Genomic DNA, 60,948 nt, shown 5'->3' with positions numbered 1-60,948 from the left:
CCAAAGGAGGATTTACAATTCTATTTCAAAGAAATTATCTTTCTCTCTTTAATTTAACATATCTGTTAGAAGCAAAGTTGAGGAAAGAGCCAGGTGTATATTTTTCCTTTAAACACTGTACAGAACACAACAAAGAAAACATACAGTATATCCAATATAAACTTTATTTCATTTTAAACACATTAATACAATGCTGAAGTTTGTACCTAGCTAGACAGTGCATTATGGGCCTGATTTAGAAATGTACAGAAACCTGATAGTTTCCATACATACCCGATGTTTGTGGGTCTGTGCGTGCACAGGACCCATTCTGCGCTTGTTAGCACAGAGTTCCCCAAAGCTGCAGCCATTTGGGGGCAGGAAGGGGACAGTGCCAGGATGCGGTGATCGAAATAGGGGGCGTGTAGCCCCCCTATTTCATGGGAGTGCCGAGGACATGGTCTGCATCATAGGACGCAGATTTCTTGATCTCGCGAGTGGCCAGCAGCCGATGGTCGTGATGGTGATCTGAGGCAGCGTCTACAGACACTGCTCTCGGATTGCAGATGCATGTAGGACCCATCTAGGTCCTACAGACACCTCCTGTTACAGTACATTTGCATTTTAGTTGGAAGCGATTGCACAGCCACTTCCTTGTGCTGTGCTGCGCAATGCTGTCCAACGCTGAATCAGGCCCAGTAAATAAAAAATACATGTAAATATCTTAAATAATTTACTCTGCATGATGAGCACATTTAGTAAATACAAGATTGCACAGAATGTTATTAGTAATTCTTAGAGCACACCTGAATTTAGGGGCTCAGAGTAGAACCTTTTGTGTCCCAGTTCAAACCAAGTCCTAGTTCGCATACCTCCCAACTGTCCCGCATCAATCGGGACAGTCCCGTTTTTTCTGGGATAGTCCCGCTGTCCCAATCGCGGGTCGCAGTGTCCTGCAGAGGGGGAGTTGGAGGGAGCACAAACCGCTGCTCTGCTATGCAGAGCAGCGGGTGTGCAGGAGGAGAACAGATGCCGTGTTCACCAGTATATGGAGAGCCTGGGGGCTGCCCAGCATCTCGAAGAGTGCTGGGCACGCCCCTATAGTGACGTAAACGGGGGAAGCAGTGAGGCTCTGCCCATTTTCCCGAGGCTCCTCCCACTTTTCCTGAAGCCCCCTACGGCGCGCAAACTGTCCCTCTTTGGGGGGACCAAAAAGTTGGGAGGTATGCCAGTTCGGATCTGTTGCTGGTTTGGAACTCGGATTTAATATCATGTATTGCACATAGCAGATAAAAGGCATCGGTCTCCACTTTAACCTTAGAACTACAATTTGTACAATATTAGACAATGATTTGGTTGCATATATTCTGCGCTAAAGATATTTTCTATGTTATATAACATGTCAGAATTCTGACCAGTTCCTCAGCTTTTATACTCACTGATGATACAGTATTAATCATCTAGGGTCAAATCACCTGAAAATGCCTTCATAATACATTTATTCAAGTTATCCAACATCTGAATACTGACTTTCTATCAACCTGACGTACTGTATCAATGACACATATTGAAAAATAAATGCCAAACTTGACTTCAATACTAGCGGAAGACAACATGGTCCCTAAAGAGCAGCTAATGTACTTTTCAGAATTGCAAACAACAAGCAAAAACAATTCAAAAGCCTCTCAGATATAAAATAACACATAAGTGGTCGAATTCAGTAGAACAATGGCTGAAATTAACAATGGTTGCTCAATTTATACTAGTCCCACTGGACCACAGGTTGTTTTCATTCAACCACATTAGACCATGATTTAGTGCAAATTTATGTAAGAACATAAATGTCTGGAATGTACTTTAAAAGTAAACAATCAAAATAAGAATTACATTTCCTGTTGTGGACTTTGATGTAATTTGATTTGCCATGCCTAATATATACTCATTTACATTTCAAAATGACCCATTTTCTAAACATTACCCATTCGAGTCTCCACTTCATTAATCTGTTTAGCAGAGCTCTTCGCAGGTGGATGCTCTTGGTGACTTTCATTTCTGATCCAGAACCCCCAACATACAGATTCATCAGTGCAGCCTGTGTAGCACATTGCAGAGTATAGTTCTGGAGTGCTTGGCAGTGAATCACACAGCAATACCCATTAAGGATATATCTAGTATGATGGCTCAATAAACCTCTACAGTTACAAGGAGTGGAAAACAACGTACAGGCAGAGCCCTATGGTATACTGGAGTTTTATTTTGGCCCAAGTGTCGTTTCTAGCTATTACTGCACTACTGATAATGATTTAATTTCTGGTGAGATAAATTAATGACGTTGGAATACCAGCTTGCTGCAATTGTTTGTCCAAAAATAAATTCCTCCCTGATAAATTCTAAAGACAGGAGCGAGCGACATCACAGCACCCCAGGTGATGTGCTGTATTATTTGTGGTTGTATTGCCGTCTGAACAAAATAACTCTCAGTAGTAAGTGCTGAAGTGTTTTGTGTAAAACTAAATTTGTTTTACATATTTTCTTATTTCTGGTCTGTGAGTAAATTAACAAACCTATTTCTAAAAATACAGACCAATTTCTTCATTACTTGTTATTCTAAATGGATGCAGTCAGGAAGCCGACAATGACAATGTCAACACCAGAAGTTCAACATTCATGATGTCGACATGATTAAAATGTCAACATCATAAATGTCGACACCTGGAAAGTGTTGACATTGGCAGAATGTCAACATATGAAATGCAGACTGTTGCATTAGCGTAAGCATTAGGCTTAGCATTAGGGTTACCTATAAGGTCAGAGTCAGTGTTAGGCTTAGCATTAGGGTTACTTGTAGGGTTGGAGTTAGTGTTATGCTTAGCATTAGGGTTACCTATAGGGTTATCATTAGAGTTACCTGTAGGATTAGAGTTAGTGTTAGGTAGTGTCATATTATTTCAGTGTCGAAATGTTGAATGTGGACGTGGTAATTGTCGACGTATCAACCATGTTCTAATTCTCATGTTGACATTATGATTGTCGACATGATGAATGGACATATACAGCAATATGCCAAACCCATTCTATAAACTGTAAGTGGGAAAGTGTTAAGGGGCCTATCCATTAGCAGATAAAATGAACGATATATCGTTCAATCGTTCATTATATCTGCTAATGGATAGGCCCTGAACGATGACAGATGCACACTCCCGCGGCCGATAAATCGCATCTATCATCTCTCCAACATGTTGGTCAATTATCGCATATAGCTGTACGATATTAGCAATATCGTGCAGTTTATATGTGGCAAACGACGAGTGACGAAAGATATTAGCAGCAGCTACAGAGCGCTGCAGAGAGAAAAATCCACTCCCTGAATGATGTCATGCGATATCATTCATCGTGCGTCGTTTACCAAAATCTGTCATGTACATGACAGATATCGTTCAGCACAGCCACCGGAATTTTCAAGGGATATCGTTTGTCTTTCATCGCTCAGAAATACATCTGCTAATGGATAGGTCCCTTTAGGCTGGGTACACACTAGATGATGTCTACCCAGCCCAACCTTGGCAGTGATAGGACCCGGTGGGGGAGCCGGCATCGGCAAGTGCATGCACATTTGCCAATGCAGGCAGCAGCGGAGTGACCGTGGGGGCATGTAGGGGTGACGGAGGATGTTGCTGATGACCCACGGGAGCACACATCGTCAGCGACATAGTGGGTACACACTACACAATGTGCCTGATATGCCGGTTTGATTGGCCGGATCGAATGACATATCGTCTAGTGTGTACCCAGCATTAAGGACACAAAATCAGTCAACCCCAGCAGATTATTTTTATCCCTATACTATTGTCAGTCCTTGAACACTTTACAAATGAAATGCTTATAATTTATAAATTGAGCAACAATGAAATCAGGGGCAATCCTGCTTTTTCAATTGCTTACTATAGAGATTGTTCAAACCATCGCTGTACCTCTTGCTTGATGGCTGTTAACATATCTATATAAATTTAGGGGAAGATTCAGTTCTCCACAATGTGTTGTAGCAAAACATGGCTCCACACATCATGGTACAATCCGATAAACTAACATCATTAATTTTCATTCTCTCTAGTGATGTTATTGTGCTTTGCCCGACCATTCCAAAGGCACTCTGCCGTCAGCTCTTAAAATTCAAGCTTATTCTTAAAATTATATATATATACTCAGTAAGTATATGTTTTGCTCATTTTGATACTGAAAGTGTTGTTGTTGAATGACATGACTCTAACAACAAATTACATTTGAAAGGTCACAGTCACCAAAATAAATCATCGATATATCAATCCTATTAAAAAAAGAGTTTATATTGCCGCTCTCACCTCTGCCAGTTCTTGCGTTTTTTTTCCTTATTGAGGTATTTATTCCACATAAAAGGCACTTCTCATATTAATATGTAAACATAATGTACATTAATATATACAACATGATAAACGTTTGTGTGGCTCTGCAACCTCTAACTCTCCGGGTGTTACAAAACTGTATTTGTTTGCATTGGTCACCTGAGAATCATGGATGTTTTACTTTGGTAGTTCAAGCTAGCTCTTGGGCTAAAAGAAATCATTAAACATTTAGAAATAACAAAATCACTTACAAAAGCTATACTAATGTTTAAATTACATAATAAAAAGTGGAATCTATATTGATGAATATGTACAATATTTCACAATGGTCATCTGAATACGGGAACATCAGCAGTGGTAGTGCAGCCATGTGCATTGGTACCTGCTTTTAAAGCTTTTGCAGTAACAAAACAGTGTTTCTTTATTTGTACTGTGTCTAACTTATACTGTACTGCAGAAAACAGAACTGTCTGGATAAACCAGGATGGATGCATTCAAACTGTCCAAGCATGGCCTTAAAAAAAAAAAAAAACTTGAATATTATTGCAATTCACTATGTATTCCAGAAGATGTGTATGTTAAAATGACATCTTCTGTATATTTTTCAAAGGGCAGTTTATGGTGTTGTCCTTATTTAAATAACAAAATCCTGTAGTGGTCCAATTGTGCACATAGCACTTGATTCTGGTTGTTAGGTGTGGCATTTCATTTTGTTTATTAGGAAAATGCCTTGTTGTCGTGGCCTGACAAGCCTCCTTCAATCGTGGGGATTTCCAGACCATTTGTAACTTTTTGGATATTACTGAAGTTTTCATAAATTCCAGTGCGATGTTTCTCCAGAGCAGGACCCCAGTCTGAGGTTGGACGGCAAAGCTTCCGAAAACGCTGTAGGAAAATTATAGTTGCTTATTGCTATACTGTTTTTATAAGAAGATTTTAACATTATTGGCAAACACAGACATAGAAAATCCAGAGACATGGAAACATAAAAATGTGAAATGTGATGTCAGATTAGAACTACACTTCCCAGTCTGTCCATTTTTATTTGCAAAAACTGCAGACTCGATCTCATTCTTACTGTAGCTTTTTATCTGGTTTATTATATCCTTATCTCTATCCCAAGTATCTTTAAATTCCCATACTGCAGTGGTTCCCCAACTATGTGCTGTGGCACCCTGGGGTGCCTCAGGGTACTTGCAGGGGTGCCTCAGGATACTTGCAGGGGTGCCTCGGTTTGGTGGTCCAGTACCAAATAAAATGATTTTTAGTCAGTGTGATAGACAAAACCAGTGCTAGTGGCTGCTAATCAATATGTGTACAAAAAGAAGCGCAGCCCTGTCAACCATCGCATAACTAAACCTAAGGGTGACATATAGGCACAATTTACTTAATTTCATTTTTACTAAATATCTCAATGAGAAACTTTTGGCCTAGGGGTGCTATGAAAAAAATGCTGATACTCTAGGGCGCCATGTTTTAAAAAAGTTTGGGACCCACTGCCCACCTGTATTAGTCACTGCCACTTCCGCTACAAGGCTATTCCATACATTTTGGCAAAGCAACTCTTCATAAATGTCCCCTAATAGCTGCTACAATCCAGTTTTAGTGTATAACTTGAACTTTGCCAATTTCTCATAAAATCTGGTTATTTAAAGCTTAACTAACGTTGCGACTGCCCTTGATGGTGCTATGGCACTAGTGGTGAGTGAAGGCAAGGTGATGAGTGGTTGGGATCAATCTATTAATCGATTATTTTTTAAATCTTTAAATAAATAAAGTGTGTTTTGAATCTATATTTGTTTATTTCTTTCAAGTCTGTGCTATCAATATAATTGTGTATACACTAGTCAGCAAGCTGGTTCATAGACTGGTATGGTCAAGCAGTAGGTTGATCTCTTCAACCTCCAAGCCATTGTCACCAGCAATATTATTTATCCTGTAATTAGTCTGAGATCCACACTCTCTTGTATTTCTTTTACTCCTTAAACCTGCTACCTCGAACTTGTTGCCTTCAAGCTCCTCTGCTTCCTCTACCCCAATACCTGTCTGTATCTCGCTCACCACTTAAACCTTTCTTTTCTCCATCAGTTTCTTCTCCTGTGCCTTCAAACATGCTCTTATGTCACCATCTCTCAAAAAAACATATCTTCATCTGTCTCTGTTTAACTACCACCCCATTTCCTTGCTCCCTTTTGCTTCCAAATTTCTTGAGTGGCTTGCTGTTGATAAACTAACCCAACTTTTCTCCACCAACTTCTTTACCCTCTGTAGTCAGGAAGTTGGCAAGGCACAACTTAAAAGGTCACGCATACTTGATGGTACTTCCACAGTCACCATGACACACAATATATGGATACTGACACTGCTGTTTTAAAGGACCTACTGTCTGGAATGGAAAGTACGGTACCACTAGGCCCAACTGTGTAGTGTGCTGTACCATCTCATTACTTAAAGTAGTGACCAATGACCTACTCTTAGATAAGCCGAACAGCCACTTGTCCCTTCTCATACATCTTGACTTCTCTGCCACTTACAACACTGTTGATCACTCTTATCTCTCCGGTCACTCCTTCAGTGTTTCTACCTCTGACTTGCTCTCCTCCTCTTTTTCTCTCTATCTTGGTCAATCAAGGCACTGTTCTCTGCTCTTCTCTCTCTACACCTACTCTCTGGGTAAACTCATACACTCCTTTAGTTTCCACTAGCACCTCTATATGACACTTTTCCTCCTCTGACATTTCTCCTTCTTTGTGTTGCACTCCAACTGCCTCTCTGCAATCTTCACATGTATGACTCAATACCACCTGAAACTTAACATGTCCAAATATAATCTTTCTGACTACTAATGTCACTAATCCTCCCAACATCTACCCCATGGTTGACAACATCATGTTCCCTGTTCTTCATGCCAGCCGTCTTAATGTCATTCACTCCTCAAATTTTTTTCCTCCCTCAGTCCTGTTGTCTTCTCTTATATAACATTGCTGAAATAATCCCACTCCTCACTCATGCAGTAACGTAAAACCCTAGTCCATTCGCTCATTATCTCCCTTCTTGACTACTGTAACTTCCTATGCACTGGCCCTCCTCTCACCTAACTTTACCCTCTACAATCCATCCTGAATGCTACATCTAGACATCTTCCTCTCCTGTCTTTTACCATCTGTTGCATCAATCTGATAATTGCTTCACGGATCCCCCCCCCCCATACTCTCCAGAACTCAATTAAACTGTTCACCCTCACATACAATGCCCTCACCAACAGTTCCCCACCATAAATATCTGACCTCATCACAAGATACACCTGCTCGACCCCTCTGGTGAATCTCTGACATTTGCTTCTCCTGACCTCTTAAGATCTTTTCTCATATTTATCTATCTACAAGACTTCTCCTGCACTGCTCCCCACCTATGGAATTCATTGCCTTGCTCTACCTAACTCATCCTCATCCAAAATCCTTAAAACCTACTTCTGAATACTAGGCTACCCATCCTAGACCCTTTGTTCCACTCCCTCTACCCACAGTGTTTATTTGCATCCTCTTTGACCCTAGTGACTCTCATTACCTCCTTATTATAGAATATAAGCTTTTACAAGCAAGACCCTTTCTTACCTATGTCTAATATCTGTGCTGTCTACCTAGTATGTGATTATCATGACTTACTCTGTTTTTTTGTGTGAGTGCTATGCTGCTTGTAAAATGTATATGCATGTCTGTTTTTATGCTTAATTAGATTTATGGTTTTGTTATTCTACTTATCTGTATTCATGTATTTGTTTTTATGCTTATTTGTATTCTTGTATTTGTTTTTATGCTTATTTGTATTCTTGTATTTGTATGCCAAATGTTAGGTTCTGTGGAATTTAGGGGGCCTTATAAAAAAAACATTGGTGAGAACAATTTGTTACATTTCTTGTTGTTAAACTTAAATAGTCACACTTATTGCAGGGATTAAGGTTGTCATGATAAATAAACTCCTTAGGTATCTTGCCAAACCAAAAAAACAATATTTTTTTAAAGGATTTCCTTATTCTGATGTAATGAGCTTGGCCAGTAATGAACCAAATATTCACACATAGGGAAAACCTTAAAAAAATACCTGTTGAGACATTCAAATAGAAATTGTGAAACTATGCTCTTGGAAAGTTAGTAGGGTCAGTGATCTGTGAATTATTAGCAGAAAGAGTAAGTGAGGAAGTTAAGAATGTACATATTTATATGTTACTGCTTTAAATTTCACATATAAAAGAAACCTACTTGAATTTCTGAATTTTCCTATGAATAATTAACTTTGAGTTCTACATACTTAGGAATATCTGGAAGCACGCAGTGCTGAACTCATTTATTGGCAAGGCACAACTTCAAAGGTAACGTGTACTTAATGGTACTTCCACAGTCACCATGACACACAATATATGGATACTGACACTGCTGTTTTAAAGGACCTACTGTCTGGAATGGAAAGTGCGGTACCACTAGGCCCAATTATGTAGTGTGCTATACTATACCTCATTCTTTGCATGATGTTTGCCTGTCTAAATCATTTATTGACCTATTTTCTATTAAGCAGAAATAACAAAAACTTCTGTCACTGCATATCGCAACAATAGAAAATCAGTTTTCTCTGCAATTTACTTTGAAAGATACTTGGCTGATTGGCGATACTGGCTGGCAGCGGTAAATCGAGTCTTACTGCTTTGCCAGTCAGTCTTGATGTGTCTTGGGCTTCCAGTCCCACTTGTAAGGAAAAAAGTTAAAAAATATAAAACAAATAATGAAAAATAGTAACTATTTTAACCAAATTCTAAAATAAAACAAATGCTTTATTTAAATTAATAAAGCTTTTTTTCCCATTAGTTATTTCCTGTTACCACCATCTTGAGATTGAATCTCCACAATCTTTGTTAAATAGGCTTCTCTGTGTGTAACATGTGGAAAGCTATTGCCGGACATGGCTAGCATACCCTTCCCCAGCGGGTGATACTGCCAGCGCTAGCACGGTGGTTTTCCTTGAATGGGAGAAGCCCTAGTGTGGATGTATTAAAAAGCAGAGATGTACTCATGGTGTTCTATTTCTGATCAAATACAAAGCTCGCAAATTACTTGGATTTACCAAGGAAAGTTCAGAGCACAACAGGAACCCATCGCCCTTAGAAGCACCTAAAGGTTGACATATCTGTACGATTTTTGAAATATTAGCGACAATCATTATAGATAGATTTGCACAATATGGAGGAAATGGGTAATATGGGTGTGCTATTGAGTGGGGTAGGGTCTCTGTGGTCCAAAAATAAGGGCAAGGTACAGTATTTACAATACTTGGGGCCAGGCAGTTTGTGGGCTATACATTAAGGTCTGCTATACAGGAGGGAGGGTGTCTGTGTCATTGGGCCCTCATCCGAGCATTTTGAGTGCACAGTATAGTTACATGAAGGGCACTACAAGAGAACACCCATGAAATACTATTCTGTCTGGCAGCAGTCAGGAACCTGTTAGTCTTAATCTAGCTCTAAAACAGCTAAACAGTTATGGGGCTAAAATATAGTGCTGTGTTGCTAATATTATCAGTCTTTTATATGTGGCAGAAGCCTGTTTACTGAGGGAAAATGAACAATATTAGTATTAAATCCTTATCTTCAGCCAGTGTCACTAGACCAGGAATTACTGTATACTGGACTAGAAAAGTTCTATTTTCGAAATACCTAGAGCAATCATTGCCACTTTCCGATCCCCGCCTCTGTTTAATCATGTCATGATTACTGTGCCTCACACTGTACTTATAGCCACAATCAGGGACTATGTTGATTGTTACATAAGACTACTTACCTCCCAAAGACTTCCTTCATCTTTACATATTTTTATAACAGCTAATATAGGAATCCAAATGATGCAGAAAATGATCATTAACCAGCCCAAGATAACTCCCCATTCTGGATACTCCACATTGCCGTGCTTTGGGGAAGCAAATGTGGCCAGAGACCAAATCAGTATAGCCTGTGGATTAAGACAGAAAATAATAAGTTTTGTGTCCTTAATTACAATTTCTATATATAAATAGAATACCCATGTTGTCATTAAACACAGCTACAAAATAAAAGTACAGAGTATGAAAGGAGTGATAGAGAAAAGAGGTAGGATAAGATACAGTGTTTTCCGAACGTGGCACCACACAGTGCAATATGGGAGACCATATAGACAATTGGCCTGATCTTGCAGATTGTGTGGCTACAAAATAAGTAAATAAGGACAATGCATGATAATAATACAACTGTGTAGGATTGTATATGTATTGAACATGTGTTGTAAATGCTGTTGGAAGACGGACAATATTGAATTTTAAGTGTAATCATTTACAACCAATCTAGCAGGCGCCAAGGTGTTCCAGAATAGATCTGCACTCCGCCCATGTACCTAACAGTCTGGCTCTCATGTGTGGCCCAATTGTACACTATGTAGATAAAAGTGATTGGACACCCCTGCATTTCAGCTGGTTTGGCATGGATCCACTAGTTGTAATGCATGGTCACATTAATTCTGAGAAGATGTTCTCGATAACTCTGTGCTCCCTACATTGTGGCAGTCCTATGGAAACAACAAATGCTTTTATCAGGACGACAAATGCCACCTGTCATGTTAGCAGGACAAGGCTGGACTGGTATACAGAAAATTTGGTAATCCGGATGGACTGGCCAGCTCAGAGTCCAGAAACCTACTGTTGTCCAGGAACTTCTGGACAGTTTGCCTAGAAGGGTGTCTGCAGTGATCATTGCACGTGGTGGACCTACACAGTACTGACGTCAAAAACATCTTGTTGATCTATTTGCTGTCAGTGTCCAATCACTTTTGTCTACATAGTGTATTGTTATCCTGTCAGGCCCAGTGGGAGCATTGGCCTTGGTGTGGCTTGATTTACATTCTCTAAGCCTTACAACTCTATATAGAATGTTGGTGATAGAGTCACACACAAGAAATTATTATTTTAGGAATTAATCCAACTGATTTACAAAATAGATTCTTAGCAATCTATCATCTATATATCGCTAGTGGGCACCAAGGACTCTTAGTAAAGGAGTAAAAATCAAACGATCTCCAAAACATGTAAATCTAAAATTCTTTAATTTATTAACAAAGCATTTGGGATCTTTTTTACTCCAGGTTAGTAACCGTACAGCATTATTACTATCACATTGTTTATCAATGTGATTGAAAAACAAGGCTCTGCCTCCAGGCCTATTCCATAGTTTATTACGTATAAATAAATAAATAAATATAAATATATATACTGTAAATATATATAATATATATATATATATATATACTGTACATATAATACTTGTGCTTATGATTTAGTGTCTAGCAAAGATCTCAGTGTGACACTAATGCCTTTAAAATTAAATACATATATTCTTTACAATAATAGAAAGCAGGTTTGGAGACCAGACTTACGGTGAGCAGAAGAGGAGTTATAAAGAACCAGCACAGTCTCCACCACAGCCAGAATAACCAGCCCTTCTTTCCAATCATCATCTCAATATCTGCAATGAAGCGGTTTCCCCCTATACAAGGTAAAGAAAACATATATGTACATGATGCTGTGTCACATTCACCACACAATGAGCTGTTTATATCTATGTATATCATTTAGGCAATGATGTGTAAGGGAAACATAAAATACATGTCTCCTTCTGTGTGCTTCCTTGTATGACATGCTTGATCATATGACCCATTAATGTTACCGAACCTAAATCATGAGCATTAAGCCGCCATGCAAAGCAAACACATCGGCGTCACTACTGCACAGATGTGGCCTGACTTTCTTTGCACAATTAATAAAACATCAAGTAACTATAATAAATATAACTGTGTTATGCACTTGGTGAATTTGTAAAGCTCTTTATAAAGAAACATAGTAACAAGTGGAAAAATCAATCTTGTGTTTTGTTTCTCCGAACATTTTAACACAGCAATCGCTGGTGATGACTTCTCAAGACTTTGTTGAAGCCTATTTATTAAATATCACATCAGAGCTTGTACTGCTGTAATTCCAGTTCTGTTTTAGCACATTAATGTAATTTGGAATAAAGCTTATTTTTTAATGTCTAAGATTTTATATATACAGTATACTGTGTATATATATATATATATATATATATATATATATATATATATATACTGTATATATGTAGTTTCTACCCCAAATTAACACAAATGAGAACACTTACCATAAATCCAGCAGATCCCAACCAACTCAAGGATTGCAACAATAAGTATTCCCCATCCAGCACAAAAATAATCAATTAGATCCACCCAGTATATTCCTGCCTGCGAAAATGATGGAGAAATGTGAGTTACTACATAGTGAAAAGTATATGATTTACATATTATTCTGCGTGGTTTGTAGGTAAACATAAACACACCACTGGAACATTATAAAGTGCTAACACATGTCTTCTCAAACTCCATTTTCCCCCCAGTTCCGAAAACAGGTGAATTGGTTCCAAACAATATATTAACCATAGTGTGTGCGTGTACATGTGGTAGGAAATACAGATTGTAAGCTCCACTGGGGCAAGCACTGATGTAAATGGCTGAATATTCTCTGTAAAGCACTGTAGAATATGTGCGCTATATAAATAACCGGTAATAAAAAGAAAATAAATACGAATTTGAGAACGTAACACTGCTACATTCCTTTATAAATTGGCCACTAGGGGGCACTCTTCAGCAATCTATGTAAGATGAACATGATAAATAAAGAAACACATTAATGGTAGCGCTGTCCACAGACCTGTGCAGAGTATAGGCAATCTGTCCACAAGCTACTAAGTATGATCCTACATTGATTTTATGTGATATTCTGACAGTCACCTGCTGGTTCTATGCTACTGAGATTGTAGATTTGGTGAATCTGTCTGTGATATTTGAGACTATTGTGCAAATGTAATAGCCTGCGGCTTGCAGGCATAAGCGAGGTTCCGGTGAGTCTGCCTGATGTTTTGAACTGGCCAATCATTTAAAAAGCAAAACCACCGGTTGTTTATACATGCTGGTATATAGATAAATATGGTACTGTGGGCCCGATTCATACCCACTCGCTAGGCAGCATTCGCACAAAGCTTGCTGATGTTTGCAATCTGCGCATGCGTATTCATCGCAGTGCATGAACTAGTCCAGGCGATCGAGAAGCGTTCGCTCGCTGTGCATAGCCAGCTCGCTAGAATGAGTGACAGGACAAACCGTTTGTGGGTGGCGACGGGATGGTCGATGGAAAAGATGGTGTGGTGGTGCAAATGCAGGCGTGTCTGAGCATCCTAACGCCGTTTCAGAGGCGTGCATAATTAAGATGCAGCATCACAGTACACGTCACCTGTTTTTTTTACACACTGAAGCACTCGCAGTGCTTGCGGTAGGGTATGGCCAGCCACAAGTGATGCCTACGCTTCCCATGGTACTCGATGTTGCCGATGGTTGCATACACATCCTGGAGATGACGTGCATAAGTGGGCATCTTAAGACAGGCTGGTGGGCATCTAAATACACACCGCGATCGCATGCCAAGACATAGTGGGTGTGCTAATGCTTTGCCATGCGATCGCGGGATTTGCATACTTTGGCTGTGTGCGAACGCATCTATAATTCAATAATAGTTCAATAATTCCAACATGTTATAATGAACATTTATAGAGGACGACTGACATCTTTTCATTAATTGTACAAATAGTAAAATGTTCATTTACATGCACAATGAGCTGTCTACCTAAACTAAAGATTTAGGATGGGATTCAATTAGCCCCGTTAACTGAACTGGTGCTAATTGATCGCCAGCCTGTATTCAATTAGCCCTGCTTATCAGGGATTTATTTTCGGGTCTCCTGAGACCCAAAAAGAAATCTGTTAACTGTGCATTTATCGGGTGACACCTGCCAGTTAATGCACAAGTCCATGAGTTTAGGATCCTGTGCATTAATGCCCGATAACCCGTGTTAACTTACATGTTTAAAGTGCGTTAACAAGGCTATCAGGTGAATGCGGGGGGGGGGGCTAATTGTACAAGGCTACCTCCTGTTATTACCCGCGGTAATTGAATTCCTCCCTTAATGTTAAACCCCACATCCTACAAATATCAGAACGGATTCAGATTTCCTGTCCACCCCCCTTCTCCTGCGTCTCTGCATCTCTAATTATCCTGCAGTGCCTGGCAGATGGGTTATAAAAATTAGCACTTTAGTAAGATTGGGGGGATTACGGGGATCAAGAAAATTTGATTGGGAAGCAGCAAACCGACACTCAGTGAACTCAATAGGCAACAAGCCCTAATATGTGTACTGAGGAATTCACCTTCAGAGCATGTCCCATATGGCAAGGATCTGGGCATATATCCCCAGTGGCATGTAGTTATACTGTTGACAACTATAATGTTGACATCACAATGTTAACAGTAATGATGTCGGCATTGTTAAAATGTCGACATTGAACATGTCGGCATGTGCAGAATGTCAGCATGTGAAATGACAACATACTGCCTGGTCCGGCAGTGGAGGACTAGGGGTAGGCTATCAGAGGGGAGGCTAGGGTTAGGCAGTAGGGGGAGGGTTGGGGTTAGATACTAGGCGGAGGATTAGGCTGCGGGTGGGGAGGTTAGGGTTAGGCACTAGGCGTATCGGCGGTTAGGGTTAGGCACTAGGGGAAGGGTTTGGCTGCGGTAGGGGAGGTTAGGGTTAGGAACTAGGGGGAGGGTTAGGGTTAGAAATTAGGGTTAGTAGTCATAATTATTGCCAGAAGCCATGCAGGATCAGTCAGAAGTCATACTGACGTCACCACTGGACCCGGAAGACACCGCTGGAGCCACTGGAGCTGCCGTACCAGGTAGGCCACCACTAATCCACCAGGGACGTTTTGTCGACATTCTAATCATGTTGACATTTCATCAGTGTCGACATGATGAATGTTGGCGTGGTCAATGTCGATAGGCTTGACATGCTGCATGTTGACATTATGAACATGTCGACATTTAGAATGTAGACATGATGGATGTCTACCACACTCTCTCCGGCTGCCAGGCTTCACCACTAGATGCCAGCCCTTGTGGAGGAAGTCATATTAGACATGTTTATAACAAATCGAAGGACACATTTTAAAGGGTAACAACACAAAGGCCATCACTTCACAAAAATGTACAAGAGATAGTAGCAGAGAAATGGAGCATGATAAGCGCACAGTACCTCAGTGACACACACAAGTCCCAGCAAGAAGAACATGATGCATGCTCCCACAGTAATAACACCGCGCATTTTCTTCATCACACCTGGAAATGCATCGTGTATGGTGGTGGTAATTGTTTCTGTCAAAGTAAATACACAATCTGTTTAATACTCATCCAATAGAAATAGAAATGACTTATCAATGATGTACTATATATAAGGCTTCTGATTTTCTGAGAACCAGGCACCCCTTTCACTTCACATACATGAAAGATTATATGAAAATGTGCACTTTGCTGAGAAGATGCCTCACAGTACATTACACAGGGTACAGTATAGGCAGTATAGTATAGCCAGTACATTACACAGGGTACAGTATAGGCAGTACATTACACAGGGTACAGTATAGGCAGTACATTACACAGGGTACAGTATAGGCAGTATAGTATAGCCAGTACATTACACAGGGTACAGTATAGGCAGTACATTACACAGGGTACAGTATAGGCAGTATAGTATAGCCAGTACATTACACAGGGTACAGTATAGGCAGTATAGTATAGCCAGTACATTACACAGGGTACAGTATAGCCAGTACATTACACAGGGTACAGTATAGGCAGTACATTACACAGGGTACAGTATAGGCAGTACATTACACAGGGTACAGTATAGGCAGTATAGTATAGCCAGTACATTACACAGGGTACAGTATAGGCAGTACTATACACAGGGTACAGTATAGCCAGTACATTACACAGGGTACAGTATAGGCAGTATAGTATAGCCAGTACATTACACAGGGTACAGTATAGGCAGTACTATACACAGGGTACAGTATAGGCAGTATAGTATAGCCAGTACATTACACAGGGTACAGTATAGGCAGTACATTACACAGGGTACAGTATAGCCAGTACATTACACAGGGTACAGTATAGGCAGTATAGTATAGCCATTACATTACCCAGGGTACAGTATAGGCAGCACATCACACAGGGTACAGTATAGGCAGTACATTACACAGGGTACAGTATAGGCAGTACATTACACATGGTACAGTCTAGGCAGTATAGTATAGCCAGTACATTACACAGGGTACAGTATAGGCAGTATAGTATAGCCAGTACATTACAAAGGGTACAGTATTGGCAGTACATTACACAGGGTACAGTATAGGCAGTACATTACACAGGGTTCAGTATAGGCAGTACATTACACAGGGTACAGTATAGGCAGTATAGTATAGCCAGTACATTATACAGGGTACAGTATAGGCAGTACATTACACAGGGTACAGTATAGGCAGTATAGTATAGCCAGTACATTATACAGGGTACAGTATAGGCAGTACATTACACAGGGTTCAGTATAGGCAGTATAGTATAGCCAGTACATTACACAGGGTACAGTATAGGCAGTACATCACACAGGGTACAGTATAGGCAGTATAGTATAGCCAGTACATTATACAGGGTACAGTATAGGCAGTACATTACACAGGGTACAGTATAGGCAGTATAGTATAGCCAGTACATTATACAGGGTACAGTATAGGCAGTACATTATACAGGGTACAGTATAGGCAGTACCTTACACAGGGTACTGTATAGGCAGTACATTACACAGGGTACAGTATAGGCAGTACATTACACAGGGTACAGTATAGGCCAGTGTTGGCTAACCTTGACACTCCAGCTGTTATGGAACTACATAACCCAGCATGCACTGCTACAGTTTTGCTATTACGGAATGCTAAAACTGTGGCAGGGCATGCTGGGATTTATAGTTCCACAACATCTGGAGTGTCAAGGTTAGCCAACACTGGTATAGGCAGTACATTATACAGGGTACTGTATAGGCAGTACATTACACAGGTTACAGTATAGGCAGTACATTACACAGGGTACAGTATAGGCAGTACACTACACAGGGTACAGTATAGGCACGCCTAGGTGCATTGCAATCCCTAACGTGGTAAATTTCCAGACCGTGTAAAGCCAGTATCTTATATTAATATTTTTCATGGGTTGTATATTATTCAGTTGACTGATATACAGGGCTGAGAGCTGAAGGAGACCCAGGTACTGGTGGGTAGCATCATGGCCAAATCCGGGCTGGATATACATGCCCACTCCCCGTCCCAAAATAAACAAAAACACTATGCGTGGCACCGTGAGCTGTAAAGGGGGGTAGGCCCCTTAACCGCCGACCCTGACCCTGCTGGGCCCTGTCCTGTCATATTTAGGTGTGCTCCAAAGTTTTGACTATAAAAATTATAAATAATATTTTATAAATATCTTCTTTGTATTATTCTAATCATTTTTATAGACAAAACTCTGGAGTAAAAAGTGTATGGCAGGTGAGGCACTGCCTCCCCTGTCTACCTTTTCCATACATCCCTGATCAAAACACACCAAATATCCAGCACTATGTACTGCTGCACCTTTGTATAATGCCCACATGAACCCTTGGGTTCATATATGTATCTGTAAATCTGGCTCTGATACTAGCCAGTGCCTCCCCGGCCATTTACCTCACTGCACGTCACTGCATATAAGAGTATATACCTGTAGTTTCAGGTTTACGTACATTCCAGAAAACATCACTACAAAGTCCACCCCACTCCCACTACGATATGCCCACTTTCAGTCATTTAAATGTTTCTGTTTTTGTACTAAAATACTGTTTGCTCTAGCATTACTTATATATTGAATCAATCTTGTGGATGAGGGCACATTGGGCCTCTCTTTATCACATGTCCATTTTAAAAGTTTTTATTGTATTAGTCGAATTGCTCACTGGAAGGCACAAAATACATTCTAATATAAGTTTAGGGACAAGGTGGGACATCTAGCACCTCCGAAAAACTGAGTAAACAAAGCCCAACTGGTCGGAGAAATCCCTGTCCGACTGTCCTTAAAACCCTGAGGGCGTGATTCAGAGGTGCAAAATATTGAAGCAGTAAATGCTGTTTTTGGTGGAGTCTCAGCGACGGTAATATGCAAATGTGAGTTTCAGCCTTGTGTACTTGCAAATACCAGAGAGTGGCAGTCCTGAGACGCCAACTTTCAATGTCCATGGATGGTGTAACATCGCCGGTGGTTGTGTACAATCCCTCATCAGTGCACCATCGCATTCACCATCAACCTTGTACCAACAGGCACAGTGTCTCCTTCTCAACTCCATATAAACATTAGTCTCTGTGGCTTGTACTCTGTTACTGAGAATGCAGCCGGTTGCATAGACACGCATGCGACATTCCCATAACACGTCCGCGAGACTGACAATTTTTGCGCACACTTTAGGCCACTACCCAATGCCAGCGATCCCATAAGCAACAGCGCATACACCGCGGGTGTTTTCAGAGTATTTTGCGCATGCGCAGTATCAAATAATTGCTCAACTCCTTTGCGTTCACTTTGCGTCCACCTCTAAATCTGGCCCTAAATGTACCATCTATAACCCCACTATCTTATTTAAATAATCTATTGTCCATTGTGGCATGTATTGACCATTGTGGTACTATATTTTTTAAATGTCACATTCCATATGTCACAGATGTCAGTCTGTAAATAAAGCCGGGGTGATGACTGTGTAAATTCCAATCTGCTATTTGATGTGGCTGTGCATTGCAAAGGCAAAACAAAAATGATAGTGGGCAGGTTCTTAGAAGACCAACGGTGATGGGTGGAATACTGTATTGGACACTTAAGGTGGAATTCCACCAGAGACGTGCACAATTCAACATCCAAATTCAGAATGGGGTGATTATTCCTCTAGGCTGTATTGAGAATATGGCTCATGCTGTATCTATACAGGAGCAGAGAACAGTACAGTATGTTTTTGGTGGACTTGTTACCAAATATGACATGACGCTTGTCTGCTTCACAGAGACATGAATCTACAGGTGCTCTAGAGACAAACAAGTTGTGTCATATCCTGAATTATCACACCTGTCCTATTTCCCACAGCATAGAATGTATTTATTTGACTCACTTAGGAGGGATATAAAATAAATCTCATTATTCAGCTATGACTCAACACCTGAGTCAGTAATTGCAGTAAGCATTTCGTTAATAACCAGCAACATCGTTGGTGCACTTTATGAATACTACTGTATTTAGAGCTTAGCAAATCGTTTTGACATATTTTGAGTTTCTTTAGTTATTGGAGTTTTTCAGTTAGGAAAATAGTATGCAGTGACCGTGCTGTAAATTGTTTTGCAATTTGGAGCAGTATTGTATAGATCAACTTAATGGTCTCTCACAGGTTCCTGAAAAGGGAGAGGTTTACTCTGGACTAGAAAAAAAAACAATTCCCCCAGCACACTGCACATGACCAGCAATGAGATTTGAAAACTACATGATAATAGAATCCAGAGATCTTTGTTGCATATATTTAAGACATGTTTGGCCACAGGGCAGCATGAAGGTGTTTCTGTACCGGTGTACTTAACACTACATGACAATAGCACCCACTTTGGATCATATACTGTAATTGCATTAATATATCTACAGTAAGTTGAGAGCCAACTCAACTGGAGGTACCTGCAGAATTCTCCAAATAGCACTACAGGAACCAGCACTGGTACCCCCAGGTGAGTTGGTTCTCAACTTATATATTAATGTACAGTATGTAATATCATGTGACATTTCAAATGTTGTTTTTGAACACCAAACATTTTAAAATATAATGCAGCCTATGAGCAGTACTGCAGCAATGTTAATTTAGTAAAAGGTTTTTGCAATTTCAGAAACAACTTTCAAATAAGGCCCCAGTCACGACAACTTATAATAGCTCTGCTGTTATCTTAATAACAATAATTTATAAACATAGCACGAATATGCCATCAACAATATGTTTTGTTTGTTAAATAAGCAGCTTTCTGAGCCAGAGAAAAAGTCAGCAGTCACTGTCATTGATATTAAGGAATCTGCCTGCTCCTGACTACTGATCTGTACTCACCTACAGAGGCAAACTGGGAGTCGAGGCCCAGGGTTAGCAGCATAAAGAAGAATAGAATTGACCATAGTGGGGCAACAGGCAATTGAGACAACGCTTCTGGGTAGGCGATGAATGCGAGCGCAAATCCTAAAATAGAAGAAAACAGCACATATGAAGTGACAGATAAAAGCGTAGGGCTGCTAAACGCCCTCTTTAATCATCAGCTGGGATATCATACCCAACCCCATTTATATAGTTGCTGCAGCCAGAGCCATACTTTAGGATTTATGTTGTCCAAGGTACCATTCTCTAGATAAGGGATACACTGACAATGCTTTTTCTACAGTATATTACCCTAAAGTGTTCTCACCCCATCATTAACAGAGGATAAATGATACTGTAAATAATAATCCTAGATGCATCTGGGAAGTGGAAATATATTATTCAATAATCACAATAATGTGACACAAGTCTAAGCCATTCAGATGCATAATAATTTTGAGCATAAATTATTTAAATTAATTAATTCAGATTTTATTCACTGTATATCAGAAATCATGTCCACTTTAGCACAATATAATATAGGGGCAAAAGACTTGCTTAATTGACTTCTGAATTACATGACAACCGCACTTTCTAATTCATCTCCTCAATTAACATATCTCAGACATCTCCTCTCCCCCTAAATAACATATTTGGCAATGCCTTTAGTCATGAGGGGGTAAATTAAAGCTCCTTTGTCGCCTACATCATACTGAGACAGATATTGGGTGGGCTGCTGGTCCAGTATTCATAAGATATAAGAATGCAGCCAATCATTTCTTCAATCTTAGGCTTCATTCATATAAATGCTCGGCCGGGGGCCGGATTACTACAATATGACAGCAGAGATAGCCTAGATGTATATCACACAGGGGGAGGGGGAAGAAATCAGTCTCTTGAAGAAAATAAGGAGGAATACTTCTCATCTGCTTATACAGGGTGTTTCACTTGCTATTGGCCCCAAACTTTTTCTTTTAACTTTTAAAGTAATTGATGTAATTATTGTGAAATGTGACACAGCCCCCTCTTCTGTCTGTGTTACGTGCTGATATGAACCTGTACTCAGCTGAACAACATTTATTGTCCAGACGTACTGGAGGACTCGATAAAAGTTCATATCGGCATGTAACACACAGACACGATGAATGTGATCGCCTCAGTATACAACAGCAGTGTTAGAAGCAGGAATACCTACTGACTAGCAGTGGCAGCTCCAGAGGTGAGGCTGCAACACAGTCCCACCACACCAACTGCCATCCTCACTGGTTATATCCTCACTGGCAGTTGGTGTGGCTCCCCTATTTGAATTTTGGACTGCGCTGCTGACTAGGGTGGTGAACAGCTGGCCTTCATTTCGCACATGCGTAACCAGCTGGCCTGGATGCTAATGGCAAACACTTTCAACACTTGCTATGACTTCCTCACAGTGGCGTATATATAATGGGTGCAGTGTGTGCGGGGCACACGGGTCCCGGGTCCAGGGGTCCCCGCACCGCACACACTGCACCCATATTAGACTTACCTGTCCGTGGTCCCACCTCGGGTGTCTGTGCTGCTCAGAACACCGGAAAATGCCCGCCGCGGCCACTTTTCTGGTTTTCTGCGCATGCGCAGTAGACTCCGGGCACTAGAGTAACGCCAGAAAAATGGCCGCCGCTGCCATTTTCCAGCTTTCTGCGCATACGCAGTAGACTCCAGGTACACTCTAGTGCCCGGAGTCTACTAGGGCTCCGGTGGCTGGTTAGACGCGTCAGTCGGCTGCCGGCCACCGGGGAGAGAGGAGGGGGCCCTGCATGGGGAGTGCACACTGGCCCGCTCCTCTCTTAAGACGCCCCTGCTTCCTCATGTTTCTCATACACCAAGGTATGTATGTGTCACATGTAAGTTTTCAGCCAAACGTCAGTGTGTTGATGATATGTATAGTAGCAGCCTAGCAGTAAATGTTCATGTAGATAATGTGACTAATCTCCCCTACTTTCACTTATACTGCAGCTCATAATAGACAGTGGATATTATTTAATGTTGAAGGTTCTCCCCAGATTTGTTCAATTCCCAGTCATGTTTGAGAGGAAGATTTCCCCATACAGAGGATCCCCAGTAGAGTCCGGCATGGTAGCACCTTCCCCTGATTGCTAGGTCAGAATAGTAGCAGCACAAAGCAGGAACACAATGTACATGTCCCTGTCAGAGCCCACCTCCTAGTGTCTGAAGGGGAGATGTATCAAATATTTCATAGATATAAAGTGGAGAAGCTGCCCATGGAAACAAATCAAATCGATTCCAGGAGAGACATTCTGCTGCTGCTGCTCCAGGAATGTTAGCAGCGTTCACAAACGCCTGCACAAATTCGAGTGCATAGCGGCAGCCGCATGTGGGTCCCCAGGGGGACCAGCGGGAAGCCCAGCACTGCTTCACTTGCTATCATTGAGAGAAATCCAAAAATCACGACCTGGAACAAGTAACTATCTCTATGTTAAGTAATTATTTCTATTCAAGTAATATCTCTATTCAAGTAATATCTCTATTCAAGTTTTAAGTAACTATCTCTGGGCCTGATTCAGACCCGCTCGCGAGCGCTGAGCGCTCACAGGCGGGTCGATGTTGCTCAAATGCGCATGCGCACGATGGAGGCGCCTCCGTCGTGTGCATGCGTGAGACCCGAATAACGACGGGGAAGCCGTCGATATAGGTCTCGCGCCAAAGGGGGCATGCTGTCGATGGTGAGTAACAGCACGCCCCCTTTGGTGGGTGTGCCGTGGGCGTGGCTGCCCAGATGGACGCGTTCCCATGGGAACGCCTACCGTCTGGGTCCGGCCCCACTGAGATCATTAGTGATGTCAGTGGGAGTGATTTTGGCTCTGATAGAGCCAAAATCACTCCAGGGCTTGCGGTCAACGAGACCCTACCGCAAGGGTCTCGTCGCAAGCCCGATGGTCGCGATGGTCTTGACCATCGCGACCATCATCATGAACGCTCGCATAAGCTGTGGGTGGTAACCCACAGCTATGCGAGCTTCCAAGAGGCCGATTCGCAAAAAAAACAAAAACGCCCTGATTCAGAGCAGGCGCTCGTTTAGAGCGTCCGGCTCTGAATCAGGCCCTCTATTCAAGTTACTCTGTTGAAGTAACTATCTCTATTTTAACTCTCTCAATAATAAGTCTCTATTTTAGGTTTGTGCAAAAACCCAGCATGCTGGAAGACTATGGTGAAATCCCAGAACATATGGTATCACATGTTTTAATTTATTTTATAACTTATAAAATTTATAAAATATATAATATGATATAATGAAATACATCTTGACTATAATATCAGCAATTAATTATTTAATTAAGAAAATAAAACTTTTTCTTAGCTCACCTGAATCCACTACGTCCTTCACTTCTTTCTGAGCTTTGAAAGCCATGTGCCCCAGTATAGAGAAGATGGCGAAGCCAGCAAATACACTGGTCATACAGTTAGTGACGCACACCATTATAGCATCTCCATAGCAGTTGTTGTGAAATTTGTTGTAGGATGAAAGGGCTACCAGCCCGCCCCATGCCGTTGAGAGAGAGAAGAAAATTTGCGTAGCTGCGTCTTTCCAGACCTAAAAGACGATACAAAAACAACCCCATAAAAATATCAGAGATGTCTACATACATGAAGCGTGATATAATAAGTAAAGTATTACAGGAAAGTCTATTGAACTTTAAGTAATAATATATATAATAGATTTACACTTTTTTTTTTATTTAACAAAGCTTTATTGTAGGCTACAGATTAAAGCACATTTCATATATTATTCATATGGCTTTCAAACAGCAGTAACTAAAGGTAAAGTTAATTTCAATTCCCAAGCCTGAGGTTGTGGTACAAGAAATCATGTGGGCAAGGAACAAGAATGGTACCTGAGTAAGCATGCCCGACCCTTAAGTAGAAAGTTGAGGCTGTGCTGGCTGACGTATGGGTAACTATCGGATAGAGCTTATTATATTATTATATACAGTAGATATATTTTTCCAGATCTTATAGGAGAATGTAATATTAACAAACTGGAAGTAGTGTACAATCTTAGGGACCTGATTCAGAGTTGGGAATAGAGAGAGATATCTCTCTCTCAACTGATCATCTTGGTGAAACCATGTTGCACTGGAGGTGGGGCAGATTTAAAATGTGCAGAGAGATTTAGATTTGGGAGGGACGTGTCCAAACTGACATCTAAAGTGCAGTGTAATAATAAAGCTGTGCAGTATTTGTGAGCTACATGCAAAAGCAGCCAGTATTTACACTACATGCAAAAAAATGTATATATTGACACCCCTTATATTGCAACATGGTTTGCCCAGGTACACAGTTAAGTGCTATCTCTCTCTCTATTCCCAACTCTGAATCAGGCCCTGTGTCTGATAGACCACATAGCTTTTTTTTAGTATGAGCAGTGGGACTGTCCTGTAAAAATTTTAACTACTGGGAGTTGTGTTAAGAATATAACTAATAAAAACCTACAGAAGGACTGGTTAATTGACAGAATAATGTGAAACCATTAGTTGATTGCATTATTTTATTAGTCTGCTGCTTAATATAATGATATGCACTAAATAGAAGCTCTTCTGAGTAGTATCTTTTGCATTTAATTAATCATCAAAACCAAATAATGCTGAAAAATCCCAATATGGAGAGAGAGAGAAAAAGAGAGAGAGAGAGAGAGTAACATCCAATACAATTCTAACACATTGTTGCAAACAGCTAGTAAACTTACTTCTGCATTTGCTAGTTTTGAAATGTCTGACTGCGTACCAATATAAAAATTAATGCCGTCGTAGGCTCCTTCCAATGTCGCTCCTCGTACCAAAAGAATCAGCAGGACAACATATGGAAATATAGCAGTAAAGTATACCACCTGTCAAAACAACCCTTAAGATATTAGTATGCTGTACTTTAATATGTTCATAAAGGGTTGCTAAACATTATAAAAAATATTAAACATATTCATAAAATTAATACAAAATAAAAATTGTTTTTGAAATTTCAATGTAGATTATATCTGGCCTAAGTGATCTATAAATGTACTTACTAAGATACAAACACATAATAGAAGCAAATAATTCTATATAATACCTACAGTACATATTCTTGGGCTTATTCTGAGTTGGAAGCAAAGCAAAAAAAGAAAAAAGACTTTGCACCTTGCCAAAACCATGTTGAACTGCAGATGGGGCAGATTTAAAATATGCAGAGATTTATATGCGAGAGAGTTCTGTCCACACTTACTTCTAAATTGCAGTGTAAAAATAAAGCTGTTCAGCATTTGAAAGTAGCCAGTAAATAGTATTATTATTATAATTATTATTATTATTATTATTATTATAATAATTATTATTATTATTATTATTATTATTATTATTATTATTATCATCCTACCTTTAGCAACACTACCTTTTAATAATATAACAGCTTCTGGTAATGTTTATTTTAGTATAATATATGAAAACCATGTAAAATATTTATACAAAAAAATAATTTGTTGATTCTTTTTGCTATCCAATGCACCTATTACTGCAACAAGGCTACAGGCAGCCACTTCGATGCTAAATTAAGCTATCACTAAATACTCTTTGGTTTTACATTGTAAAGTGTTAAAACTCTTAACAGGTATGTGTTAAAATTTGGTAGAAATGGATTCTTTATGGGGTAATATAATTTCATGTTGGGGTCATTTGGAAGCTTTATGATGCAATTCATTTTAATGGTTTACAGTGAAATGAATTTTAATGCAGGGCTACATATATAATTTACAGAGCAATGAGTTTATTGGTTTACAGTGGGATGTAATTTGGAGATAGACAGAGCTATTTTCTGTCAGAGTCTATAGTCCTTTTTCACGGTCTATACTTTATGGTGTAATCATTTTAATATGTTTTATGCTACTAATGGCATTTTATTTTTAGGACTGGGGCTTGTTCAAAAGAAGTTCAGGTAGTGCATTTAGGGGTCTATTTACTAAGCAGTGTTAGGAGAAGTGAACAGTGAAAAGTGATAAGGTGCCAGCCAATCAGCTCCCAACTGTCATTTTTCAAACACAGCCTGTGAGATGGCTGTTAGGAGCGGATTGGCTGGGACCTTATCACTTTTCACTTCACTTTTCACTTCTCCTAACACTGCTTAGTAAATAGACCTCTTAATCACTTAATGGTATACAATATAATAATGCCAAGTGCAATATAATGTTATGTTAGGTACAGTATAACTACCTATGTACAGGAGCCAATTGACTTTCATTAGGACTTTTGTTAAGTAACAGCAGAGTGTTCATCCTTGTTTGTACATTTGCATCAGCAAATGTTAAACTGTTATTTATTTATTTATTTATTTATTAACAGTTTCTTATATAGCGCAGCATATTCCATTGCGCTTTACAATTGTAAACTTTAATAGAACAAAACTGGGTAATAACAGACAGATATATAGGTAGGAAGGCCCTGCTCGCAAGCTTACAATCTATAGGGAAATAGGCATTGATACATTATGTCCATGTTCTCATATTTCAGGCTGATAAAATATATAATAATGCATTTTTGATGTAGACATCTTCTATTTTTGACTATGTATTTAAAAGAACATATTGAAACTAATGTCATAACAATTGGATAAACTAAATAATTGATGTTTGACTCTTGTGCTCAGCCCATAGGTCATGTTTTAAGGATGTAACTAATCAGGTACAGGTTTATTGGAGTCAGTAATTATTTTGTCTGTTCCTGCAAAATTACAATGAAAAACCATGGTCAATTTTGATTTCTTTACTGTCTACTAATATAATTGGGACAATTTTTTATATACAACAAAACACAGACATGCATTTTTACTATTTACCAATAAATAGAGAATATTATTACATGGTAAATAATGTAATGTGGGCAAATGCATCACTCTCCTGGGACAACTGCCCAAAACAGCCTCACAGCGGGTAATCCAATTAAATGTGATGTTGCATAGCAGCGGGAAAGAGTTCTCGGAGCTATTCAATTGTCCCCATCATGCCCTGCACTTAAGTCAGGAGATGCAGGTTACAGCGCCTACTGCCGGGTGTTCAGTCGCGGGAACCAGCATTCTCTGTCTTAAGTGCCAGCTGCGATGCTGTTAGTGCACATGCTAACCCCAAATCCAGCATTACGGTCAAGGCCGGTGCTAGGTGTTTCGGAACCTTAGATCCCCCTCCGCCCCTTCACCTCCCTCTCTGCCCCTTCCCTCTCCCGCCCCCTCCCCCTGAGCTTACCAATAATGCCAGCAGGAAGGTGGAAGGCAGGGGTAGTCTGGAGCCGGCACTGTGCAGCCACACTGGCCAGCTGATGGCTCTGGCGCCCTTGTGCAGCCACGTGCACTGAACGCACCAGGAGCCGGTCCTAATCACGGCACTAGTTTAGTTGGATTTCTACTCTCACCTCAGGTGGGTATGAGCAAAAATCCTCTAGTCACAGGTGTTAAGAGTGTGGCTAACTGAATAGCTCAGGGAACTCGTTCCTGGCATGAATCAACATTGCATTTCATTGAATTGAGACTTCTATTGCCAGCATCACACTGCAGTGACAGATGATGTTTTAGATAGTTGTCAGATGGTTTAGACTGGGGAAAGACTTATGCTGGGTACACACTTATATGACGGATTGGTCAGCAGACCGATCCGCCATCCAAGCGGCCGATTTGTAAGCTATACACATTTACCAAGCAGCCGACATCGTTCACAGGTACACACCCACCAATGTACTTGCGATATATCGCTTGTCGAACGCACAATATATCGACAAGAGAGCCATTACTTGTCAAATAATTTCCTTTGGCTCGTATTTTACAACTCATGTTTATAAACATTGACAAAGTTGAACTTGTGTACTAGCAGCTATCAAAGTGGACTTTTTTCTGCTTCTTACTCCTTCCCCCTGCATCTCACAGCCTCCTGCTTCTTACTCCTGCCCCCTGCATCTCCCAGCCTTCTGCTTCTTACTCCTGCCCCATGCATCTCACAGCCTTCTGCTTCTTACTCCTGCTCCCTGCATCTCACAGCCTCCTGCTTCTTACTCCTACCGCCTGCATCTCACAGCCTCCTGCTTCTTACTCCTGCCCCCTGCATCTCACAGCCTCCTGCTTCTTACTCCTGCGCCCTGCATCTCACAGCCTCCTGCTTCTTACTCCTGCTCCCTGCATCTCCCAGCCTCCTGCTTCTTACTCCTGCCCCCTGCATCTCACAGCCTCCTGCTTCTTACTCCTGCTCCCTGCATCTCACAGCCTCCTGCTTCTTACTCCTGCCCCTTGCATCTCACAGCCTTCTGCTTCTTACTCCTGCTCCCTGCATCTCACAGCCTCCTGCTTCTTACTCCTACCGCCTGCATCTCACAGCCTCCTGCTTCTTACTCCTGCCCCCTGCATCTCACATCCTCCTGCTTCTTACTCCTGCCCCCTGCATCTCACATCCTCCTGCTTCTTACTCCTTCCCCCTGCATCTCACAGCCTCCTGCTTCTGAGGGCATGTGGTTGAACGAGAATATCACACTTGAGAGAGCACTTCATGGGGGAGGAGTAGTGGTCAGAGTCCTCCTGCAGGTTCAGCGTAGGGATGGACTTCAGAATCCAATGGTTACTAACCATCTATGTTTTTGTTCTGATTGTAGTGTTTTTACCATTTGATGGTGGTAGTCCAATCTTTGTCACCATCAAATGGAAATCATTTGATGGTGTTCCGATGGTTGTTTTTTTTTAAATTCCTTATAGCTATGCCTCCCCTGGTTCCTTCCTGGCTACTGCATCTGCATCAGGGCATCTTCATGGGTTTGTTGGAGGCTGTCTCTCACTCTCTGTCTGCCTCAGACATGACCCTGCTGAGTCCCTGACTCCCTCCCCTCTCTAGGCTGCTGTTAAGCAACAGGGCACGTTGCTAGCTCTGATTGGCTCTCACTGTTTTAGTGAGCCAATCAGAGTGCAGCTCTTGCCCCTGCAGCAGCAGCAGTCAGTCACACATACACACACACACACACACACACACACACACACACACACAGCACAACCATTTTTTCTGTGACTTGCTTCAGTAAAATCGTTACTACTCTGCTCGCTTTTTTCACAGATGAATGGTTCATACACCTGAACCTTCCTCGATCAATGCTGCGTAGAATAGTGAAGACCCCATCAAAATCCATCCAGTGGTTCAAGAGATTAGCCCGAACGAACATACAGACCCCTAAACCCGGGGACTTTGTTTTATATATAGAGATTTTTCACACATTACAATTGATCAAAAATGTGAAATGGACAATAAAACTGTAGTCCACATCAGTGCCGTATCTGGACAGCAGTGAGCCCTGTGCAGCACTTCTGCTCCTCTTGCTCCCCCTGCCCCCCTCCTCCCCCTGAGTAACTCCAGGGGGTGGAGGGAGGGCGGTATCCTCCGCCGCTGTTCTTGGTGCACCATGCACCACTGCCGGAGGTCTCTTCCTGCAGACATTTGAAGCAAGGAAGTGTGTGGCCGGGGACCCTGGAGGCTTCTGCCCTGTGCGGAGACACCGGCCACACCACCCTCCCTACGGCCCTGGTCCACATGTTCTTTTCTTTACAGAGATACAGGAATAGACTTTTTCATTGTGATATGGGAGTCCTATTATGATGCCTGGGGCTAGATACTGCCCTTCCTATGTCTAATTATCACCTGGATGTCTAGGCCTGCCCCGCTGTTACAGACAATAACATCAATGCAATAATAGTACCCAGGCAGGGCCACAAATAGAGGTGGGCGAGCGGTGTAATGGCCTATGCCTACAGGGCAGCTCCATCACTCCCAAATGGCACCAGCATTTTGCTAGCTGAGTGCCTGGAACAACACCCTGCAGCCTAGAGAGCATCCTACGGATGCTACGGTTACCGTTGCAGATTCCTTAGAATGACAGGTTGTCTTTCCTGGTCTTGGTGGCTCGTCTCCTCTATGTGATGTAATGATGTCACAAGCTCGGGGGTGGGGCCGGTACAGAATTTCTAACTGTTACAGCCCTGACCCAAGGCTGAAAATGACTGCCTTATAAAAACAAGGATAATATTATCACAAGAAACTTCCACAGCACAATTCAATTTCATTGTAAAATATCGGTCTGTCCTTTGACGTACTCTTATAAGCAATACAAACAGAAGCACATGATTTATGTATGCTCAATGCATAGAATGTTACCTTTCCTGAAGACTTTATGCCTTTGAACAAAGCAGCGCCAATTATTATCCACGCTAAGAGGAGACAAAGGGCCAAGTACCAAACAACATTTCCCGTTTCATCAAGTCCGCTTGATCTACGGAGAGCCACTTTTCTAAAGAGAATGATTAGATGTATTGTTAGCATATATTGATAATATTTATTGCCAGCAAAAAACAGGTGTCTCGCTTTGTGTCTATAGGAAATTGGCTGTGAGTAGGAGGCTGTTATTGTACTGATTTTCCTTATAATTAGCAAATGGCTGTATAGGAAGTTGCTATATGTATGTTTAGCCAAACAGTCTGCAATGTTTAGAACTTAGCGAACTTTCGAGTGTTGTGAAATGGACTGGGAAAGAGTTACCAGGGAACACTCTGCAACTGCAATTTATCAAGTCCTCTAAAATGGAGTTCCTGTGATAAATTCTTTTCAGAAGCAGAGTTCATTATAAAGCTAAAAATATAAAGAGTTAAATGTATCCCAATGTTAATGCTAATATAGACCTCTAGTTAAAGAATGTGTGACTCCCTGATGTGGATCTATTTTAAGTGGATAATTTTTCTCACAATGTTAATATGCACAATATTGTTGGAAGCATCTCTACAATAGAGATACTGTACATTTCTATATAACATATAACAATGAACACTGGGCCTGATTCCAAGATGTACGTTCATCTGGCGATGAACGTACATTTCCGATGGTTAGGGGTCTTCGCCTGCACAAGACCCGTTCTGCGCATGTGCAGAATAGGTCCTGCAATTACGCTCACAGACCCCCCCCCATACTGCAGCATGATTGACATTCCCGGAAATGTGGGCGTGTAACACCCATTTTCAGGGAGGGACTCGGCCAGGGTCTGCATCGGCGGATGCAGATTCCTGGCCCCTGAAGTGAACAGCACCCGGTCAGGCCTGCGGGCAGCTTCAACTCCCGCAGATTGACCAAAGGAGAAACCAGTTGCAATGGTGCTCGCAAATGCAGCAAGGAGGTGTCTGACACCTCCTTCCGCATTTGCATTAAGATGGACAGAATTACACAGCTACGTGTGTGGGGCTCTGCAATTCCATCCATCTCTAGATCAGGCCCACTGTCCATACCATACACTTATGAAGATACTTGATATAGGCATAAATTGGCAGCAAACATTCTAAACTTTTAACACAGACGGCACTGAAAAATAGATTACAGAGGTGAATAATAATTAATGATTGTCAATATCTGTACAATTTACAATATACACGTACAGTGTCTCAGCCCTAAGTAATTCATATAAAAGCCTTACTGTATTTTCTTATTTTATTTGTTCCATAGCTAAAAACTAATGGAAAACATTATTAGGTTATGAATATACTCACTCCCAATATTGTTTGCTGGGCAGTTCGGTTTCCGTGTACAGAGTCGAGTTTTCAAAACACGTGTAATTATTCTCTCGTACCCAGGTAAGGTTTACTGTTTCTGTGAGATTTGGCGTCAGAGTAATGTTACAGAACCCTGTGAATAGATACCCCATTATTGACATTAGCAGGAACGCATAACTGAAAAGCATTACACTTCATAGTACCCAATCTGGCTTTATTAAAGTTTTTAACATATCTTCGACCAAATAAAAGTGCATGTCACTCTTTAAATAAAATAAACTTGTGAATAGGTTGAACCATTATGTTTATTAAGCTTCTTATGTACTAATGGAGAACTTCATATAACAACAAATACACACTTCTTAACAGCCATTCACCCCAGTAAAGCAAAAGCGCAGTCTGGCTACGGAGGTTACCGCTAAAACTTCAAAGGTCTATTGCATGGGAAACCCCAAAGTGCAAGTGGCTGGGGAGATGGGGAAATAAGGGGGAGATGGGGAAATAAGGGGGAGATGGGGAAATCGTTTGAGAAGGAGGTACAGTAATCGCTATTTATGTCTAAAGAACAAATAAAGGTTTTGTTGGTGCTCATCTGTACTCACTGTTACTCATGGGGAGATGTATCATACTTTCTAAAATTGACAAGCAACTAATCAGCTTTTAGCTGATTGGTTGCTATAGGCATCTTCTCCATCCTTCCGCTTCATAAGGTTTCATACATCTCCCTCTCAGTAACTGTTAACAAGATGTAAATGATAGGTTCTCTTTAATAAATGAAAATATTTACCTATGGGTACTTTGCTGCACTTGCTGTCAGACCAGCCATAACAGTCAGACCATGGTAATACACTTGTAAACGAGGCGAATAAATAATACAAGCTGTATGCGATTATAACATTATAATATATGGTGACCAGTGTTGAAATCAGGACCATTGTAATTCCCACTCCTGAGGAGTAAAAAAAAAAACATATTACAATAATAAATACAATTAGAATATATACACCAATAAACAACAGTAATACATTAAAACAAGGTAAAAAATAAATAAGGGATAAATATCATACACTGAAACTCAACAAAAAGAGGGGACTTGATTTATGGGCAGAGTTATAAACATTGAAAATGTTTGGGTTTTTTTCTAATGTTTTCCGCTCAAAATGTATGTTTTGCCTATTTGTAATGTTCCAAAGTAGTCGAGTCTCCCATATCCAAAATGCTTGGGACCAGGGGTATTTTGGATAAGGTAATATTCCGTATTTTTGAATATTTGCATATCATAATGAAATATCTTGGGAATGGGACCCCAATATACACACAGAATGCAGGTAATTTTATACAATATTTTCAATAATTTTGTGGCTCAAGCAAAGTTTGTGTACAGAAATAAAATTCATTTATGTTTCATATACACCTTATACACAGAGCCTGAAGGTAATTTTATACAATATTTTTAATAATTTGTGCCTTAGACACATTTTGTGTACATTGAACCATCAAAAATCAAAAGTTTAATTATCTCAGTCATGCCAAAATTATTCCGTATTTCGGAATATTTGGATATGGGAGACTCAACCTGTATTTTGTGCTTCAATAGAAAAAAGAAATATATATAAAAAACCCAAAATCAAGGAAAAAGGTTATTGTATTATACCTATTAATAGGAGTGCAAAGCATTTTATTGACCAACATAATCAATGCCAGATTAATTGTATGTTTTTTAAGGGTGTTTTCATTATTACAAATTTGTTCATGCGCATGTTACAGTATATACAATACAATACCGTATGATGCGCCCTAGAACATATAAAAGGTATACAGAAATCAGTTATGCTTTCTGAATACTTAAAAATGCACACAATTGCAAGTTTCTATACAGATTATGGGTCTTATTTTGCATAGGATTATATATTTACTTTGAGTTGTGTGTTTGTATGCAATGCGCCCTGGCAATGTATGTGTATCTATTGAGTTGTGTGTTTGTTTGCGATGCGCCATGACAATGTATGTGTATTGAGTTGTGTGTTTGCATGTGATGTGCCCTGACAATGAATGTGTATTGAGTTGTGTGTTTGTATGCAATGTGCCCTGACAATGTATGTGTATTGAGTTGTGTGTTTGTATGTAATGCGCCCTGACAATGTATGTGTATTGAGTTGTGTGTCTGCATGTGATGCGCCCTGACAATGTATGTGTATTGAGCTGTGTGTTTGCATGTGATGCGCCCTGACAATTAATGTGCATTGAGTTGTGTGTTTGCATGCGATGCGCCCTGACAATGTGTGTGTATTGAGTTGTGTGTTTGTATGCAATGCGCCCTGACAATGTATGTGTATTGAGTTGTGTGTTTGTATGCGATGCGCCCTGACAATGTATGTGTATTGAGTTGTGTGTTTTGTATGTGATGTGCCCTGACAATGTATGTGTATTGAGTTGTGTGTTTGCATGCGATGCGCCCTAACAATGTATGTGTATTGCGTTGTGTGTTTGCATGCGATGCGCCTTGACAATGTATGTGTATTGAGTTGTGTGTTTGCATGCGATGCGCCCTAACAATGTATGTGTATTTATTGAGTTGTGTGTTTGTTTGCGATGCGCCATGACAATGTATGTGTATTGAGTTGTGTGTTTGCATGCGATGCGCCCTGACAATGTATGTGTATTTCCTGAAAAAATATATAATTATAAGAAAAATTGTATATTGCACCTTTTAAATTATATTATTTGGATGTGTCAGTGGTAGTCACTTTGGAATTCTGTGACCTATATATGATTTCACTCCTAATATCCTAATACAAAACTTTACAGTATACATCAATTATCTTTAAGAAAATAACAAAAGTTTGACATATTATTTATTTATAATATATGTGTATTTAATGTATGTGAACCTTTAGATCTGACTGTTAGTGGTCTACTGACCTTCAAAAAGAGGAAGCACCTTCCACATGGCCACTGGTCCTGAGCTGGAAAACTGTCCGAGGGAGCACTCCATAAAGAACAAGGGTAATCCAGCAAGAGCCAGCATGATGGTATATGGGATGAGAAAGGCCCCTATGAGGAAACATTTTATATTATATCAATAAAACTATAGCCATATGTGTGGTGCTATAGAATGGGCCATCAATCCTTTCAGAAGTGTCATAATCAGATGATGCTTTATATTATTCATACATCTGAGTGGAATCCAGGTCACTGCATCAGAAATGTATATAGTTTTTGTTTATATGCACATATGGTGCTTTGCATATTCCCTTGATGGATTGCAACAATGAGTTCTGTCATCTGTGAGACAAGCGACAGGTGTGACACAGACACTGACTGATACGCCTTGTCTGAGTTCTGTGTGGAAACCAATGGCGTAACTATAAATTTTGCTCCCCCTGCCAAAATGTTTCTGACACCCCTCCCCCCTGGGAATTTTGGTAAAATTAATACAGGGACGTTGATATGCAATATGGCTCCCAGTGCAAAAGTAAAAACTGTGCACCCACCCCCATAGACAGTTTACAGTATTTGTCATTTTTCCTCATTATAGTAATTCCCCTTACACATTATGCCACACACCGTAATGCCCCTTACACATTATGCCACACACTGTAATGACTATTACCAACCCAAAGGGTTGCTGTTAGATCCTATGTGGAGAAAGGACCTCTGTGACGTTGCAGTCATGTGACCGCTGCAGGAGGGCCAGATCGCTCTGTGTTACCATCCACGTAGCCATAGAGGAGGAATACATTTTTGTGGCGAGCGCATCGTGCCCAAGGTGCGGTGAGCGTAGCGAGCTCGCGAGGGGACAGGGGGACCCCCGATATCATCCTTGCCCCTCCCCCTCTGATGACAGGTCACGTGGGTGTGACGTCACCTGTTCTTTGGAGCTGTGTAGTCTAGACCTAACCATTAACAAAGTGCCACTTACATATTTGCCCCACAGTAAGGCTTCTAAATACTTTTAAATTACTCATGCTCATTGTCAGGGGTCTCATGCTCGTTGCCAGGGGATTCATGCTCGTTGCCAGGGGTTTCACGCTCGTTGCCAGGGGTTTCACACTCATTGCCAGGGGTTCTATGCTCGTTGCCAGGGGATCTATGCTTGTTGCCAGGGGATTCATGCTCGTTGCCAGGGGTTCCATGCTTGTTGTCAGGGGTTCCATGCTTGTTGTCAGGGGTTCCATACTCATTGCCCGGGGTTTCACACTCGTTGCCAGGGGTTCACACTCGTTGCCAGGGGTTCTATGCTCGATGCTAGGGGATCTATGCTCGTTGCCAGGGGTTTCACACTCATTACCAGGAGTTCTAAGCTCATTACCAGGGGTTTCACGCTCGTTGCCAAGGGTTTCACGCTCGTTTCCAGGGGTTTCACGCTCGTTTCCAGGGGTTTGACGCTCGTTGCCAGGGGTTTCACACTCATTGCCAGGGGTTCTATGCTCGTTGCCAGGGGATCTATGCTTGTTGCCAGGGGATTCATGCTCGTTGCCAGGGATTCCATGCTTGTTGTCAGGGGTTCCATACTCATTGCCCGGGGTTTCACACTCGTTGCCAGGGGTTCACACTCGTTGCCAGGGGTTCTATGCTCGATGCTAGGGGATCTATGCTCATTGCCAGGGGTTTCACACTCATTGCCAGGAGTTCTAAGCTCATTACCAGGGGTTTCACGCTCGTTGCCAAGGTTTTCATGCTCGTTTCCAGGGGTTTCACGCTCGTTTCCAGGGGTTTCACGCTCGTTGCCAGGGGTTCTATGCTCGTTGCCAGGGGTTTTTACGGTAGAAGATGCAGCTTTCTGCATCTTCTCCCGGCAGCGCCAGTGTTCCCGGCGCTATACGCTTGCCTAACAGACGCTAGAGGTCCAGTAGGACCTCTAGCATCTGTCTCCTCCTAGGTGACGCCCATTTTTGGAGGGACGTTTTCAGCAGATTCCAATACGGACGGCCAGTCCGCATGGAATCTGCAGCCCCCAAGCCACCTCGCCCCACAAGCCTCTGCGTCCATAAGCCACCACGGGGTCTGCGGGGGCAGTAGTTACGCCACTGGTGGAAACCACTGTGTTAGTTTATATTCAGAACTGCCTGGTCACTAGTATAACAATGAAATCTGTATCGCGTTAGATATAAGTCACCATTGCTTATATTATGCTTTATAATCACTTATTGTAATAGTTTGGTGGAACTACTGTGTAAGGAGTGTCTCTCCGGAGCCCTCTGAGGCTCACACATTTACGCGGTACCCGCTGAACTCCCAGCAGAGTCCTCATGTGAATGGTACATGCACAATGAGGGTTGATTCTGGGTCATTATCTGCTTACTGTGTGAGAGCTATAGAAAGCAATCAGCGACTGCACATGCTCAGCACCATGCATATCTGTAGACAGATCATTCTTTCTGTGAAATGGGCATTTACGTCAACTGGGCGGCTATCATGTGACCACATGGAACTGATTCATGGTGTGCGGCTAGAGATGGGATGCATGTTTCAGACAGATTTTTTGCACCCAAGAGTATAAGTTTTGATACTAATAATGATGGTTGCAGCTGCAGACATAAAAACAGCGAGCCGCCTGAAGACGGACGGATATTTGATGTATACAGGTGGATACTTACATTAACATAAAGTTGTAATCAGCTGCTGTGGCTGTCCAGAAGAGTGGCTGCAGATGAACCTAGAGGCGTAATTGGAGGTGTGCAAGTGGTGCCGTGCGGCATTGTCGATGCCCCACGGCACCTGCCAGTAGCCCTACTGCAGAGCTGTACCACAGTGCCCAAGGGACGCTCCAGGCAAGCACCCCACAGCCTGTGGTGCTGCTCGGAGCATCCTAAGGATGCTCTGGGCAGTGCTTTACTTCCTAGAGCTAGGAGTGATGACATCATGGGTTCGGGGAGCGGGGCTGGCGCAGGCCGCAATAGAGCCATGTTCCGGCCCAGGATGAGCCCGACTTGGAATGAGCCCCTGGGTGCACATGCCAGATAGGCATGCTCAAAAGAGACTCCTCTGTTGTTTTCAGAGCAAAGTGAGGTGTCTAGATGTCTATGATGGCATTGCTTAGCCCCTACTTGAGATTTACTTTGGGGCACGGTGTACTGATTATACCCCAAATACACCACAGAGAAGAGTGAATTAACACTGCCATCATCCTTTTTCTATGTATAGGCTACAAAATCATTGGAAAACAAAATATGCAAATTCAAAGATTATGGGGTCTTTTTACTAAGCCTTGGAAAGAAATAAAGTGGACAGAGATAAAGTACCAACAAATCAGCTTCTAAAGTGACAATTAGCAGCTGATTGGTTGGTACGTTAGATCCGTCCACTTTCTCTCCCTCCAAGGCTTAGTACATAGACCCTTATGTCACAGGAACGTGGCACCTTTGCAAACCAGCCTCATCATTATGGCAGATATGTTATTTACTAAATGGAATAGATCTTAAAGAAATTTAATGGCAGTGCCGAAAGCCACAGAATAAAGCCTCTACTCATATAATGAAAGCTGGTAACAGTGGTGCCTGTAGACGAGAATGGGTAGAATTTCAGCCAAATTATTGTGCTCCTTTATCATTGTAATTAATAGTGAGTGAATCCAACTAATTCCAATTTGCAGCTATAATATGTGCTGCAAAGGATTTTAGTACATGTCTGACCAATAATAAATGCGACAGAGCAATGCCCTGAAGCATGGGTGACTTTCAGATGCCAGTTGCTCAACCTGGCACCGGTTTACAGAAATGCCCTAAAGACATATTAGAGTTGGATTTTATAGGTTAGCACTTATAGAGTGACATGGCACCTTATATTGTACAGTGTGAAAGATCAGGTACATTACCTCCTCCATGCTGAAAGGTCAGGTAAGGGAATCTCCACACATTTCCTAAGCCAACAGCATAACCCACCATGGACAGGAGATATTCTGATTTACTGGACCAGTTTCCACGCTCTGTGTTCTCATCCGTGTTTTGTGCATTTGCGTCCTAATCATAACAAATCAGAATATTAAAGTTAGTAGACCATTTAGGAATATTTCATTGCATGCAGTTGACTAATTACGATATAAACCCCAGTTGTATCAGGAGCAAGTTTCTTATAATTTACATAATCAGTTTCATTATTTGGTAGTATTTCCTGGATCTGTATTCCTTTAACCTTTATTTTTTCTGATTGGTTGTTTGCCATTATCGCATTTTTCTTTTAGACTGTGTTCTATTGTTGCTTTTATTTCATTTTACTTTCCCTGTATTTAGCATTTGCCTTTACATGATTGGTAGTTTTCAATTGTAAAAATTATATATTTCGATAAAGTTTTTATTTAAAAAAAAATGGCTTATGTTGTTTATACATATTTTATGGTTTCTTTTTGAAGATGCAGCCATTTTTGTGTACTGGACCAATACATTAAACAGGAAACTACTGTAGAATTATGTATTTACGCAATGCTTATTCCACAAAAGTTAATTTTTTTCTACCCTTTTTATGTAAAAATCTCAGAAATGTATTTAAACTATAAGACTTCTAGATCAAAGACTATATGGAATATTAATTCTGTAAAAATGTACAAACTTGGGAAAACCTGGAAATATAGGAGTCCTAGCAATAAATAACATTCCATACAATACTGATTTAAACTTAGGCAGCTTTGCAATTGCGACCCTTGCAGATATAGTAATGCAGCAGTAGGCATCACGCCTCCTGTGCATTACTTATCCGAGCTGCGTTGTCCACGCAGCATCGGATAATCTACATAACATCGGCTGGCTGTTGTTACCCATGTGGTCCTGCAGCCGGCCACTGCAGTTTAGAGGAAGAGGCCAGAAAATCTCCGTCAGCCAACAGAGATCCTGGCTTCTTCCCTCCATCGCAACGGCGGCGAAACACGCCTCCGTTTCGGGAAACGGAGGGCATCGCCGCCCCCTCCCCGCCTACAAACACCAGCAGACTGTCAATCACTGACAGTCTGCGAGCGAGTTAGCAGAACCCATTCTGCACACTCTCAGAATAGGTCCTGCACCTGCGCAGATTCCTAATCATCGGGAATCTGCGTGCAGTAGTGCACTAGCGTACACTGCTGAATCAGGCCCTTAAAACTTTGAAGAAAACAATTTTAACATATAAACTAATTAAATAGTTGTAAACTTGAATCAGGACATGTTAAACCAGTAGGTGGTTTTTATTATAATAAGCTGAAGTGATACAATATTGTTTTAATTGACCATCTCACAAAAAAATCAATGGTTTAGTTGCTCATTAATGCTCAGAATTCTCTATAATGTCTAGTTTGCTACTGTACCAGGCCCATGAGCTACTACAGCTCACAGCAGCATGAAAATTACTTATTAACATCCAGGCTATAGGAAAGTTATGTTGAAGCAATTTGCTCTACACGAAATACCTACAGTTTCTCTAGTCTCACATATAATACAGCCATCGTTTATTAGGAAAAAGTACGTAAGTGCTAATTTGAAGAAAAAAGGATGGCTGTCCATCTATTAAGAAATTAGGGGTCTATTTACTAAGCTTTGGATGGAGACAAAGTGAACGGAGATAAAGTACCAGCCAATCAGCTCCTGTCATTTTTCAAACACAGCCTGTGACATGGCAGTTAGGAGCTGTTTGGCTGGCACCTTATCTCAATCCAAGGCTTAGTAAATAGACCCCCTAGTATGTTGCACTGACTTTTGAGTTGTTTTTATTTAAAGCAGATAAAAAATGATCGCATGCCACCAAAGGGTATACATACAGTAATACGTTCTAAAAATGAAGAAACACCTTTACTAATCATGAAAGTACTGAAGAAAAAATGCTATGCATATATAGTAGTTATCTAGATTGTATAACATATGTAACAACGGAGTAAACCAAACATGTGCTTTTTAACATTAAAGATGAACTAAGGACACTGATACATTTAATGCAGTGTTGAGATTTGTAATTCAAAAGAATAATTTCTATATTATATTAATTTTATAAATATTGAGATATAGGTTGAGGTTATATCTTGCACCTTTACCAATGACACATAGTTGTGGAACTACTCAAGCAGGACAATAAAACTCTAGCTGGCTTTCTTCCTAGACAGTAGACATTACTTTTCCCTACTTGATTCCTCTATAACCCTCATTCCCTGCAAGCTGGTCACTTACCGCAAGGTCCTTACTGGCTTTTCTGTTACAGCACTTGAGGAAATTAGGCAGAGAGAGGCCCATTCTTGAATTGAGATGTTAAAGAAAAGATGTATTATGCTCTAGTCCCTGTCAGGTACTTGTGTTTGCCCTTAGAATCTCAGCCACAATCTGGCCCAACCTCCTCCTCACTTCACCTTTCAGGAAAGACAGACAGGGAAAATGCCTCTTACAGAGAGATCTTTTATGAAGCCAAATCCCCACCTCCCATTACTGCTTCAATTACTGTAATGATGAGTTTCACAAGTGGGCTGGACAAATTGCAACATCCCATGTTAATCACTTTTGATAAAACAATGAGATGCGCTGATGGGAGTTTCAGCAAGATAGAGTCAGTAACAGGGTTAGCACTGCTTTTGTTCAGTTTATCAATCTACTTAGTCAAACAGACAAATGTCAACATGCCAACTTGCCAAGTCTATGTCACTGTGTTTGTTTGCAGGTGCATGGTAGTAGTCAAGTTAAAAGAGCATTGACACACTAAACTATGAGGTTGAGAAATGTTTTATCTCATATGTCTCACATTTTCAAGGAAATTCCTGTTTTTTGTTGTTTTTTTTGTAAGTTTGGACTGATTATTATTTACAAGTTTAGACTGATGATGTGTTTATAACAGCACAAATTGTAGCGAGTAGGCTGATCCATATGACCTTGCCAATCTTTGTATAAGAAGTCTTTCCTTTTCAGTAGAAGGTAGGAGCTTCAGTAGGGGGGCTTTAAGAGAGGAGAGGGCCCATGTGCTGCCTCCAAGAGGGCCCCCTCCTCCCTGGCAATGCAGTAGATTATGTATTGGTGCCAGAGTCTACTGCGCATGCGTAGGTCTCCAGGAAAATGGCACCCATTCCTTATTCCCAGGGACATCTCTAGTGCACATGCAGAAATCACCAGTAAAATGGCCGATTCACCATTTTACCTGATATTTGTGCTGCTCTGCAGCTCTGTGCTGCCGTCATACACAGGACTCCGAAGACTGCGGAGAGGGAAGTATAACTACAGTATACTGTATATGGGTGCAGGGTGTGTGTGTCCTTGGACCCTGGGGCCCATGTGCACTGCACACCCTGCACCCACTATAGATATGCTATTAGGCTTCAGTATCACTTACAGGTGCTATGACTTAAGCTGGGTACACACACTGACAGATATATTGACCGATCAATTGATCGGCCAATGTATATGCTGCCCATTGGGCAGTGTGTTCCCGCGATATGTCGTTGAACGTCGGCGTTCACCAACATATCACATTGGCTGTGCTGCACAGCCGATGGACAGATATGTCTGCAGACATATCTGTCCATCGGCAGGTGTGGACGGGCTGTTGGCAGACCGCCCGTACACACACAGCAGCAGCTGCGAGGAGGGGGGCGGGACACACACCCCGCCCGCCAGGACACGCCCCCTGGTCGCTGGGACTTGCAGGCAGGCACAGATGATGGTTGTTCAATGTGTACCAACAACCATCATCTGCAGATATATCTGTATAGTATGTACCCACCTTAAGGCCACCTGCTAAACCATGTGTCCCCCAGCTAAAATGCATAAACTCTACATCTGCAAATATCTCAACCTACAACACAAAATCTTTGTTTGCACATGGGTGCAATATGGAAGCATTGCCCCGTCCTGGCTGTGTTAGTCAAGGAAAAGTGCGATCAGAATGCCTCCTCCTACAAGAGGGTGCACCTCCACTGTTGCCACTATCCTGACATGCTAAGCCATGCCCCCATGCCTGTACAGAATGAATGCAACAGCTCACATGTACTATAGGCGCAACATCACAAAGTGACTACTGACTGTGAATGGCTGATAATAAATCTCAGTTGTACACTGCATAATTTAGAGAACTCACCAACTGGCACTATAATTATATAAAGGCCCAAGACTGCAACTAAGCTCTAACCTGGAATAGAAGAGGGTAGGGGGTCTATTTATCAAGATTGGAGAAAAAAAAATGCTATTTATCAATCTATACCAACCTGCATAATAGCGATTTTTTTTTTCTTAATTTTGGTTGCTAATTATGAACTGCGTGCAGCAGGAACAACGCTTGCCAGAACATGCTACTCCTGCGAAGAACAACTTGGTGATTTAATTTCCATACATTTCACATTTGCGTAAGGCTTCACTTTTCCTACTCAATGTGACCCATCTTCAGTTAAGACTAAAGCTGGGTACACACTAGATGATTTTTTAAACGATATGTCATTTTCCGACGGGTTGGAATGACAAAGCGTTCAAATCGTTAAGTGTGTACGCACTATGCGCGCTCCCGCTGGGTCATCCATCACATTTAAAGATCAGCCGTACATGCTATTCAATCTGAGGAAATCGTCAACGATTTTCCGCAAATCAAGCAGTGTATAGTCACTACCGGATGAGCAGGCGATAAGTTAACATTATATAGTTAACGATGAAATGGCCGAACGACGCACGATGCATCGTTCGGTCTTTTGGAAGATTGCACAGTGTGTACACATTATATCGTTTGTCCGGGAGTTCAAGGGAAATCGGGATGACCATCATTGTTTGCACATCGTCTAATGTGTACCCAGCTTAACACTTTACACAGCCATAGATTAAATGAGGATGTGCTCCGTTAGTTTCAATGATATCTCCTGTATTAATAAATAGCCTCTGTAATTAATATCAGTGGTAATTATGTGGAAACTGCTGTTTCGGCATGATTACCAGGGCAAATAATGTTGAATAATAGGCTCCTCAATTACTGAAAACACCTGAACCGTAAAAGTACTGATGCTATTGTATTCCTAATATGTGTTCAAATCACTAGTTCTCACTAATTAATTATAATAGGTGACTTCACAATTTACCATACATAATGCAATCTACAGCAGAGTATCACACGTGCAAAAGAAATTGTATATGTATAAAGGGTTTACATGCACTATATATGATGTCTTCCACTGCCTCTGGGGACATAAGAGACATGACACAACTACAGTATTATACAAATTAAATAATCACTAAAATGTAAAACAAAGGTAAACCTATAGTATAGACATAAATGTATAAATTACACACATATATATTTACTGTACTACTGTATGTCTGCATATCCTGCAAGCTGAAAGCACCCGGAACCTCTGCTGCCATAAACTGAGATGTGCATATCCTTGTAAATGAAATCAGCCATAGAAAACAGTATTTCATGACAGTTAATGTACTTATGTACTTCAGGACAACAGAGGCGGATTCTATCCATTTTATTTATTTATTAACATTTACTTATATTGCGCCAGCATATTGCATTGTGCTTTGCAATTGGGAACAAAACTGTAATAGAACAGTAATACAAGAAGACTGGGTAACAGACAGAGGTAAGAGGTCGCTGCTTCAGGGACAGTTTAAGAGAGTAAATGGCCCATGTGCAGCCTCTGTGTGGGCCCTCTCCTCTCTACCAGCGCAGTAGCCTGGTTTGGAGCCAGAGTCTACTGCGTATGTACAGTTCTCTGGGAAAATGGCACCCATGCCTTATTCCCAGGGACATCTCTAGTGAGCATGTGCAAATCAGCGGGAAAATGGTCGCCGCGCCATTTTCCGGCTGATTTTTGCTGCTCTGCAGCTTCGGAGGAAAGTATAACTATATATGGGTGCAGGGTGTGTCGTGTGGACCCCCCATGGGACCCAGGGGCCTGTGTGCACCCATTTTAGTTTCGTCATTGTCCTGCTGGTAAGCTTACAATTTCTAGGTTATTATTTTCCATGGTGAAAACTGATTTGAAAGTACAATAAGAAATATTGCGGGACCCATATACTGCATATGACTTGCAAGTCTTACCTATGGAATGATTTACAGGACAAAATACTTAAATGTTTCTGTGAAAATTAGTCATTCAAGTGAATCATATCTACACCTACTTTATCCCTGATGAGTTTAGTTCCTGATAAAGAAAAGACTTTTACTCATAATTATTTATTTTTTGTTAGTCCCTTCTTGATGTTTTATTTCCCTTAGAGTAACTTAATGCCTGAAACAACAGACAGAGGGGTCTATGTACTAAGCCTTGGAGAGAGATAAAGTGGACGGAGTTAACGTACCAACTACCAACCATTCAGCTCCTAACTGTCACTTTACAGGCTGTGGGACTGATTCAGCAGTGCAAGCTAGTGCACTGCTGAACGCAGATTCCCGATGTTTGGCAATCTGCGCAGACGCCAGACCCATTCTGCGCATGTGCAGAACAGGTCTGCGAGTCCGCTTGCAAACTGGAAGCAGACTGTCAGTGTTTGACAGTCTGCTGCCGTTTGGGGGCGGGGAGGGGGCGGCAACAGCCTCTATTACCCAAAACGGAGGCGTTGGGGGGGAGGTGAGAGGCCAAGATCTCCGTCGGGTGATGGCGATTTCCTGGCCTCTTTCTCTAAACTGCGGCGGCCGGCTGAGGGACCCTATGGGTCACCGCTGCCGGCCGATGGTTTGCAGATTAACTGATGCTGCGTTGAACAACGTAGCTCGGCTAAGTAATGCACAGGGGGCACGATGCGTCCTGTGCATTACCATGTCTGCAAAGGATCACAATTGCAAAGCTGCCTGAGTGCATACATCATATATCTATAGCCTGAGTGCAGCTTTGCAATTACGATCCTTACAGAATCAGGCCCTGTGTTTGAAAAAATGACAAATAGGAGCTGATTGGTTGGTACTTTATCTCCGTCCACTTTATCTCTCTCCAAGGCTTAGTACATAGACCCCAGAGTATTGGACATGATAAGAAGCTCTATTTTGTATAAAAGAATACTGTATATACAGAATTAAATTGATTGTATGAACGCTTTAGGGTACAGCTATTGTGACATTAACAAAATTGTTTTGTTTACATTATTATTATTATTATCATTTATTTATATGGCGCCACAAGTGTTCCGCAGCGCCTTACAAAGTACAAAAACAAATTGTATACAAGTGACTTACAGAACAATACAATACAGGACATGGATAATATATATTGCTACATTAGTGACCATATCACCCAGATAAGCAACAGAGCATAAGCAACCAAGTGTTAGGTGCCCTAGTGGTGAGTAAGAAGTAAATGACACTATAGTAAGGAGAAGCACAAGAGGGTAGATGGCCCTGCTCGTGAGAGCTTACATTCTAAAAAGGTGGGGGAAGACAAACTGGGTTGACACAGATGGGGACGAAGGAGCATGTAGCAAGGAGTTAGAATGATAGCTGGAAGGCTTTGATGAAGTAGTGGGTCTGGAGAGCCCGTTTGAAGGATTGCAAACAGTTGGAGAGTCTGATGCGGAGTGGGAGAGAGTTCCAGAGGTGGGGAGCAGTGCGGGCAAAATCTTGGATGCGGGAGTGGGAGGAAGTAATCAGCTGGCATGAAAGGCGGCGTGCATTAGTTGAGCGAAGAGGGCGGAGAGGAGCGTGAAGGGAGATGAGATCAGAGATGTATATGGGAGAAGATTGGGTGAGGGCTTTGTGAGCAAGCGTGAGAACCTTAAATTGGACTCTGAAAGGGAAGGGGAGCCAGTGTAGGGCTTGTAGGAGAGGGGAGGCAGATGCAGAATGTTTGGAGAGGAAGATGAGTCGAGCAGCAGCATTAAGGATAGACTGGAGAGGAGGGAGATGGGATTTGGGGAGGCCAGATAGGAGGAGGTTACAATAGTCCAATCTGGAGATGACCAGTGAGTGTATGAGGGTTTTAGTAGCATCCTGGGTGAGATAGGGTCTGATCTTAGAAATATTTTTGAGATGGAAACGACAGGACTGTGAAAGGTTCTGGATATGTGGTTTGAAGGAGAGGGATGAGTCCAGGATAACTCCAAGACAGCGCACCTTGGGACAAGATGAGATAGTTATTCCATCAATTGATAAAGAAATAGTTTGAATTGAGGTGATGTGGGAGGGTGGGAAGATGATTAGCTCTGTCTTAGACATATTAAGTTTAAGAAATCGCTGGGACATCCAGGAAGAGACAGCAGAGAGACAGTTGGAGATACGAATCAGAAGAGAGGGGGAGAGATCAGGGGAGGAAAGGTAGATTTGAGTATCATCAGCATAGAGATGATAATGGAGGTCAAAAGAGCTGATGAGTTCACCTAGAGAGGAAGTATAGTGGGAGAATAGGCGAGGACCAAGAACAGAACCTTGGGGAACACCTACTGTAAGAGGCTGTGGGGGGGAAGAGGAGTCGTGAGAGGAAACTGAAAAAGATCGGTCAGAGAGGTAGGATGACAGCCAGGAGAGGGCAGTTTCACGTAGACCAAGGAGGGGAAGGATATTCAGCAGGAGAGGGTGGTCCACAGTGTCAAAAGCAGCAGAGAGATCAAGGAGAATGAGAAGAGAGTAGTGGCCTTGGGATTTGGCAGCAAGGAGGTCATTGCTGACTTTTGTGAGGGAGAGCCAGACTGAAAAGGGTCAAGGAGGGAGTGGGAGGAAAGAAAAGTGGTAAGGCGGTTGTAGACAATCCGCTCAAGGAGTTTGGAGGCAAAGGGGAGGAGAGAGATGGGACGGTAGTTAGAAAGAAGGTTAGGATCAAGGGTAGGTTTTTTAAGAATGGGGGAGACAAGGGCATGTTTGAATGCAGAAGGAACAGTTCCTGATGAGAGGGAGAGGTTAATGAGGTGGGCAAGATGGGAGCAGGCTGAGAGATAGAGGAAGCGGAGGAGGCGGGAGGGGATGGGATCAAGGGGGGAGGTGGAAGGGGGGGAGGACATGATGAGGGCCATGACTTCCTCTCCAGATACAGGGGAGAAGGATGTTAGAGTTGGTAAAGTTGATGGGGAGGGGTGACTAGGTAAAGGAGGAGGTGGAGAGCTGGGGGACTGGTTGGATATGATGTCCTGACGTATGGAATCAATTTTAGATGTAAAGTAGGTAGCAAAGTCAAGGGCAGTGAGCAAGGAGGGGAGACGAGGAGGGGGTGGGCGAAGGAGGGAGTTGAAAGTAGTGAAGAGACGCTGGGGATTAGAGGACTGAGAGGAGATGAGTTTCTTAAAGTATGACTGTTTAGAGAGGGAGAGCGCAGCACTATAGGATGAGAGCATAAATTTGAAATGGAGAAAATCTGCCTTAGAGGGTGATCTTCTCCACTGTCGCTCGGCAGTTCGAGAACACTTTTGCAGGTGTCTGGTGCATTTAGAATGCCAGGGTTGAGGAGTAGATCTGCAAGTGTGAATAGTGATCGCTGGGGCAACAGAGTCCAGAGCAGAAGTAAGGGAGGCATTGTATAGGGAGGTGGCTTGTTCAGGGCAGGAGAGAGAGAGGATAGGGGAGAGAAGTGAGTCAAGCAGGGAAGAAAAGGAACCTGTGTCGATAGAGTCAATGTTACGCTTAGTAATGGAGGCTTTTGGAGGTAGAGGAGGGGAAGGAGAGAGGGACAGGTTAAAAGAGAGAAGGTGATGGTCAGAAAGAGGGAATGGGGAATTGAGGTGGTCAGAAATATCACAACGGTGTGTGAAGACCAGGTCAAGCACATGGCCACTCACATGGGAGGGTGAGGAGGTCCATTGGGAGAGACCAAGTGACGATGTGAGGGAGAGGAGTTTGGAGGCAGAGGATTCTGTGGGGATATCAATTGGAATATTGAAGTCACCTAGGATAATGGAGGGAAGGTCTGAGGAGAGAAAGTGAGGGAGCCAGGAAGCAAAGTTGTCAAGGAACTTGGAGGGAGGACCAGGGGGATGGTAAATGACAGCTACTTGGAGGTGTACTGGGTGGAAGAGGCGTATAGCATGGACTTCAAATGAAGAGAATGTGAGGGATGGTTCAGAGGGAATGGGTTGGTATGAGTAACCAGGGGATAGAAGGACCCCAACACCACCACCATGGCGACCCCCAGGTGGGGTGTGGTGAGGTGTGGGAAAAGGTGAGGCCCCCAGAGGAGAGAGCTGCAGGAGAAGCGGTGTCAGAGGGTGAAATCCAGGTTTCAGTAATAGCTAGGAGATTCAGGGAGTTGGAGATGAAAAGGTCATGGGTTGGGACCAGTTTATTACAGACTGACCTGGCATTCCAGAGGGCACAGGATAGATGGACAGAGTTTGTTGGAGAGATTTGAATGAGATTATCAGGGTTGCTATAGCGTGGGGGTGAGATTAATTTGGGGGATCGAGCTGAATAGAGTGTAGCGATGGTGCGGACTCCAGTGCTAGAAGGGGAGTCAGTAGAAGGTGGGCAGGAAGGGAAATTAATGATGTGTGGATGGATGTGGGGTAAAGTGACATGGAGAGGGGAGTGGGAGGAGGGATTAGCAGTGAGGTTGTAGGACCCCTGTGGAGTATAAGAGAATGAAAGTGGAGTAATGGGAGAAGATGGGGAGGAAGGTAAACAGAGGAGAGGAGATAAGGGGAAGAGGAAATGGAAGAGACAAGGGGGAAAGGATAAAGATGGAAGCAAGGGGCAGAACAAAAGATTAGGTAGACACTGAGTGAGGGTGGGATTTGAAGAAAACATGGTAATAGTAAGGATGATGTAAATAGGGGAAGAAAAGTTAAAAGTAGGAATGAAGACAGAATGTAGGAGAGAGCAGATTTCCAGAAACGCAAGTAATAGTGCAGTGTGGGAAAAGAGTCTGTACTGCAGAAGTTTATTATTGAGTATAAAAAAGTGGAAAGGTGAAAAGGTGTTAATATACTTTAGAAACTGTTCTAAAAATAAAATAGAAATATGTATTTAAATATACATTATTTACTAATCTTAACAGCAGGAATATTAATTTTACCTTGACAATACCTTGCTACTTTAGTGGGGTGATCACAAGATCGGTCTGATTCACTTTCCTTCCTTAGTGCTCACAAATCAAGAGGAAGTGACTCCTCCATTCGGGCATTCTGTAGGCATTAAATGCTTATACAGTAGTGGTGAGAAGTTATCCATATTAAAAGTAACAGACCACCCACTACTATAAGAAGCCACATCTATAAAGAATGGAGGCAGTCATGATAATTTGAAATCAGGTAGCATCCCAAAATGTTCGTGTTTTTTTTCGTTTTATTTATAGAGCAATTTTGAAAGTGTTATTAAAATGTATTAATGTAAACAATACTATTTTCATTCCTTTATGATTGCTGTCCTTTTAACGTCTGACCCTCTCTATAAAAGCTACAGTACCTCTGAGTAGTGCTGAGTAGAGTATGAGGCAGGTGCTTTGACCTTGCATGACCCTGTCAATTGCAGACTTGTAAAACAGCTAGAAGGCTAATCACCATCTACAGAATGAGGAAACAATGCAGAGTGCAGATATATTTCATAAGACAATGCAAATGATCTGTGTAAACAGTAGGCCTGTTCAGCAATATAAAAACAAACACACAAGCACTAAATGTCTAGAACAATGTATAAAGAACAGTATATGCAATCAGAGAGTGAACATACTGTAGAAATTTAAGAAGGGTCAGAGTGGTCCATCAGGGTACTGGGGAAAACCACTGCCACTCATACCCTGCTCCACACCATCGTGAATCAAAAGTAGTATGTCGGGACTGGAATGAAAGAATCACTGTCCCGGTCACCTGAGTTATTTGTGTCAGACCAAACCTCTGTGGCTGCTGACTCTACCCCCTCTGATGATCAGCATTAAACAGACCAATGCGTGGGGATCTAGCTTTGCTTTCCTCAGGTAGGCCCATCATACCCAGTCCAACACTGGCATTTCCTCTCATTAAGTGGTTCATATGTTATGATGTATTAGCTTAAGAAGATAGAGTTGAAATGATATACAGGGAGTTCGAAAAGTCGATCCGCAGTGATAGGCAGTGGTTAGCTCCACAGATGGGGCTACAGCTCAGTCCAAAATTCAAATAGGGGAGCCACACCAACTGCCACTTCGAACGCTGACAAACATCGCCGGCCGGGACTCACTGGCAGTTGGTGTGACTCCCGTATTAGAATTTTGGACTGTCACACACTTAGCACACAGTCACTTCGGAGGGACTTTTGAACTTCCTGTATAAAATGCAGGGCCATAACTAGAGGTGGGCGAGCAGTGCACACCACCTAGGGGGCGGTACCATTGCTGCTCCTTGGCACCTGTATTTGGCTTGTAGCAATTTAAGAAGGGTCAGAGTGGTCCACCAGGGTACCGGGGAAAACCACTGCCACTCATACCCTGCTCCACACCAACGTGAATCAAAAGCTTGGAACAGCAGCCTGTAAAGCCTCTGCAGAGCCACCTGGAGTATCCTAAGGATGCTCTAGGTGCTCAGCTTCATCCTTGTCCCAGTGACCTTGCTTCCTCGTTGTGATGGCATGATGTCACATGTTCGGTGGGCAGGGGCTGGCCCAGGATGGATTTTCATCTTGCTACAGCTCTGATTACATGTGATAAATTTTCTCATCATTGAGAATAGAAGCCCTTGTTAGTAACAGTTTTACTGTGCTGCTACAGTATAATTAGAAAGTTCATAATTCATTATGAAATAAGGACTTTGCTCTGATAAAAAGTACAGAGTTAAAAAGTAATAATATTCCCTATGTGCCTATAGCTGTACATTTTTTATTACTTACAGTACTTACTATAATACTCCTTTCAGACATACTGAGATTCCAGGGATTTTGGCCTGCCTCGGCCAAAATTCCCGGGTCTCATGTATGTGTGAAAGGTACCTACCCGGGAACACGTTCCCGGGTAGCCGACCCTGCAATTGACCAGGGTATTTAAGTCCCGGGAAGACTACCCTGTTCTAGTGTGAATGGTGCAACCCGGGGATTTTACTCCCGGGCTGCACCAGGAGGCTTTTGATTGGCCCTGGCTCGGACTGAACCACCGGGGAGGCGGCACCAGCGGTGGTAACAGTGCCCGCACCCCCCCTTCCCATACTCAGCGCTGGTAGCATTGAGAGCAGCGGCCCCCCTGTCCCTGCAATTACCGGCGGTAGCAGTGCCGCCGGTAACAGCGCCCGCACTCCCCCTTCCCATACTCAGCGCTGGTAGCATTGAGAGCAGTGGCCCCCCTGTCCCTGTAATTACCGGCAGGAGAGATTACAGCCTCCCCGTATTCTCACTGCTGCACGGAGCTGCGCTGGGAAGCTACAGGTACAGGGAGACTGCTCTGCTGTTTCACATATGCTGCATACGGGAGAGGGGCTGGGGGGAGAGAGAGGGAGTAGGAGCAGATATTTTCAGTGACCTGTCCCTCTGTCACTTTCCCCACCTGTTCCTCTGTCACTTTCCCCACCTGTCCCCCTGTCACTTTCCCCACCTGTAACTCTGTCACTTTCCCCACCTGTCCCTCTGTCACTTTCCCCACCTGTAACTCTGTCACTTTCCCCACCTGTCCATGTCACTTTCCCCACCTCTTTCCCCATCTGTCCCTCTGTCACTTTCCCCGCCTGTCCCTCTGTCACTTTCCCCACCTGTCCCTCTGTCACTTTCCCCACCTGTCCCCCTGTCACTTTCCCCACCTGTCCCTCTGTCACTTTCCCCACCTGTCCCTCTGTCACTTTTCCCACCTGTCCATGTCACTTTCCCCACCTCTTTCCCCACCTGTCCCTCTGTCACTTTCCCCGCCTGTCCCTCTGTCACTTTCCCCACCTGTCCCTCTGTCACTTTCCCCACCTGTAACTCTGTCACTTTCCCCACCTGTCCCCCTGTCACTTTCCCCACCTGTCCCTCTGTCACTTTCCCCACCTGTCCCTCTGTCACTTTCCCCACCTGTCCCTGTCACTTTCCCCACCTTTCCCTGTCACTTTCCCCACCTGTCCCCCTGTCACTTTCCCCACCTGTAACTCTGTCACTTTCCCCACCTGTCCCTCTGTCACTTTCCCCACCTGTCCCTCTGCCACTTTCCCCACCTGTCCCTCTGCCACTTTCCCCACCTGTCCCTCTGTCACTTTCCCCACCTGTCCATGTCACTTTCCCCACCTCTTTCCCCACCTGTCCCTCTGTCACTTTCCCCGCCTGTCCCTCTGTCACTTTCCCCACCTGTCCCTGTCACTTTCCCCGCCTGTCCCTCTGTCACTTTCCCCACCTGTCCATGTCACTTTCCCCACCTGTCCCTCTGTCACTTTCCCCACCTGTCCCTGTCACTTTCCCCACCTGACCCTCTGTCACTTTCCCCACTTGTCCCTCTGTCACTTTCCCCACTTGTCCCTCTGTCACTTTCCCCACCTGTCCCCCTGTCACTTTCCCCACCTGTCCCTCTGTCACTTTCTCCACCTGTCCCTGTCACTTTCCCCACCTTTCCCTGTCACTTTCCCCACCTGTCCCCCTGTCACTTTCCCCACCTGTAACTCTGTCACTTTCCCCACCTGTCCCTCTGCCACTTTCCCCACCTGTCCCTCTGCCACTTTCCCCACCTGTCCCTCTGTCACTTTCCCCACCTGTCCATGTCACTTTCCCCACCTCTTTCCCCACCTGTCCCTCTGTCACTTTCCCCGCCTGTCCCTCTGTCACTTTCCCCACCTGTCCCTGTCACTTTCCCCGCCTGTCCCTCTGTCACTTTCCCCACCTGTCCCTGTCACTTTCCCCACCTGTCCCTCTGTCACTTTCCCCACCTGTCCCTGTCACTTTCCCCACCTGACCCTCTGTCACTTTCCCCACTTGTCCCTCTGTCACTTTCCCCACCTGTCCCCCTGTCACTTTCCCCACCTGTCCCTCTGTCACTTTCCCCACCTGTCCCTGTCACTTTCCCCACCTTTCCCTGTCACTTTCCCCACCTGTCCCCCTGTCACTTTCCCCACCTGTAACTCTGTCACTTTCCCCACCTGTCCCTCTGCCACTTTCCCCACCTGTCCCTCTGCCACTTTCCCCACCTGTCCATCTGCCACTTTCCCCACCTGTCCCTCTGTCACTTTCCCCACCTGTCCATGTCACTTTCCCCACCTCTTTCCCCGCCTGTCCCTCTGTCACTTTCCCCACCTGTCCCTGTCACTTTCCCCACCTGTCCCTCTGTCACTTTCCCCACCTGTCCCTGTCACTTTCCCCACCTGACCCTCTGTCACTTTCCCCACTTGTCCCTCTGTCACTTTCCCCATCACTTTCCCCACCTGTCCCTCTGTCACTTTCCCCACCTGTCCCTGTCACTCTCCCCACCTGTCCCTCTGTCACTTTCCCCACCTGTCCCTGTCACTCTCCCCACCTGTTCCTCTGTCACTTTCCCCACTTGTCCCTCTGTCACTTTCCCCACCACTTTCCCCACCTGTCCCCCTGTCACTTTCCCCACCTGTCCCTCTGTCACTTTCCCCACCTGTCCCTGTCACTTTCCCCACCTTTCCCTGTCACTTTCCCCACCTGTCCCCCTGTCACTTTCCCCACCTGTAACTCTGTCACTTTCCCCACCTGTCCCTCTGCCACTTTCCCCACCTGTCCCTCTGCCACTTTCCCCACCTGTCCATCTGCCACTTTCCCCACCTGTCCCTCTGTCACTTTCCCCACCTGTCCATGTCACTTTCCCCACCTCTTTCCCCGCCTGTCCCTCTGTCACTTTCCCCACCTGTCCCTGTCACTTTCCCCACCTGTCCCTCTGTCACTTTCCCCACCTGTCCCTGTCACTTTCCCCACCTGACCCTCTGTCACTTTCCCCACCTGTCCCTCTGTCACTTTCCCCACCTGTCCCTGTCACTTTCCCCACCTGTCCCTCTGTCACTTTCCCCACCTGTCCCTGTCACTTTCCCCACCTGACCCTCTGTCACTTTCCCCACTTGTCCCTCTGTCACTTTCCCCACCTGTCCCCCTGTCACTTTCCCCACCTGTCCCTCTGTCACTTTCCCCACCTGTCCCTGTCACTTTCCCCACCTTTCCCTGTCACTTTCCCCACCTGTCCCCCTGTCACTTTCCCCACCTGTCACTTCCCCACCTGTCCCTCTGTCACTTTCCCCACTTGTCACTTTCCCCACCTGTCCCTCTGTCACTTTCCCCACCTGTCCCTCTGTCACTTTCCCCACCTGTCCCTCTGTCACTTTCCCCACCTGTCCCTCTGCACCTTACCATCCACTTTAATAAAACTCTGAAAAACCCTGCTCTTGTCTGAATGGTGCTACCCCGGAATTTCCCAGGTAGAAACTGTAGTGTGAAAGAGGGGTCTAAACCAAATACCCGGGATTTTTCACAGGAGAAATTCCCGGGTCTGAGCAGGAAATTTCCCGGGTTGTATTTCTGAAAGGGGTATAAGTTGTTAAATCAGTAACATAATCCTTTTCATTAGTTTACCCAGCTATCAATGATTTCTTGAAATAGTAATAGGACATTAAGCTATGATAATGTATCATAAAGCAACATATTTCATGAAATTATTGAATGATAAATGTAGTGCTATTACAATCCATGGCACAAACACATTCCCCTTATTGCACCATCATACTCATTCCATTCAATAATAACTCAAACTAGGAAGTCTTGTTGATTGTCTAATGTAAACAGAGATTCTGCCAGAGTATGACTTGAATGGGAAATAACATCACGTTAAGTTCTCATTGTGTAATGATGAGAACGAATAAGCATTCAGGGTGTAACACAATGGCTCACAATGTTCTTATTACAATGATGCAAAATGGATTATTATCACGGACTTATAGTAACTATTAAAGTGATGCCTAACCCTAACCTTCAGCCCCCTGCAGCCTAACCCTAACCTTCCCCGCAGCCGAACCCTAACCTCCCCTGCAGCCGAACCCTAACCTTCCCGTCCGTAGCCTAAAGGTGGGTACACATCAGATGATTTTTTTTTCCCCCGGGCTAACATATCATTAAAATCGGCTAGTGTGTGGCCTATGCGTTAGTCGCATCGTCAGGCTATCCCTACATGCAGCTCAATCTGACAATGTAACTGACGACCCCATGCAGCAGGATGCAGCTGGTGCCGACGTATCGGTCAGTTGGGCACCGGATTGTGTGATTTGTACTGCCCGCCCAATATGTCGGCCCGTCGTCAGTACGGTCATCCACTGAATTGCAGGGCACCAACATCGCCAGGGCTTGATATTTGCAACTGTAAGCAACTGTTATGTTATAAGTACTTAGCTATAAATCACAGATTGACACATAATAAGAAATAAATAAAGCAATACGTTTAGAAAGAGTTGTACATGCCAATAAATGAAAGTTATCTGAAGATGAACAATTAGATCAAAATCTGCCATGCTTTGATGGCCCATCACAATAAGTGGGATTTATCAAATCTTGGAGAGAGATAAAATGGAGAAGTTACCCATTGCAACCAATCAGCTTCTAGCTGTCATTTTACTGGCTATGCTATATAAAAGACAGTTGGATGCTAATTGGTTGCTAACTTCTCCACTGTATCGCTCTCAAATACATCTCCCCATAGTCTTTCTTTTTAAATGTCACATAAGGGCATACTTCTTTCTTGGGCCACCCAGGATTTGCTGGGGAGGGGGGAGAGGGGGGCTAGATGGCAGGTGCTGAGGGCCTAGCTCTGTTATTCGTATCACTGTGGTCCTTCCTCCACTGTCCAACGTGTTGGTCCAGGATGCCACAATTCAGCACAGTCGCCTCATTGAGTCTGCGCCACTTATCTGTGGAGGATGGCAGATTCGGGGAGACTGGTTTACTCTCTGGAGTGGAGAGAGCTCCCCAAAATTTGTGAGTCTACTAGACATTCTGGCAGAATAAGTATGCATGAGCATTCCCATTTGTAAAATGCAATGGAATATGCTGGTGCTATATAAGTAAACTATAATAATAATAATAATAATAATAATAATAATAATAATAATAATAATAATAATAATAATAATAAATAATATAATGTGTACTGTTACTTTCAAAATAGAAGCCATCTGGATATTAGAAAAGTGACATCTGTTGTATGGTCAAACTTAGGACTATCAAAGTCAATATCGCCTATAAATTGAGCAATCTAGAAATCATTTAATTAAATGAAAATAAACATATTATTAGAAAAATAATCCATTGTACAGACTTGTACTGAATAGCAGAACCACAATACAGTCCTACATAGTAGAACTCTTGTTAGGTTACATTTTAACTCTTGCATTTACAGGTTTCTCCTCTTACTGTACAGTGCTGTGAATATGTTGTTGCTTTATATATTAAAAGTAGGGGTGTGCACCGGCCACTTTTCATGTTTTGCGTTTTGGTTTTGGATCTGGATCTTTCTTCGTGTTTTGGATCTGGATTGGTTTTGCCAAAACCACCCTTCCGTGTTTTGGGTTCTGGGTTTTGTGTCTTGGATCTGTATTTTTTTTAAAAAAAAGCATAAAAACAGCTAAAATCACAGAATTTGTGTGTTTTTCTGCTCCTATGCTATTATTAACCTCAATAACCTTAATTTCCACTCATTTCCAGACTATTCTGAACACCTCACACCTCACAATAGTGTTTTTATGTCCAAAAGGTTGCACCGAGGTAGCTGGATGACTATGCTAAGCGACACGAGTGGGCGGCACAAACACGTGGCCCATCTAGGAGTGACACTGCAGTGGCAGACAGGATGGCAGTTTGAAAAACTAGGCCCCAAACAGTACATAATGCAAAGAAAAAAAAGAGGTGCAAGATGGAATTGTCCTCCCACCCACCCTTATGTTGTATAAACAGAACATGCACACTTTATCAAACCAAACATTTCAGCGCCAGGGTCTGCCACACGACTGTGGCTGAAATGATTGGTTCGTTTGGGCCCCCACAAAACAAGCTGGCAATTAATCTGTCCCTGCACAAACTGGCTCTACGTAGGCAAGATGTCGTCCTCATCCTCCGATTCCTCACCCTCTTCAGTGTTGTGTACATCCTCATTCTCACAGAGTATTAAATCGTCCCCGCTGGAATCCACAACCACAGGTCCCTCTGTACGTTCTGGAGGCTGGTCTCCCTGGAAGAGTTGATAATTCATTTTATGAACATCATCTTCTCCACATTTTGTGGAAGCAACCTACTACGCCTTTTGCTGACAAGGTTCCCGGCTGCACTAAACACTCTTTCGGAGTACACACTGGAGGGGGGGCAACTCAGGTAAAATAGAGCCAGTTTGTACAGGGACCTCCAAATTGCCTCTTTTTCCTGCCAGTACAGGTACAGACTGTCTGACATGCCTACTTGGATGCTGTCACCGATGTAATCCTTTAACAGACAGACGCACGCTTGTCGCTGCTGCTTTAAGGATGCAGGTGCGGCTACTGCCCACACATTTCACAAAGACAGAAAAAAAAATAAGAATTTTTTAATTGTTTGTGGAGCGCACTTTGAGGGTTACACCACCCTTTAACAGACAGACGCAAGCTTGTCGCTGCTGCTTTAAGGATGCGGGTGCGGCTACAGCCCACACATTTCACAAAGACAGAAAAAAAAAGAAGAATATTTTTATTGTTTGTGGAGCATACTTTGAGGGTTACACCACCCTTTAACAGACAGACGCACGCTTGTCGCTGCTGCTTTGAGGATGCAAGTGCGGCTACAGCCCACACAATTCACAAAGACAGAAAAAAAAAGAATATTTTTATTGTTTGTGGAGCGCACTTTGAGGGTTACACCACCCTTTAACAGACAGACGCACGCTTGTCGCTGCTGCTTTAAGGATGCAGGTGCGGCTACAGCCCACACATTTCACAAAGACAGAAAAAAAAATAAGAATTTTTTAAATGTTTGTGGAGCGCATCTTGAGGGTTACACCACCCTTTAACAGACAGACACATGCTTGTCGCTGCTGCTTTAAGGATGCAAGTGCGGCTACAGCCCACACAATTCACAAAGACAGAAAAAAAAATAAGAATTTTTTAATTGTTTGTGGAGCGCACTTTGAGGGTTACATCACCCTTTAACAGACAGACACACGCTTGTCGCTGCTGCTTTGAGGACAGTATCATATGCAGTGACAGTAGACTTGTCAGAAATTGTTGGCACGTCCTTCAGTCTGGACCAGATGTCCAAACCGGCCCTTGACTTATGACACAGGCGCACGCTTGGCGGTGCTACTGTGTTGCTGCACGTGCGGCTACATCGCACACAAGTCACAAACACATAAAAAAAATATTTTTTATTTTTTGGAGCACTTTGAGGGTTACACCACCCTTTAACAGACAGACGCACGCTTGTCACTGCTGCTTTGAGGATGCAAGTGCGGCTACAGCCCACACAATTCACAAAGACAGAAAAAAAAGATTATTTTTATTGTTTGTGGAGCGCACTTTGAGGGTTACACCACCCTTTAACAGACAGACACACGCTTGTTGCTGCTGCTTTAAGGATGCAGGTGCGGCTACAGCCCACACATTTCACAAAGACAGAAAAAAAAAGAAGAATATTTTTATTGTTTGTGGAGCACACTTTGAGGGTTACACCACCCTTTAACAGACAGACGTACGCTTGTCGCTGCTGCTTGGAGGATGCAGGTGGAATCTAGATGGGATTTGGAACCGGGGACACACTACCTCCATCAATTGTCTAAATCCCACTGCACTAATGGCGGATACCGGACCCACGTCTAACACCAACATAGCAGTCAAGGCCTCAGTTATACGTTTTGCTTCAGGATGACTGCTGTCGTACTTCATCCTCATCGCTAGGGACTGTTGGAGGGTCAATTGTTTAGTAAAAGTGGTGGTGTTCCTACTTCCTCTCTGGGATGATGAACAACTCCCAGCAGCAGCAACAGCACTAGGAGGAAGTGGTTCTTGATCTTTCCCTATTTTATTTTTATCGGAGAAAGTTTGGTCCTCCATTTATGTTATATTGATATATACGTGCGGCTAAAGCGCACACAAACACAGAAAATATTTTTTTATTTTTGCTGGAGAGTAGTGCACTTTGTGGGTTACACCACCCTTTAAGAAATGAGCCAGCCGGCTCTTTACTTATGGGACACAGGCGCACGCTTGGCGCTGCTCCTTTGTTGATGCACGTGCAGCCACAGTGCACACAATTCACAAACACAGAAAATATTTTTTTTTTTTGGTTTGGACTGGAGTGTTCTTTTGGGGTTACAGCACCCTTTAACGGTCAAGCCAGCCGGCCCTTTACTTATGACACAGGCGCACGCTTGGCACTACTTTGTTGATGCACGTACGGCTACTGCGCACACAATTCACAAACACAGAAAAAATATTTTGTTATTTGGTTTGGAGTGTACTTTGGGGGTTACAGCACCCTTTAATGGTCAAGCCAGCTGGCCCTTTACTTATGACACAGGCGCACGCTTGGCACTACTTTGTTGATGCACGTGCGGCTACTGCGCACACAATTCACAAACACAGAAAAAATATTTTGTTATTTGGTTTGGAGTGTAGTTTGGGGGTTACAGCACCCTTTAACGGTCAAGCCAGCCGGCCCTTTACTTATGACACAGGCGCACGCTTGGCACTACTTTGTTGATGCACGTGCGGCTACTGCGCACACAATTCACAAACACAGAAAAAATATTTTGTTTTTTGGTTTGGACTGGAGTGTACTTTGGGGGTTACAGCACCCTTTAATGGTCAAGCCAGCCGGCCCTTTACTTATGACACAGGCGCACGCTTGGCACTACTTTGTTGATGCACGTGCGGCTACTGCGCACACAATTCACAAACACAGAAAAAATATTTTGTTTTTTGGTTTGGACTGGAGTGTACTTTGGGGGTTACAGCACCCTTTAACGGTCAAGCCAGCCGGCCCTTTACTTATGACACAGGCGCACGCTTGACACTACTTTGTTGATGCACGTGCGGCTACTGCGCACACAATTCACAAACAGAAAAAATATTTTGTTATTTGGTTTGGAGTGTACTTTGGGCGTTACAGCAC

The 60,948-nt window shown here is 42.8% G+C and overlaps 1 protein-coding gene across 1 annotated transcript; it reads right to left on the bottom strand.

Moving 5' to 3' along the window:
* Nucleotides 1–5,075: 5,075 nt before the first annotated feature.
* On the bottom strand, nucleotides 5,076–41,312 carry LOC148538573 (sodium- and chloride-dependent neutral and basic amino acid transporter B(0+)-like). Its single transcript, XM_088452587.1, has 14 exons — nucleotides 41,250–41,312; nucleotides 38,939–39,083; nucleotides 35,044–35,175; nucleotides 32,909–33,070; nucleotides 32,119–32,254; nucleotides 30,743–30,875; nucleotides 25,292–25,432; nucleotides 23,911–24,139; nucleotides 20,530–20,655; nucleotides 15,583–15,701; nucleotides 12,583–12,682; nucleotides 11,807–11,916; nucleotides 10,187–10,354; nucleotides 5,076–5,243 (listed from the first exon to the last, which is right to left on the bottom strand). Exons 1-14 carry the CDS (start codon nucleotides 41,310–41,312, stop codon nucleotides 5,076–5,078), a joined length of 1,932 nt encoding a protein of 643 aa, XP_088308713.1.
* Between the last annotated feature and the right edge of the window lie 19,636 nt (nucleotides 41,313–60,948).

Source organism: Taudactylus pleione, unplaced genomic scaffold (assembly GCF_031769625.1).
Source record: "Taudactylus pleione unplaced genomic scaffold, aTauple2 ptg000039l, whole genome shotgun sequence".
Taxonomy (NCBI): Eukaryota; Metazoa; Chordata; class Amphibia; order Anura; family Myobatrachidae; genus Taudactylus; species Taudactylus pleione.
The sequence above is the reverse complement of the archived record's forward strand: the minus strand, read 5'-3'. Positions and strand labels throughout refer to the sequence as shown.

Coding starts and splice junctions, on each gene's coding strand:
- LOC148538573 (XM_088452587.1), bottom strand. CDS start 41,312: ATGGGCCTCTCTCTGCCTAATTTCCTCAAGTGCTGTAACAGAAAAGCC. Junction 39,084..41,249: donor AAGCCAGTAAGGACCTTGCG/GTAAGTGACCAG, acceptor TGTTATGATTAG/GACGCAAATGCACAAAACAC. Junction 5,244..10,186: donor ATGAAGGAAGTCTTTGGGAG/GTAAGTAGTCTT, acceptor ATTTTCCTACAG/CGTTTTCGGAAGCTTTGCCG.